General features: G+C 31.6%; 2 protein-coding genes across 2 annotated transcripts; both read right to left on the bottom strand.

Moving 5' to 3' along the window:
• Window positions 1-7387: 7387 nt before the first annotated feature.
• Window positions 7388-16867, bottom strand: LOC134688567 (sulfotransferase 1B1-like). The gene is made up of 6 exons (XM_063549371.1): window positions 16576-16867; window positions 12351-12524; window positions 11178-11501; window positions 8927-9027; window positions 8424-8590; window positions 7388-7477 (listed from the first exon to the last, which is right to left on the bottom strand). The coding sequence occupies exons 2-5, from the start codon at window positions 12508-12510 to the stop codon at window positions 8501-8503; spliced, it is 675 nt and encodes a 224-aa protein (XP_063405441.1). The 5' UTR covers window positions 12511-12524; window positions 16576-16867; the 3' UTR covers window positions 7388-7477; window positions 8424-8500.
• Window positions 16868-21343: 4476 nt separating this feature from the next.
• On the bottom strand, window positions 21344-27777 carry LOC134686634 (uncharacterized). Its single transcript, XM_063546309.1, has 3 exons — window positions 27111-27777; window positions 24017-24172; window positions 21344-22017 (listed from the first exon to the last, which is right to left on the bottom strand). The coding sequence occupies exons 1-3, from the start codon at window positions 27168-27170 to the stop codon at window positions 21844-21846; spliced, it is 390 nt and encodes a 129-aa protein (XP_063402379.1). The 5' UTR covers window positions 27171-27777; the 3' UTR covers window positions 21344-21843.
• Between the last annotated feature and the right edge of the window lie 39339 nt (window positions 27778-67116).

The following is a 67116-nucleotide window of genomic DNA, read 5'->3' on the forward strand; positions in this document are numbered from 1 at the left end:
CGGGATAAAAAGGGATAAAAAAAAATCCACGCATTTTTGCGCCTGTCCCAAGTCAGGAGCCTCTGGCCTTTGTTAGTCTTGTATTATTTAAATTTTAGTTTCTTGTGTACAATTTGGAAATTAGTATGGCGTTCATTATCACTGAACTAGTATATATTTGTTTAGGGGCCAGCTGAAGGACGCGGGAATTTCTCGCTACATTGAAGACCTGTTGGTGACCTTCTGCTGTTGTGTTTTTTTTTATTTTGGTCGGGTTGTTGTCTCTTTGACACATTCCCCATTTCCATTCTCAATTTTATTCTTCTTGAAAATTTTAAAAATTTGAAATTTAAAAAAAAGAAAGAAAAAAAAAGAAATCCCTTTTTTTTTTTAACAAATTCCCCCCCCCCCAAACTTATTGAAACCCTAATTTCAGCATTAACCCTTAAAACAATCCCATACTTTCCTTTTTAGTATAGAACCTTGTAGTACAATTACAGAGAGATCTATATACATGTACTTAAACCCAAGTTATTGTTTGGAAACTAGAAATGAGCTTCTTTTCGGCCCTTTTTTGGCCCCTTATTCCTACATATTTTGGGCAATTAATCCAAAACTAAATCCCAGCCCCCCTTTGTTATATGGAGCATTGTGGTACAGTTTGAAAGAGATCCATACAATTACACACAAGTTATCGTCTTGAAATAAGAAAAATGCTTGTTTTGGGCCCCTTTTTGGCCCTTTATTCCGAACTTTGATTCCATGACCCATTTAAAGAAATCCAAACCTTCTTTTTGTGGTTTTAAACATTATCATACAATATCAGAGCAATTGAAATACTTATACACAAGTTATTATCCTTAAACTACAAAATGCTTGTTTTGGGCCCCTTTTGGGCCCTTAATTCCTAAACGGTAGGGACCATCATCCCAAAAATCGTTACAAAGCTTACTTTTGTGGTATTGAACCTTCTGATAAAAAATCATAAAGATCTATACACTTAAACTAAAGTTATTGTCCGAAATATAAGTCTACTTTGATCAGTTTTAGTTAAAATGTTGAGGTCCAAAAACTATTTCAATAGTGCATTTTATAGATATTTGGAGGCATTTTTTACTAACTTCCCGTTATTTGCCAGGCTAAAATTTTTTATTTGTTTTAGAACTGATATGCACCTTTAAAAAAATCCTAAAAGTTAAAAAAAATAAATATGATCTTGAGAGAAAACACCTACTGAGTACATGTACTACATGCAAGTTATCTAATACATCTGTTGCACGAATCTCTCTGGCAACCTGCCAAAAGGTAAAAAGTATGTCAAAAAGCATTTTTGCTTTTTTTTTTATAATGTTCTTTGCAAAATATAACAAGATAATGCTATATTTAAGAGATATATCAATTATTCAGACCTTTAAAAAGTACCTAAATTTTGGTGATTTTTGGCATTATTTTTTTTATAATTCACAAATATGCAAATAAGGCTGTTAAATGGGAAATCATGTGAATTAACCAAAACATTTTTTTTTTATCTTAACTCCTAAATACCCAAAGATTTTGGAAATATATAAAATGTTGCAAAGTTATTACTACCAATTTGGACGAAATTTGAGATTTTGCATGGTTTTATGGCAGACTGGCTCTTAATATATTTATAATGGGCTTAATATGAGTCAGAATAGAGTAAAATAGTGGGTCTCATTTGAGTATAAGCGTGACGCCGTATTGCCGATTTTTTGCAAGCGTGACAGGTGAAAGTCAAATGATTGTGTCGTGAAAAACGAGAAATGAAGTCTAGCGGGACACGGATAATTACAAAAAAATGAGAACTGCATAGTATAAGCGGGATACGGGAATCTGACAAAACAATAAGCGGAATACGTGAATCTGCCAAAACAGAAAGCAGGATTCGGGATCAGAACCCCCCCCCCCCCCCAATGAGACCCCAGAATAAGATATTTTTGTATATTCATCCTATTGTTACAGTCATGCCTTCAATAACAAATGTATCCGATGCAGGCATTTTTTTATATTTTTGGTCCCTTTTTCAATTTTGTGGGGTCAAAATTTATAGACAAAAGTCCTTTAATATAGATATTTGGGATTCGTTGACATGCTGAATCTAACCGTGTATCTAGTTTGGGGATTTTTTGCCTATTTGCTGAAATAGCCCACATAGAGTTCCAAAGGGTCTAAAATCAACAAAAATTAATTGTAGCATGCATTTCGTGCACAATAACCCAAATGTATATGGTTTTACCTCTGCGGTAGTATCCATTCGCGGATCTAGAATTTTTCATTTTGAGAATCGCTTTTGTTACAAGTTTGAAAAGCTATATATTTGATGAAGAATGAATGAGGAGTTTGTATTTCAATTTGAAAATACATGTATCATAAATCCTTAATTCATCAACTAAGTTTTTTCATTTGTTGCAAGTGCATTTATCACATAATTCTACAATAAAAATTCCTCGCATCTTTGAAAATTCTACAGTAATAATGACTGCACTAACAGTGATAATTCATCGCATCTATAGTTAAAATGGATCGCTTTCAATAATCGATATGCTATATTATGATGTTTTTATAACACTTATTTGAACTTTAATGCTATGTTTGTATATTATAAAGACATATCACAATGAAAATATGTTAAAACTTTCCTTCAAATCACTTAACTTGATATTTTCAAAACGTAAACAAATACAGATTTCCCATGATCCTTTATTCTACAATAGACATACCCGCATATAACAGTAAAAATGAACTAGCTGGATTCGCACTTTATATACACTGTCTTAGACATCTTAGAAACGGTAAATGTATGATGAGGTGCACTGTTAAATCTCCAACCGCAATCAGTGCATTCTTGAAAATATAAGAGAGAGAGATGTATGGGTTCAGCAGTGATATTTCGGAGGACATCGGATATTATTTACAGTGTCAAGATTTCTCGTGTACTACTGAATAATAAAGGCAACAGTAGTATACCGCTGTTCAAAACTCATAAATCCATGGACAAAAAACAAAATCGGGGTAACAAACCAAAACCGAGCGAAACGCATTAAATATAAGAGGAGAACAACGACACAACACCGAAACGCAACACACATAGAAACAAACCAATCATCAGACAAAACACCACGAGAAAAACAAATGTAACATGAAAACCAAATACATGAATTTGGGATAGACTGGTACCGTGCCACGTCTTATCTCAATATCTCAAAAATAAGAGAAAACACAAACGACTCAACGTTAAAATGCAACACAAAGAGAAACGAACAATATTATAACAATGACCATATTCCTGACTTGGTACAGGACACTTCTAAAGGGGAATAAAAGTGGTGGGTTGAATGCGATGTACTGGATTGTAATACTTTTTATTTGGTATTGATAGATATAAAGACCAATGTGTAAATATTATATGAAGTATTTGGCAATACCATTATTGTTTTATTCCAATTATTAACGAAATCATCTTGATATATGTATTATTATTTGCATTTATAAATTTATATTTCACCTTCAAAAGTTGAAAAGGAAACAGTAAAATCACAAAAATACTGAACTCAGAGGAAAATTCAATCGAAAAGTCCATAATCACATGGCAAAATCAAATAACAAAACGCATAAAAAACGAATGAATAAGAACTGTCATATTCCTGACTTTGAACAGGTATTTTCAAATGTAGAAAATGGTGGATTAAACCTGGTTTTATAGCCCTAAACCTCTCACTTTGTGCGACAGTCTCATCGAATACCGTTTTATTTACAATGATGCATGAACTAAACATACATAATACATAATCTATTCAAAATATGGGTACAGCAGTCATCTTCGTGTTATAATTTTAAAAGAAACAATTTAACAGAACACAAAAGCATCTATCAAATTCAAAACACATGCATTGTTTTGCGTGCCTGACGTCAGAAAATTTATAAGACACATATTTTTGTCATTTAAAGTTTTACAAATAATTTTATAAATTTTACATGGACAATGCTAGCATACAGGGTTAAAAAGTATGTAAGAATTAATTTCAGAATTTGACCGAAATTTAAAATATTACAAAAGTTCTATAGAATTTATAAGAATCCACAAATCGGTAATTCCACTACGCGATTGAATAATTATAACGTTTGTGGTTCAACGTATTTTCTAATTCATAATAGAAATATATCATAATGACATAAAATAGAACAATATCATACTGACGGGATCTTTAAAACTACAGAGTCACGTTAAAAGAACCAAAGAAACACAAAAAGTAGCTCAAATTATTTTCCAGTTTTATCTTAATAATTGGTTGTAACAGTTGATGTTGTGAACTCGAAACACGTGCCACAAAAGAAATGCTCATGTTATAATTGTTCGGAAAGATTTTCTTTAGAAAACAATTTTTCCACTGACCTTAAACTTTTAGCTGTGCATATTTGTGAACTTTGTCAAATAAAAGGAAACCATAGATATAAGATGTGTCTATTTTCAGTATAAACATTATATTCTTCCCTGGAAAACGATGTTTAGAATGTTATTCTGATTATATCTCTGTCATAAACACTTTATTGAAGTATATTTCTCCATTCAGAGTAGCTAGTCGAACTTTTAAAAGCTTTATTTTAATCAAATTTTGTCAAGTATCGATAAAGATATAAAACTTGGTTATGATCAGAAGTTATATATATATTTAACAAGGTACGTTGATACCTGACATTCATCCTCATTGAAATCGTTAAGTTGCGCTAAATTTTACATCATACAACGATGGGCTTCAATGAATTATTAGTCATAAACATTGTCCATTGTAAAGAAATATTCAATTCATAAACAGTTTGTTCTTTTATTATGTTTTGAGTTGTTTTACATGTCTATGTAATTTGTTTTATTGTAATCATCTGACTCATTAAAGATGTGTTATATTTTGCTTTCCTTAATTCATTTCTGAGATTTAACCATTTGTCTTAATGCTTTTTTAGCACCATATATCATATACATCCCAAAACTAAATTGAATAGCAAGTAAATTCAATATGAAATGTTTCTAAACTTTAATGACATTTAGACATCTAAGAAACGGTAAATGTTTAATGAGGTGCTCTGATAAATCTCAAAACTTAATCAATTTATTCTTGACATCGAATATTATTAACAGTGTCAAGATCTCTAGTGTATTACTAAATGCGATGTACTGGAGTGTTATACTTCTCATTTATTCTTGATAGATATCAACAGCAATGTGTAGATATTATATAAAGTATTCTGCAATATCATTATTGTTTTATTCTAACTATAACAGAAACAATTTCCAATGTTGTATGTGAATATGTGTACAATATAACTATTTTCCCTTCAAAAAGCAACTATGTAACTCATTTAAAATATTTTACAGTCTTGAACAGAATTATTTTAACCTGGTTCATGAGATTGAAACCAATTCAGGTTTGGACAAGAAAGCAAGGGGTAGTAAAAATCATCGGCAATAATAACAAATTCTGACAACATAACGAACCAAAAAAAAGTGGAATATACAAACAACGATTCACAAATCACTTCACAGAACAATTTAGATTCAGATACTAAAACACCATAGAAAACTATGCTTAATCTATGCATAAAGGGATTTTCGACAATATTTGCTCCACTGGTGCCACATATAGTGCCTTCATTACTTTTATTCATATTCAACAACAGATTCCTCGCTGTATTGCAGACCCATTAGTTGCCTTCGGATGTTGATTGCTCTTTGGTCGGGTTGTTGTCTCTTTGCCGCATTCTCCATTTTCATTCTCAATTGTATTTTAGACAGATTATATTGCTATTATCATTATCTGAAATATCATCCCTATTATTATTTTGATGATAATAATTAATTAGTGTTTGATGATTGGTTAATTCTTTTTTTTCATCGTTTTTCGGTTTTAGCCAGGGCGTTTTTAGTTTTTTATCGACTTATAAGGTTTGGTGTCTCATTGGTACCCTTCGCCTCTAATTACTATTTTTTTTCCATTCGAAAATATCACTTTCAACAGAAACAAACGTTCAAACTCCAACTGACCACCACCACCACTACAAGACGTTCTTTATACAGATATCCAATACAATAACAAAACTCCAACTAACTACCACTTCAGGACGTTCTATATAGATACCTGACCAGCACCACCACCACCACAAGACATTCTATATACAGATATCTACTACAATAACAAGACTCCAACTGACCACCACTACAAGTCGTTCTATATACAGATATCCAATACAATAACAAAACTCCAACTGACCACCACTACAAGACGTTCTATATACAGATATCCAATACAATAACAAGACTCCAACTGACCACCACTACAAGACGTTCTATATACAGATATCCAATACAATAACAAAACTCCAACTGACCACCACTACAAGTCGTTCTATATACAGATATCCAATACAATAACAAAACTCCGACTCACTACCACTTCAGGACGTTCTATATAGATACCTGACCAGCACCACCACCACCACAAGACATTCTATATACAGATATCTACTACAATAACAAGACTCCAACTGACCACCACTGCAAGACGTTCTATATACAGATATCTAATACAATAACAAACCTCCTAACAGTTGTATCTTTGTTTAAATCTTCGTAAACAAAAATAATGTTCCATCAGAATGGTTTATTTGTAAAGATTTATTCCATTTAACAGTGTAATGACATTTTCCACTTGAATTTCTAACAAAATCTATTTTCTTCTATTATCTATTTGAGACGAGGAAAGTCAATTATAAAATCTTAAGTCAGCATTTGATTTCAGCACTGATAGTTTTTACATTCACGTAATGACGATAAATTAGACATTTTCATTGCTAAGTTCAAATCAAATTACTGCAAACAGCAATTCAGAGCCTTCAATTGAAGCTTAGCTCTATTTCATTACAATAAATCTGTCAAGAGCCAGTGAAACATGAAATTGTAGCCTAATTGGATAACTTCCTTTTTATATCTAACTGTATCGTAAAATGTTTTCGTATATAATGTTGCTAATTTCTTTAATTTTTAAATTATATATTGAATAATGTTTTAAGAAATCCATTAGATCTTTCGAAATATTGCAGACATATCGCATTTTATATATAAAAACAGTAAACGTGGGCCTACACATACAGGCTATGCATTTATTGTTGGTGTACTCTTTTTACATTCATGTTGATTGTTTAGCATCAAGCTTTCCATATATTGCAAAATATTTTTTTTTTTTATTTAGTATTTATGACTCAATGCTTGTGTAATGATAATATATTTAGAATAAATAATAGTTACCAATACAATAAATGAACACATCTATCAGAATTCATTCAATTCAATTTGTATTGTTTCTACAAACAACTTTTTATTCAAAAGTTATAGTGTATTTGCTATTCTTCATCCGTTCGTTGAATTGTGAATCGAATCTGATATTCTGGTTTACGGTAAAATGAGTTTTCCAGTCTCCTATGTCTCCTGGTAATAAAAAGAATAACAAAGTTATTCAAAAGATACAAATGTTGCTCTGAAAGATTTTTTTCTTTAAAATATCATAAATAAAACGAGCAGTTTTTATCTAAAAGTTCGTTTCAATGTATGTTGTATTGTTGTTTGTTTTTTGTTGCACTTTAGTTATTTCGTTGTTTTTCCTCTTATAATTCACATATATATATATATGTTTCCCTCAATTTTTTTGTTTTTTTGTATTCTCTCAATCAATTTATGACTTTTGAACAGCGGTATACTACTGTTTCCTTTATTTTTACGATGATTGTTCTTCCTCTTGGTGGCATAGCTAATGTATGCTATTGCAACGTTAAGCAATCAACAATCAACCAATCATTAACAGTTTAGTCTTCTGATATATTTTTTCATCCAAAGGACAGATACATGTACTAAACTGTAATCAGAACGGACATTGTGTTGGTGTTCCTTATTGAACGTATTCCTCATTCCATTAACGTTTGAAGGCTTAGATTCCTGTGAAAAATTAATACTATACGGTTTATTATATTCTGTCAAATCAACATGTATCGCTTAACTTAATTTTCAAATTGTATTTTTTGTATGTAGCAATGACTGTCATTAAGGATTTATGTTTTGCTTTGAATTTAAACATATACGTATAGGAAGACTAGGTATGAATGCAAATGCGACAAATCTAAATCAAAGTTACAATTTGTACAAAAAGTAAACCGTTATTGGTCAGAGTAAGGAGCCTTGGTTTGCACCAAACAGGAAGTTATAAGGGTTTCAACAATCCTCCAATTTACGAACGCATTATACATACATTTACTGCATTTTTTTTTGCATCTATCATACATTGTGGATGTCAAGAATCTGTTACAGCAGTGCATTGGATATCATTTGTTGTGTTTCTCGTTGCTCTACTTTTTTTGGTATATATAGATTTGAAGATTACCTTTCCTATAAATGAATCCTTTCTCTTCTTTCATGTTGACGAACTTGGTGTGATCAGTTTTTTTGCTCTGCATATTTTCAAACTGCTTCTTTGATGTTTTCCAATATCTGGTCCGAAACAGCTATTTCAAGGAAATCTGCAAGTTTTCGTATTTGGGTTTCAGGTTCCTAAAATGCATAGATAGCTTATTCATTCTATGTAAATACAATCTAATCTGAACATAAAAAACGCTGATAGCGGCGTATCCATATTGACAATTTGTTTTTATCATTGAATTCCAACAAATCTGTAACATTTGGTTTAGAAGATAAAATTAATAAAATCGATTCGTCAAAAGATAGAAATATTTTGTAATTTATATATAAGTAAAATTGAGAATGGAAATGGGGAATGTGTCAAAGAGACAACAACCCTACCAAAATAAAAAAACACAACAGCAGAAGGTCACCAACAGGTCTTCAATGTAGCGAGAAATTCCTTTATTGATATAAATGTTAACTTACCCTTTTAAAGTCTTCATAATAACAGGTGTAAATCATTCCTGGGTATTGTACAGAAGCCTCCTCCATTCCTAATTCATAATCATACCACGAACCATAAAATACTACAATAATAATCAAATTTAAAGATTTAATCATACATGTAGTGTAATATCTTTAAACACAGGCCTAGGGTTATAAGCCATCATGCATTATTTATAATTGAAAAAGTCCTGTTGAAAACTTTAACAGTTATGAAGAACGTAATACAGTGTATAAATATTAAATGTTGTACAAGTTGAATAATGTGTATATGTAAGTAATCAAGTTAAACAGATGTTTAATAAAATTTCAGCATTTAATAAGTTGATGGATCGATTGGTTGGTGTTTAATTTTATGCTGAATCAGCACAACATAGGCTAGATGGCTGAATTTTGATTTAAAGACACTTTTTTTAAAAAATAATATTGCATTGCAAAATCAATGCTCTGCATTACAGCGATACAACAATGTGTGGAAAGCTTAATCTAACTCGTGATTTTTAATGATTAATGAGGAATATCTACGTTACAACCATTTAAAGGAGCTATTTCTAGTTTGTTATGTTACCAACGGAGACTAAAAATCGGATTTGATTCTTCTGAGCAACACGACAGATGGTATAAAGTGAACAAGGAGCAACATAAAATATGCTATTTGTGGAGCAAGATGCAACATCACAGGTGCCATTGATTGTACAAGGAACAACACGACGGTGATATTGGTTGAGCAAGAATCATTTACCTTTCTCAATTGCCTTGGTTATCTCACAATATTTGTGGTTTAATATTTTTTCGAAATTCAAAAAAAAAATGTTTTGTGGATTGTTGTTTATCATTTCGTTTTTCTCTTTTGAACAATATAGTTCTGTTTGTTTATTGGATCCTTCATACTTTTTATGCTAAAAGTGATCATTTCATCTAGTAAAGCTTTGTCGAGCTATATGTCAATAACTATAACAAAAGATTTAGTTAATTGTTTCGAATAAAAGCAACAGTAGTTTACCGCTGTTCATAATTCATTAATCGATAGAAAAAGAAAAAAAAATCCGGTTTACAAACTAAAACTGATGGAAACGTATCGAATATAAGAGAACTACGACACAACATCGAAACTTCAAGTGAAAATGGTGGATTGAACCTGGTTTTGTGGCAAGCCAAACCTCCCGCTTTAATGGCAGTATTAATTATAACATTAAAATGACAACATTACACGACAGGGCTACAATAAATAAATGGGAGAAAATATAGGACAGAGAAACAAACGAATAATAGCCATCAAAAAGTAACTGGTTAAACAATATTTTTATACATAAAGGCAACAGTAGTATACCGCTGTTCAAAACTCATAAATCCATGGACAAAAAACAAAATCGGGGCAACAAACAAAAACCGAGGGAAACACATTAAATATAAGAGGAGTTATTTATACGCCAGACACTCGCTACGTCCACACATAACTATGCTGAGATGAACAAGTTTAAAAGCCATAACAATATCAAAGTTTAGGATCGCCGAGTACCAAAAGTTCCAAAAAGTTGTGAGGCCAGGGTTATCCGTCTGGGACAAAAACTTCATTATCAAGAATAATACATGGTAACCTAGACACAGATTGTCTAACAATATTTGACATAACCTTTGGGAATTATTGGTTTTCATAGTTTTTATATTAAATATTCCTGCTTCTTTTCAAATGGTTTCATGCGTAAGCCTTTGGTCAATCTTATGTATAGCCGAAATGCGCGTCTGAAAGTATAAGTTTGGTATCTTTGATGGTTTTTTTTATACAAAGATGTTTTGCACATCTTATTATCAAGCCCTATTATTAATTTCTTAATTTTCAAAACTGTATGTATATTGAAGAGAGGGGCGATAGATACCAGAGGGACATTCAAACTCATGGATTGAAAATAAACGGACAACGCCATTGTAAAAAGAGTAAAAGACAAACAGACAAACAATAGTACACAAGACACAACTATTGTCTATTCATTGTTTTGCTGTTTCATAACTAACTGTAAGCATTAAACCCTAATCTAGTTGTGTAAATGTATTTTAAAATGATTTCAATCACATATAGAACGTTAGAAAGATAAAAAAAAAAAAAACATATCATTACCAGACGAGATCAACACTTAAATTTGGTACTTGTTAACACGTTTACAAGAGGAATATCTAACTAAAAATAGTGTTATTACTTTTATTAGACAAATACAGATAGAAATTCTGGTCCTACCTTTTCCAGACATCCAATTCTCAAAATATGTCTCCCATGGAACATCGTAGTTCATCACAACATCTCGCTTAGCATGATGATAAAGAGAAACGCATATGTCTTTAGGATTTCTGATCATATGAACAATTTTTCCTTTATTTTGCACATGTTTTGTAGGGATATACTTAAACGACAAATGAGTGTTTAAAATTCTAGGTGACGGAAGTGAATCTAAGACAGATAACTCCGTTATTCCCTCCAGTGTTCTTTGACCTTTTGTTCCAGATGCAAGGGTTGTAGTTTTGTTTACTAACATTGTTATAATTTCATCCAGCCAATGAACGCCTGCAATATAATTCAAGACCGATGTTGTTATATGCTTAACACAGTTTAATATTTCAGGTTTTAAGAATTTCTCCTTTTTAAATTTCCTTGGAGTTTTGTATTATAGTGTTGACAATTTTGAAGTATTATTAAGTAGATCTCATCCTTATCATAGTCTACGATCCCATACAGGTAGATAACAGCAATGTGTAAAAGCAGACGTATTTTGAAGACAAAACACGCGTCTAGCGTAAATATAAAATTTTAATCCTGGTATTTATGATGAATTTATTTACATGTGTAATACTGTAAAAATGTACTGATACATAACCGAATAATAGAAGAATTTTCTTTTCATAAGTCTGGACATAATGGCTATTTATATTACACATTTAACACTTTTTGCAATGTTGTATTATTTTTTATGGAGAGGTGAGACCTAAATCCATTTTGCTTATAGGAGAAGGATCTGTTTATCCTTCCGGAGCACCTGAGAACACCCCAGATGTTGGTGTGGTTCGTGTTGCCCAGTCTTGTGTTTTGTTAATTGTTGTTCGTCTGTTGTTCTTTTTCTTTCTTAGTCATCGTGTTGTCAGTGTGGTTTCTCTTTAAATATAATATTGAATCATTGAATGGAGTTTATTTAAAACTGTAACAGACATGATTTAGAGCATTCAATGTAACTAATTGTCTTTGTAACTTTGTTCTACTTGTTGAAGACGTCATATATTTTTGTGACGTACTAATCTATGCGTATAAAATCTTTATAACGATAATGTCGATGTGACACATGCTCTTTTTAGTTTGACAAAAAACCTGTTATGTCCAGGGTTATCTTTATCCCGACAAATGAAAGTATCGGAGTCCTACCTGCTTTAAGGTAAGTACAAATGATAACATCTGTTTCCCTTGACTGGAATTCTTTGACATCCTTTATTGTTTGTTCTGGGCCTTTCTCTCTGAAGGCTCTCAGTGAAATATAAGTGACACCTTCATACTCTGGTAAAGGTACAGGTTCTAGTACTGGCATTCTCTTTGTTATATCTTGCGGAAATATATACAATTCTACATTATGACAATAATAATAACATAACATTTATGTTGGTTTGAGCCTGTTGTGTTTAACTTTCGCCCCTCTTTTGTTTTAGTTTTAAACATATTTATTTATAGTGGATTGGGAAACAAGTTTTGCAACTTATATTAATCCCTTTCCACTTTTCGGGTGCGAGTGATGCCTTGTAGCGGCATTAGCCTACTCTTTTTCGAAATCTACAAGGGTGTCTTTAACGTGCAAGAGATGTGGCTCTCTCTTGACACGGGTCAGCCATTTATCGTCCCTTTCCGACGGACTAGCATCGTTTCCTCAAGACCATACTCTTTTATGTCTATGAGCATTGCATTTGTACCCTTTCAATACAAAATCAGTAAGCGTTTACTGGAGTACAGTATATTGCAAGCGCGTTGAACGTCAGAACGTCGTTCATCTATGTGTCCTAACACAAATGTTTTCATGTATCACTCTCTAGAATGGAATAAAACGCAAACAGATGAAAAGGTTACAATCTTATGATTTCGAGGTCAATAAGTCAAAGATCAATATTACAAGTACTTAACATATAAACACGTTGGAATGAACAGATTTTGTATATGAAAAAAAAACAAGTAACTTTTTCTCAATATGTATATGATTGCCCAAGAATAAGACTTTAAAGTACTAATGAGTGTTATAAAATATAAACACAAAAAAAAATATATTTATACCTTTGTACCAATATTGGTTTTTATAACCTCAATACTTTTAAAAATGAACTGTTTTAAATAATGTCATGTTATATAGAGGTTTCTCTGGAAGTTATTCCCTTGTCATCGCTACTTCTCAATAGTAAGAGAAATAGACAAATTTTGTTTAGAAATTGCTCATTATGACTTGCCCTCATAAAAAAAAAATTCCTTCAAACTGTATTATTTAGAATTTGCGTAAGTTATCTTTTTAAAATGTTTTTGTTTACGAGAGTTCTTTTTTTATATTTAAAAAATGTTTTCCGTATGGGTAATCATGGTTGTTCAAGACTCGGTGTTGTAGATGGATATAAACAAACAACAATTTGAAAATAAACTAATTAGTTGTCCTCATGTGACTTATTCAAAAGCCTTATGTATAGTTCTTTTCAATATACCTCTAAACGTGCTGGTGAAATGTCCCGCAACCCCCACTCTCCACCCCAGCAGACCCATTTGGAATAATCAATAAAATTGAGAATGGAAATTGGGAATGTGTCAAAGAGACAACAACCCGACCAAATAAAAAAAACAACATCAGAAGGTCACCAACAGGTCTTCAATGTAGCGAGAAATTCCCGCACCCGGAGGCGTCCTTCAGCTGGCCCATAAACAAATATATACTAGTTCAGTGATAATGAACGCCATACTAATTTCCAAATTGTACACAAGAAACTAAAATTAAAACTAGAATTGCCATTGCAAGCAATAGCGGATGTCACCCTTCCCCTATTGCCACTAAGCTGCAGCCATTTCAAAATGGTTGAACAGTGAATGCACATATACGCATGGCAATACATCTTTCTGTAAATTAACAGTACATTCAGAGCATTTTGAATAATTTCAAATTCTGCTGTTTCCATGGCAACTGCAGCCATTTTGAAAATTTCAAAGTCAAAAGTCTCATCTTTACCTGCCAGTTAACAATAATATCAAGTTTCATTAAGTTTGGAGGATTTTGAAATTTTTTGACATTTCTGCAGTTTTCATGGCAACGGTGGCCATTTTGGAAATTCCAACTCCAAAAGTCTCATCCAGACTTGCCATTTACCAATCATATTAAGTTTCATCAATTTTGGAGCATTTTGAAATTTTTGAGATATTTGATCCTGTATCCATGGTAACATAGTAGTTCCAATGATTGTCAAAATCATACAAAACCTGTATATAGTGGACAACTACATTGTGTAAAAATTTGATGATTTCAAGTTCAAGCATACCAAAGTTATTTACCAAACCTGGAAGTTTTTGGAGCATTTTGACCTTTTTGCATTGTTTCCATGGAAACGGGAGACATTTTGGAAATTCCAACGCCAAATTCCACATCTACCAAAGTTGCTCATCGTTATGCTAAAGTTTTAAAAAAATTGGAGCATTTTCATATTTTTGAATTTTTTGGTGTAGTTTCCATGGCAACATAGTAGTTCCAATGATTGCCAAAATTTTCCAAAACAAGTATATGGCTGGCACCTACATTGTATTAAAATATGATGATTCTGAGTTTAAGCATCTCCAAATTATTCACCAAAACCAAAATCTGGAATTTTTCACAATTGTTCCGTTTCCATGGAAACGGCAGCCATTTTTTATGGTCTTAGACCCTACTGCAACCCGAAATTTTGTGTTCCACCTTATAGTGAACTTTCATAAAGATTGGTTCCATTTCACTCCAAAAAACCTACCGGACAAAATAGGTGGAAGTATAATAATAATACTAATACAGAAAAAGAAACAGAGGAAAAGCAATATGTCACCCGACATTGTCGATCGGGTGACATAATAATACAAGACAGGCGCAAAAATGCAGCAGGGTTAAACATGTTTGTGAGATCTCAACCCTCCCCCTATACCTCTAACCAATGTAGAAAAGTAAACGCATAACAATACGCACATTAAATTTCAGCTCAAGAGAAGTCCGAGTCTGATGTCAAACCTGCTTGCAGCAGGATCCTACAAGGGATGTTTAAATATTTTTGTTTGATTATACATGGTCATATTTCAAATGGCTACGTATTCAGCCGTTGCACAAAACCAGTAAGAGAGATGTGCTTATAATAGATATAGGAAGATGTGGTGTGAGTGCCAATGAGACAACTCTCCATCATATAAACATTGAAGTGTGTGGAAATAACGTCCATTTTTTACTAGTTGAAATTGGGGTTTGAATTCGCTTTCGGTTACATGTAACATCGCGCGTAGGACGCATTGAACTTATACAGTGTAATTATGTATGCCTTTTTTCATTCTGATTTTTGTATTTTGTTTTGTTGTAATCAGATAAGGCCAGAAAAGGTAGAAAGTGATACGTATAGGAAACAGAACTACAAATGTATACAACTTTGTGTGGCCTTAGCTCAATTCAACTGATGTTTACTTTTTGTATATTTATTCCCTTTTGTCTCATCACGTTCCCGTGTTAAAGGAAGAGGGCTCACAAACATAAAAGATTAAAGAGGGTTCACAAACAGAAAGGAGGGGCGGGCGTTCACAAACTTAAAGAAATGGCGACCGCTTACAAACTCTTTTCCACGTGTTAACATGCTTTTCTTGAGCCACGAACTGGGTTACCTACGAAAAAAAGGTGTTTTGTTCGTTGTTTCAAGATCAACTCGGGTATATAAAAAAGAAGATGTGGTATTATTGCCAATGAGACAACTATCCACAAAAGACCAAAATGACACAGACGTTAACAACTATAGGTCACCGTACGGCCTTCAACAATGAGCAAAGCCCATACCGCATAGTCAGCTATAAAAGGCCCCGATAAGACAATGTAAAACAATTCAATCGAGAAAACTAACGGCCTTATTTATGAAAAAATATGAACGAAAACAAATATGTAACACATAAACAAACGACAACCACTGAATTACAGGCTCCTGAATGTTTTTCTCTTTTATAAATAATAGTTTCTAATTTTGTAATATTGCATAGTAGATATATGTCTCATTGGCAACATTTCTACGTTGCCTTATGTTTATATTTATTTTTATTACACATCGCCTATATATCCTTTACACTAAACAATACAAATCAATTTTACTAAATGTGTATTTGATATTTGCATCATCTTACTATTTACAGTATTTGTTCTGTTTCAGTTTTATTGTCGATTGAAAAATGTAATTAGCATACAGAAGTAGCAGCTAGTGTGTGTGTATGTATACATGTATGTGAAAGTTATACACGAATCTTCTCAAACTGTTTTAACATCATATATTTTGTATGATCTAAGTGTATTAAAATTAATATGGTGACACATAATGAATTATCTACATGATCTAAGTGAATAAATAATAAAATAAACATCACTTACCTTTAAAGTCCGACACAAATGAGTACTTCAAGTTCAAGTTGATATATCCTTTACATTTAAAACATAGATTTTTTTCTGCTTTTTTTCTGGTTCGTTGCAAATCTTTTTATACGAAATTCTAAAATCAACCGTCCGAGCAAAGGTTAAAATATAACTGTTTGATGGGAAGTGTGTTAGTGTGGGATTTTATACCTGTAGATATGTGAACAAAACATGTTGATGTGCGTAGGGAATACCATGACTACACATAAACAGGATATATGTTCTACATATGAAAATATTTTATATTTTTACAAAGGAGTTCATTTTTTATATAAAAAGGACCGTTAGTTTTCTTGTTTAAATTGTTAAAAATATATTGTCATTTCGGGGGCCTTTTATAGCTGACTATGTGGTATGGGCTTTGTTCATTGTTGAAGGCCGTACGGTGACAAATAGTTGTAAATTTCTGTGTCATTTTGGTCTCTTGTGGAGAGTTGTCTCATTGACAATCATACCACATCTTCTTTTTTATATTTAAGATAAACAAGTTTCGACTAGACTGATGTGGGTAAGTAAAGCAACCATTGATTTTGATCATACAGAAAGTCCAACAAAGATTAATTTTTTTTTTAAACAGGAGATAATGTTTTAAGGTTAGGGTCTAATACATTCCTTATATATCGTTTTAATCTTTCTCTTTATTCCTTTTTTACTATGAAAGTAGCCCCCTTCCACAAACACAACAGTTGATGCTGTGTATATTATATTTTAGTTCAGTGTGCGACTGAAACAAATATTAAGAATTCTACATTTCTTTAAATCAGTTAAAATCAGTACATTCGCTTGTCAATTTTGATCAGAATTCAAATATTTAAAGAACTAATTACAATATTTACTGGCAACGCGATCATAATAGAACCTGAAGGAAAATAATTCTGATCCCGTGTCAAGAAAAGCAGATGAGCGTATTTAGGCAATGCAAACAACATTTATATAACTCTCGTTATAAATGACTGAGATTGGGATAAAACGTCAATAAGACAGAAACCTAACAAGAAAAAACAGCACCAAGAGACATGTTGAGGGCAATTCCCAAATACAATTTTCCTATTTCCATTCTCTATGTTCTTTTTCTTTCCTCTTGTACAAGCAAGGATGATACATCTAGTTTTTTTTCGATTTCTAAATTCCCATTTTCGTATTATATCATAATTTATACTTAATATGCTGTGACACGTAAAAATGTCTTTGTCTACAATGGATCATTATTTTAAATTAATATTTGTCGCTTCTGACAAGACTTCATAGAGGATTATGAGAGAATGAGAAAACCAGAGTTAATGCTTCTCCCTAAGACATCGGATTCCCTTGTTAGTAGACGTATTAAGATAGGATAATGACTTCCGATGTATTAGAGATCGGCGATTCCTTCTCATCTCATTCTTTACGTTTGACTCTATAATACGGTCTGTTGTCATTAAAACTGAACAGTAATTTATCATCTAAAAAACAGAGTACAGCTTCCGATCAATCAAAGGTTTAACTGATTCGTTTGTCATGCCATTTTAGAAAATTGGATTTCTAGCTAAACTTTATTTAAGGTATTAAAAGTGCATCCTGATATGGACTTGGAAATCCGTAACAAGTCATTGCAAGCTTAAATTCTAAAAAGATCAAATATATTTATATTTTTATTTCCTGAAATAGAAACTTAATATTTCATTAATGTAACGCCACATGTTCTTCTAATTGTATTGTCCTCATATTTCTATAGGTTGATGTTTCCCATTTTATCACAATTTCGCGATTCTTTGCTATTTATGCTGCACTTGGAAATACAATTGCTTTCTTCAGAAAGTGCATTATTAATGAATACGTTAAGTACAATCTGTGGTAACGAAAAACTTTCTCATTAGTGACCGGTTAGACCATTATTTAAAACATATAATTTACTTACTAAAATAGCTGTTCAAAAGGAAGAAAATGAATACTGAGGTAAAAGTGTTAATATGCTGACTCGGCAGTTCTGTTTCATTTAAAGAAGTGAAAATTTTACATAGATATATGAAGATGTGGTTTGAGTGTCAATCACACAACTCTCCATCCAAGTCACACTTTATAAAAGTAAACCATTATAGGTCAAAGTAGGGTCTTCATCACAGAGCATTGGCTCACACCGAGCAGCAAGCTATAAAGTAAACAAAAAAATAATTTGATATTCTAACTTTTTTTAACAAAATTCTTTACTGCATTTTTTAATCACATTTCCCATGTATTTCCCTGTCTCAACGGTATCCCAATCATTTTGCTGTCGGGAAAGATTTCCACGACAGAATGTTGTTGCTTGCAAGCAATATTTGATTAAAAGCGGAACATTTTATGCAAATCTGCTTTGTTTTGCTGCAATATAAATTTAGGAATATAATTCTGCAAATTGAAGCATTTATGCAATGTTGTATTTTATACTGCGTATTAGTTTACTGCAAAAAATATAAAAAAATCAACAGCGATTGTGTGTTCTTCATGTTAAAGTTGGAGCAATGTCATCAAATTGGCACAAACCGTAACTTCAGAACGCAACTGCAGGGTAATATCAACAAATGATTAAATAGTGGCAATGAAATAACACAAAAAATGTCATAAATACACCAAAATCTCACTTTTACGTACAAAAAAATAAAATCTTCAATCAACCACGAGGAAAAACAGTACAGTACGTATTGATAGGACAAATAATTCAAATGGATACAATTTCGATAAAAAACTAGAGGCTCTAAAGAGCCTGTGTCGCTCACCTTGGTCTATGTTAACATTAAACATTGTACACAGATGAATTCATGACAAAATTGTGTTTTGGTGATGGTGATTTGTTTGAAGATCTTACTTAAAGTTACTTTACTAAACATTTTTGCTGCTTACAATTATCTCTATCTATAACAGTAGTTTCTGTGGAAAATGTTAGTGAAAATCTACAAATTTTGTGAAAATTGTTAAAAAATGACTATGAAGGGCAATAACTCCTCAGGGGGTCAATTGACTATTTTGGTCATGTTAACTCATTTTTAGTTCTTACTTTACTGTACATTATTGCTGTTTACAGTTTATCTCTATCTATAATAATATTCAAGATAATAACAAAAAAACAGCAAAATTTCCTCAAAATTACCAATTTAGGGGCAGCAACCTAACAACCGATGATCCAATTCATCTGAAAATTCCTGGGCAGATAGATCTTGACCTGATCAACAATTTCAACTCTGTCAGATTTGCTGTTAATGCTTTGTTTTTTGGGTTATAAGCCAAAAACTGCATTCTACTCCCATGTTCTATTTTTAGCCATGGCCGCCATCTTGGTTGGTTGGCCAAGTTACCGGACACAATTTTTATACTAGATACCCCAAAGATGATTGTGGCCAAGTTTCAATTAATTTGGCCCAGTAGTTTCAGAGGAGAAGATTTTTCTAAAAGATAACTAAGATTTACGTAAAATGGTTAAAAATTGACTATAAAGGGCAATTACTCCTACAGTGGTCAACTGACCATTTTGGTCATGTTGACTTATTTGTAGATCTTACTTTGCTGAACATTATTGCTGTTTACAGTTTTTCTCTATCTATAATAATATTCAAGATAATAACCAAAAACAGCAAAATTTCCTTAAAATTACTGATTCAGGGGCACCAACCTTACAACGGAATGTCAGATTCATCTGAAAATTTCAAGGCAGATAGATCTTAACCTGATATACAATTTTACCCCACGTCAGATTTGCTCTAAATGCTTTGGTTTTTGAGTTATAAGCCAAAAACTGCATTTTACCCCTATGTTCTATTTTTAGCCATGGCGGCCATCTTGGTTGGTTGGCAAGGTCACCGGACACAAATTTTCAAACTAGATACCTCAATGATGATTGTGGCCAAGTTTGGTTAAATTTGGCCCAGTAGTTTCAGAGGAGAAGATTTTTGTAAAAGTTAACGCAGGACGACGACGACGGACGACGACGACGGACGACAGACGACGGACGCCAAGTGATGAGAAAAGCTCACTTGGCCCTTCGGGCCAGGTGAGCTAAAAATGAACGAAAACAACGAAAATCTCAGCCACACAAGTAGTGCTAATTTAAATCGTAATCAAAAGGTTATGTTTTACTTTGCGGATAAAACAAATAGCGGTCCAATGAGCAATGTCGTGTTTCTTATGCGTATACATGTAATTAATGTAGAAACACCTACGATTTTTAGCGTGCAATCTGCTGAGGAAATGCAGGATCTTTGATCTGAGTTATTTTGTCGTTGAAAACATGATATTAGTTAAACAGAGAATATGGTAAGATCCTACTCAAACATGATAAAATCTGTAAGTTCAATGACATGGAAAACTTTCATAGGAATATAATTGTCACGGATAAAAGGTCAAGAAAGTGCATTGATAATCAATTGTCTTGATAACTAAAATTAAATAAAGCTTTTTTTGTAAGTTATTTTAATATTCAAAATATTTTCTCTGCAACGCTCCGTTAGACATTGTCAAATCCACATTTAATAAATTAAATGAGTGTTTGTTTAAAGTTTTGCATATTAAATATGTTTCTATATATTTTGTTTTACATGTCACAAAACTCTATTGGAGCGATCCTAAGGACAATGAATGTTCAATACTCCGACTTATACAACTAGCTAGGGTTAGATAAAGTAGGCGTCGAAAAAGTAATCAGTTGTAAATTGTGTATACAATAGGATTGGAGCAGAATAAAGTCATGATGTTATCAAAAGTGAAGCTTGATGATTCTTTCTATTTTCATGTAAACTCTGGTCATCCTTGTGAAACTAGAACTAATGTAAGTTTTTAAGGCTGGCGACTGTTTAAACGTTCAAACCAGTCTATTATCATGCACTTGTCCTAAGCCAGGCGCTTGTTGTTCAGTGGTTGTCGTTTGTTTCTGTGGTTATTAGGTATTTCTCGTTTTTTGTTTTTGTATATAGATTAGAACTTTGGTTTTCTTGTAAATTGTTTTACATTATGGATTGTGTGGCTCTTTATATCTGGGTGTAACCGAAAACTCCACGTTGAAGTCCGTACTTTGACATATAATTGTTAACTTTAAAAAAAATTGTGACTTCAATGGATAATTGTCTTGTTGGCAATCATACCACATCTTTTTAATCATATTGAATCTGGCACTGACAAAGCATTTAGAACATATATCATGAATCACCGATACTCAACATTCCTTTTAAATAAACATGGAATCTCAAACAACTAAAATAAAAACACACAGTACTAGTGCTACCGATAACTATCAACACATTTTACAGAAAAGGCAGCGGATGGTTGGTTAAAGTACACTTTTAGTTCTAATCCTTTACAGCATATACGAGAGCCATATTTGATTCCAGGCTCATCTGTACTTATCAGCAAGTTCCCACGTTTTACACATTTATTCTTTACTTTTGATCGTGTCTGAAAAAAAAACAGAAAAAAAGAAAATTACAGTATGAAAACTACACTAAAAACTAGATTTTTCTAACTACTTTCCTTTCACACTCACAAATTTGAAAGCTTAGGATGTAGAAATAATTGATTACGTAAGGACCTATATGTAAAACCATATCTTTTAAACTCTACAATGATTTACGAACTGTCATGTTTTATCTGAACCCACGTGGTTTGTTTACGTAATAGGTCTAACCAATCACCTCCATAAATCATATCCAACATAAAACATAAAGGACAAGTTAAGAAATCACACTACTGCTTATTATATATAAAGCTAGAAAATCCATTATAAGAAAACATTTCATCCATACAACATATGCTCTCTCGTGAAGGACAATCAAATTACATTCTAGGATTTATTACTTGTGTGTGCTTGTCGAGGAATGAAGTTTGTTATGATTTCTTAAATATGTCTCCTGGGAATCACCTCGAGATAATTATAAGATATCTTCAAGTAAAAATAGAACAAAGATCATCAATTATGTATCGTTAACATTAATAAGTCCTGTCGTTCGTCTTTTTGGTATCGATTTGTGTCTCTAAATAAACTCTACGTAAAGATGCAGTTTGATATGTTCAGTTCTTTGTTTTGCTTTACATGATTAATTTTGCTAGGGAAAGCAAATATTCTAACCATTATAAATAAGACAATCTAATAACTTTGTCTCAATCCTATATTGTAGATTTATACTATATTATATAAAAGCGATGTGGCATGATTTTCATTGAGACAGCTGTATCATTCAAATACCAGAATGACGGGAGTATGAACAATTATTGGTCACCGTAGAGCCTTGAACAATGAGCAAATACCGATATCGTATATCTAACTTTTTAAAGACCATGAAATGATTTAAAAAAAAAATATTTTTTAACATTTCATAAAAGTAATTCAAACTACCTGAATAATTCACATAACACAAAACCAAAATCAAATATGTTTTAATGCAACTTGCAACTACATGTACCAATGAATTAAAAGCTCCTGACGTGAGACAGCCACATGTACATAATGTGCGGGCTAAAACACGTTCACGGGAGTTCTCCTCCCGTAACCTTGGACTGCAGAACGACAAGAAGTACGAAAATAGTTATCAAAGGTATCAAGATTATAATTTAGCACGCCAGACGCGCGTTTCGTCGACAAGAAAAAACCATAGAAAAAAGGCGGAAGATACAACAAAAATATTAAGTCTGCATAAAGACGAAAATCATTCGTAATATTCCGTAACAGTCAACTTGTGATGGCAAGATGGAGATGTTTGGAAGGATAACTTCCCTTGGTTTCATAGCGTCCTTGAAAACAGCATAATTTTTACTTTACATTATTTTTTTATTAAGGAAATAATGATACACAGTCAAATTGCACACGTGATTTCACATAAATCTCAAAGGAAATTCAACTCAACCTACATTATTAGTGAAAGGATCGTCAATTTCATATAAATTGTGCCACATATAGATATCAGTTCTGGTGAGTTTTGCGTATCAGATCGTGTGATATGAAATTCTCATGAAAATCATGTGCATCTAAATTCCCACGTAACTCATGCAAATGAACTTTTCCTGTATAGGAATAGCAAGCCATATAATATGGCATAATGTATAGAAGATTATACCTCATACGCACACGAGACCAGGCGTTTTAAGGGGACAGTTCCAATCCAATGGATTTAGTGTAACAGTCTATTTATGGTACACTTTGTGTATTTGCTCTTTACTTGTTATTTTTTGACTTTCTCAATAAAAGACAGCATTGAATTGTGGAAAAAGGTAAACTTTACATTTGCCCTTTTATAGCGTACTATCCGGTTTGGAGTTTCCTCAGTGCTAAAGGTCGAAAGGTGACCTAAACGTACTTACATTTACTTAACCAAGACACTGTTGGATTGTTTTTTGAATGGAACCATTCCACATGTCCTTATCGCATAAGACCTAATTATACAATACTTCGATAACGTACCGTACAACGGAATACATATCCCAAGGCAGCATTGACTGGAGAGACGGATACAGTCTCACTTGGATCACAACACTTTAGTGAGGCACACGGCATGTCATAGAATGCGTAACCCAGGGTACCGTTACAACAGGCACCAGTGGAATCAAATTCATATATCTACAAAAAATGAAATATAATCAATAAGTTGATATGTTATGATAATTTAAGCGTTTGTAGAAAACAAGAAGTTGAGATTCAGCTGAATACTCTAAAAATCATAATCATTTATTGAAAATACTACTATATAAATTTTGTGAGTCCTTTATTCATTTACAAAATACTATTGTGTAATTAAACAGAGTTTGCAAGACAAAAGAACAAGTTATTGCTAGCAATCAAACCTATGTTAGAGCTTTGCTTTATTTCTACGGAATTTGGATAAGAAATGCTTTAAATTCGGACGAGCAGGCGAGGGAGAATTTTAGAATATAAAACAATGACGTACATATAAACCTACATGTTTTGTCAGGCGCATATCAATTAGTATTTCAATATTCGAAGTCCGTTTGGTTAATATTAATTTGAACCAGGTTGGTTCTGTTTATTAAAGGAGAGGAACATTACACTACGGTATACACGAATTGACAATAGAGCGACGGAAGAAATGACTACCTGATAGATAGCAGTAATTAAGTATAAATCTTAAAAAAAATAATACAGTTTAGAAAGATACACAGTGTGTAAAAAGAAAAGTAAGACAATACCAAACTCCAAGGAAAAATATAAATCAGAACAAATGGAAAAACAAAAGCACCAACACATCAAACGCATTGAAACCAACTGTCATATTTCTGACTTGGAACTTCCTTATGTAAAAAATGATGGCTTACATATGGTTTTATAGCTAAAACTTCTAACTTGTGTGACAGTCGCTTCATATTCATGTGACAAGGTATTGACAATATAAGGACAGAAAGTGTACTCTACCGATGCACGGCAAATATGACATGAAATGAGAAACCTTTGAATATCGTAGTAGCAGATCTAGACAAAAGTCCTTGAGGTGTCACAGCTAATATTGAGTAGGTTATATATTACGTTTAACATCTCCAGTATATATCAATACAGACTATACACAATATCTCTCTGGAGATTCATAGTCATATCTCCAGTATATATCAATACAGACTATACACAATATCTCTCTGGAGATTCATAGTCATATCATAAGTCAAGAGGAGAAGTAAACAATGGAATAATTCTGATATGCTCTACGCTTTAAACAAAAAATGAAATACATCAATAATTTGACAGTTATTTTTTTATTTGCCTAAATATGTCATTGTTCCACTGAATTCATATTGATTAATTTAACCAATATACTGTCATTTCTGTGTTCAGTGGTTTTTTCATGTTATATTTTTCTTTTATAGAAAAGAAACCAACGAGACACATAAGTCAACGAACATCATTAAAAAAACACAAATAACAAAATATTTCTGTATATAGTTATATTGTTTGAGGTTGAAAAATTAAAGTCACTTAAATTTAGACTAAATGGAGATGGCAGTAATGTTTGTTCTGAGGTGGCAGTAATGTTTGTTCTGAGGTGGCAGTAATGTTTGTTCTGAGGTGGCAGTAATGTTTGTTCTGCTTTATGAGCCATATGGTCCTCGATAGTTTTACTATTGATTTTCAAAGTTGATTAAAAAGAAGATATCATATGATGGTTTAAAATACCAATTATGGTTCTTTATTTCTTGAGATAAACACAAACAAACCCTTTTTACTAATGAATGTTCTTGTTCGATAGATTTTCTCCAACCCAATACCTCAGGAGTAGATTACCTTAGCTGTATTTGTCAAAACTTTTATGAATGTTTGGTCCTCAATGCTCTTCAACTTCGTTCTATATTTTGCCTTTTAAACATTTTTTCATTCGAACGTCACTGATGAATCGTTTATGGGTCAAACGCGCGTCTGGCGTAAATATGAAATTGTAATTCTGGTATCTAGGATGAGTTTATTAGTAGTAAAATGTAGGCCTGAAAGTGTTACCGAAATAGTCTACTTGGGTTGCTGTTAAACGTTAAGTATCAGTTAAAGGCATATCCAGGACTAACACACGTACATGGGATATTAATATGAATATCGAATTGTGGAGCTATAACATGATTGCCAACAATGATGCAACTAACCACCAAAAACCAAATACGAATCCTGCTTGTACTTGACTGACACGCTGTCACATATTTTGAATGAGATGGTCTCCCGAATGAGACGTAGACCTAAATAGAACAATCCAGGTTTTAAACTCAGTGGCTCAGTAGATAATGAAACCCTCATTCTTGTCACAACTTGAGGTTTGTCATGCTGGTACACGACTTGAAATTTAGCTAAATCAGTTGTGTCTAAATTTAAACACCTCTTCATGACGGTACCATGATTAAACAGGCATCTTGACCAGTGGATGTAAAATCCATCTCTACAAAATTGAACATTTCAGTGACAGTAAAACAAAGACGGAACTCTTCATACTTATCCATTTAACTTTCAAAACTCACATAAGCAATCTGTATGTGACATGTCAAATGCAAGTATCTTGAAGGAGAGACACATTAAATTAACGACATTGTGTTTTTCGGATTACATAAAAATAGTATAGAAACTATAAGAAGCACCAAGGAAGAGACTTGCGAATAAATGACTCTCCCTCCTAGGATTAAAGTTCGCAAGCATTGTTGTATTATTACTATCAAGATGACACAAAAGATTATAAAAACTTGTCATCTAGCAAATCAAAAACAAGTTTTGAATGAACCCATGTGACAGTAAAATTTTAAATAAATATAGAAAGACGTGGCAAAACAGTCAGACGGTAGAAATGCAACAATATCAAGACACTTTTTTACTCTGACAGATCAATCTGATAAATAAAATTTGATGTTAATAATTAACAAATACTAAATGCCATGCTTTTGCGTTGACCTATACCGTGTTAAGCAATTGAACATTCACAATCGAGGCGACACAAGAGTACATTGCCTCGTAAGAGGAGGTTAGTCTTAATCCATAGGGGAGCTGAGCTAATTATTGAAAATAACATAACTCTTACCTGACAGGAAATCTCTGATAAAGTGATAAGTATAGTTATTCCTAGAAGCGCTTCTTCCATTCTTAATTGATAACGAAGCAATTTTATTCTATGGAATCAATCTTCGCCTCTTTGAAATAGATAGAGTAATCCATGTTTTAAATTTAGTAGACCTGTCAACTCATACTGACAAACTTTGAGATCTAGCGATAGCAGTACTACGACGTTAGATTTTTTCTTCTAAGTTGTGTTAGATTTAAACACGACTAAACATGAAATAACAGAAATCAAGAGAACTTTTATGTTGGATATAAAAAGTCATCTCCAAGAATTAAACTTGTTCGCTTTGTAAAAGAAATGAAGTATTTACTCCTTATATCCAATCAATATCACCCACGAAAACTACATATAAAATTATGAACGTGACATAGAAAATATAAGTATCATCCAGATGAGACACATCCAGTAAATAGTATTGAGTTCCTCGGAAGATATGGAAAATACACGAAAATTATAAGTGTCACCACGAGGAGACACATTCAATAAAGAACAAAGTGATCCTCAGAATATATATAAATGACTTTGAAATTATAAGTGTCATCAAGAACAGATAAACTCAATAAATGGCATAGTATTCCCTAGAACAAAGTTTGCAGTGATTGTAGTAATATAGCTGTTAATTGTTTTATCGTCTGAGTAATTGTATAACGTTATTATTGACCAATAAGCAGTCTCGAGTGTAACAATGACAACGTTATAGCTCTATCGATACAACTGTCTGCTGACTCTAATTACAATAACACTATTTATTGAATATCAGAGTTCAAAGCTATTACTTAATTGCTTAATTGCTTACTAAAAATAATTAGGGTAGATATAAGAAGATGTGGTGTGAGTGCCAATGAGACAACTCTCCATCCAAATAACAATTTAAAAAGTATTTGTCAGTAAGCAGTTGACCATTTTGACGCATATTTGACAGTAAACAGTTGACCATTTTGACGTATATTTGAAGGTTAGCAGTTTACCATTTTGACGTATATTTGTCGGTTAGCAGGTGATCATTTTGACGCATATTTGTCAATAAGCAGTTGACCATTTTGACGTATATTTGTCAGTAAGCAGTTGACCATTTTGACGTATATTTGTCGATTAGCAGTTGATCATTTTGACGCATATTTGTCAATAAGCAGTTGACCATTTTGACGTATATTTGTCAGTAAGCAGTTGACCATTTTTACGTTTATTTGTCAGTAAGCAGTGTATTACTTTGCACATGTATTTATTTATAAAATCAACCATTTAGAAGAATGCCAATAGGACAACACTTCACAGAAGACCGACTGACACAGAAAGTAAAAACTGTAGGTCACCATACGACCATCAAGAATTATCAAAGTTCATTTTATTGTTCATGTGATCAATCATAATGTCGGATTAAAGATTTGAAGAACTATAACTAATAAGAAATAAACAATTATACTAATCAATCGAATCAAAGTAGCAAAATGTGTTTTACTCACTCATTGTTGTCAAATAAAGAAATTATATGCGACTTTTATACAATTTATAGGTTTGGAAAGCTGAAAAACCAGGTTTTATTTACAGTTTTCTCTATGAGGAAATGTCTGTACAAAGTCAGGAATATGAGAGTTGTTTGTCTTTTTTGTTTAGTTTCATCAAATTTTATAAAACATTTTTTAGTTAGAAAGAACAAGAACATAACCTGGCCTCGTTTAACGTTACATCGTATATCTGAATAGAACTAGTTTATAAGTTTCAGTATTATAAATTATGAAATATACATAACTATACAGTTGGCAAGGATGTTTTTCTGTTGCAAAAATAAATCATACAACACAACCATATATTACAAAAAATGTACATGTGGTTATAGGCACAAAATAAGAACCAAAAAGACAGAAAACACTTTATGAAAATATAATATATAAAGAGATATGGTAGTGTGGAGATTGCTAAACAATATACATAGTAACATTACATAAGGTAATGCTAAATTGAGTATGTGTAAACTATTCTAGAATATGGCGGTTGTTTTTCATTCGTTTTATGTGTTTGAGCGTATGATTTCGCCATTTGATAAGGCATTTTCCATTTTTGAATTTTCCTTTGAGTTCGCTATTTTTGTTATTTTTTATTTGAATTGGTGTGAATTCGCAATATGACTGATACATGCATAGCAGGGGAAGCTAACACTGTCGACGACTTTGGTCTAGCTATTGTTGGATACTATCAGAATTCTTTATTACCTTCAGTTGGAGTGTCGCTTTCTTATCGATTTAAGCATCGATAAATTATTGTCGCCTTAATCTGTATGCGTTCAACCTTACAATGTTGTTGTTTTGACTAAGTGTTTCTATGCTATATAATTTAAATGTATATGATTCATACCAGTTACGATATTGATTAATTTTTATCATGACAAGTACTGTTTTATTTCAAATTTGGCACTAGCTACGATAACATTGAATATATATCAAAGGTATAAGGCTTATAATTTCATACGCCAGACGCGCGTTTCGTCTACATAAGATTCATCCATGACGTTTACTTCAAAATAGTTATTAAGCCAAACAAGTACAAAAGTGAAAAGCATTGAGCACCAAAAATTCCAAAATTTGAACCAAATACGACTTAAGTAATCTATGCCTTGTATAAGAAAATCCTTAGTATTTCGAAAAATTCACATTTTTTTTAAACAAGAATTTATAAAAATGGCCGTACAATTGATATTCATGTCAACATCGAAGTGCTGACCACTGAGTGATACCATCGGGAACAAAACGTAAAACATTCCAGCAACTAGTCTTTTAAACGTAACATTAATTATTCATTATAATAACGTTTTCTCATATTCGACAGCAAGTGTCTTGAACTTGTCCAGTTTAAGGTTAAACGAACCACTACCGTTTCATAATTGATATTAAGGAAATCGATTTAGTTATTTTCAAATTATAAATGCTAAAATAAAATATTCGGATTTCTGTTACACCCGTAAAAAATGTCAAATCACACTGATAACCGTTAAGAGAATATAACAACTAATCCTACAAAATATCAAATGTCAATTGGTCTTTACACATTCACAGATAAAAACTACTACCACCATCCGCCCGATGGACAATGAATCTTAACGTTCATACAAATATACGGGATAAAAAATAATGGTTTTCTTTTAGATTCGTTATCAGAATTTCAAATTAAAAAACGTCATCCGGGTCCTCAGAGAGAAAAACCATGTCACAAACAATGATTGTATAAAGGTCTATGCCATTAAATGTTTTCCCTTGTTGCAAGAAATCCTGCTTTCAAACCACATCTTAAATTCAGATTTAATACTATATTGATTTGGTTTATTTCAGTTTCGATTTCATAATCTAAAATGCATCCTTTTATATTTCCCAACAGAGAATGACATGAGCGTACTTGGTGTCATACTTCCGAATTGACCCATATACGACAGAAAACGACAGACTTAAAATAAATAGATATTGCGCCTACATAATAATATAAAAGTAAACCGACAGAAAGAAAATATTACTGGATTTAACACGGAGAAAATTAGGAATCAAGGAGAATAAAATAAACAAGTGGATATGCAAGCCTGGAACGTGTTTAAATGCATATACACGAATATTGTTGTTAAGATGTATAGGAGTCTCGATCCCGACCTTACATTCTGGCAACTATCTTTAAAAGTAACAATAATGTTTCCGTTTAAAATTTTCCCCAGAGTTCAGTATTTTTGTGATTTTACGTTCACAGAACTTGTGTTGTACATATTTTAAATTAATAAATGTAAAAACAAAAATGTGAACTCGAAAGCAAACTCAAAAACTTCTAAGACAATTTATGTCGTTTTTTTCCAAATAAAAGTTTTGTTTCATACACCTTATTTTCGTTTAGATATAAACCCAGTTGAAACAAGTTTGAAACTTTTCAGCCAATTCGCAATACATCTACAATTGAGTCTAACAACCATTAATGAACCATGGCCAGAGGGATATCAAAATGCATGAAAAGTCTTTCCTGACAAAACAACCAACTGCATGATATAATAAAAACATATTAGTATTACCAAAAAGTACATATTACATCACAATAGACATAAGAAAAATTTCTTCACCATTTTAATCGTTCAAGACAATTATTGTATCTTGATTCTGACATGCAGCAGACTATTCTTGTCTAAAGGCACGACCCAAGAGAGTGTTTTATAACTATAACGCTTGTAGCATTTCATTTCTTAATAACCCAATAAAATATTTTTCGTGTTTTGTATATTTCTCTGAACTTTTTTTTTAAAGCGTTTGTCATATTGAGGACACGCAATATGTCTGGAATCATATTTATATAAGATTAACGATGAGAACATTTGTTATTATTATAATACTTTGGTCTTTGTTGTGTTGTATTCAGCATAGATTTTATATGATTGCAAGTGTTTTTAAATGTTAAATGTTTTAAAAACATCATAGTGTTTTCTTTTCTCACTTTTAATACTGTATTAGGCAGACTTTTGAAAGCGATTTATTTTTCATTTTGTTTGTTTCATATTCAAATGTGTATGATGTGTAGTATTAATTTCCGCCACCTTATTAACTATATACTCAACTTCACCTGCATATAGGATATATCTTTCTTACCACTTTCGGCATACAAGATCTTGTAGTGTCTACTCAGATTTTATTCAACGTCGCCAGTGTGTAAGCAAAACGTTGATAAAATAGAGTAGTATGAAAAAACGTCTTTATCGGAAGATACCAAGATTTTGGTGATAAATATTCCTTATCAAAAAGTAAAATCACAAAAATTCTACCCTCCTAAGAAAATTGAATAAACGGAAATTTCCAAGTCAAATGGCAAAAACATATGAAAAACACATCAAACAAATTGACAAAAACTGTTATATTCCTGACTTAGTACAAGCATCTTTAAATGTAGAAAATGGTGGATTGAACCCAGTTTTACAGCGCCAAACCTCACACTTGTATGACAGTCGCACCAAATTCCAACTTCACTTTAATGTTTATTCCTTGTATTGCGTTATCCTTTTGGCGTGCCTCGGTATTTATGCATTACGCCAGTGTGTTGTAAATATTTTGTTTTCTAGTCTTTCATTGGTTTCTATAGTGATGAAAGAATTTTGACCGTTTTACAGTAAATATCATAAAAAAGAATTGGATGTTTTATTTTTAACTTTATATTAACCTCCTGAATGAAGATAATATTTACCAACACAACAATAAAAAGGGAGCTCAATAATGTGTTCGTATCTTTTTATGTGGTCTATTTGCACTTAAAAACATATTTTCATCCAACGATTACATTACATTCCTTCTTTATCTTTTTTAACGTATTTTATCATACTAAAGTTAGTTAATGTCATGTCAGAGAACTACAAAACTTTCCCCAAGGGTAATGTTAAACACAGCTATCCGATTTTATTAGTTTATAGCAAAGTTAATTTATAACAATTAGCAGTTAACATCCTTGACATTAACTTCACAAATAGTTTCACAACGTTTGCAATAAAACAGAAATAAGTGAATAAAAGAAAATCTGCTGTATGCAAAATTTGAATAGCCGAAAACAACACGGACAAAAGACGTTGATGTGTCTACCCGAAAACTAATCTCAAACAATTCAGAGATCAAAAGTTCAGGTAAATTACAACTTCAATAAAAATGAAGAAAAAAAAAAATAGAAATAAAATCAACGAAGAGTGATTAAGGGAGAACTTCACTGTGACTGAATGAGGAAGGTGATTAAGAGGCACTATATGTTGATGCGACTCTACAAGTACTGTTTTATATAGTTGAAATTTATGATAATACCTTTATTAATTAATTTAATTTAATTTTTATATTTCAAATGGGGAAAAATGAAAACGGAATTGTTTAGCTAATATTGTCAAAATCAACTGCCTTCAAAAATGCTTCTCGACTTGTATTATGAGATTATATTATTATATTGCAGCCATGCTCATTTAGACAAAACGTTTAGACGAAAACGTAATTACTTGAGGATAAAATAAAAGTCCTATTTGTCAGAAGCAAAAACAAATTATAAAAACATCAGATCTTAAGACATATTTTAGACGAACAAGGTCGTAATGAAAGTTATATCTGGGACGAAAATATCCATCTTTTATATATCAAATGAGTAAACACCATTGTAATGACTGCATAACATAAGTATCGTTGTTTTAAAATTCGAAAAAAAGATGCGGCTTCGCGACAAACTTAATAGCAGAGGAAGAAGTATTCATAACTAAACGATGGAATTTGCATTAATACAAGGTACAGGTGTATTAATTTTTAAGGCGTAGACGATTTTTCAATTGTACAGGAGAAAGCGTAGATCTTAGATGCTGATTTCTATTATTGAGTATATCATGAGACTTTTAAAAATCTATATTTTATTGTTACCACCGGTTGAAAATATTTCATAACAATATTTAGGAGTCCATCGTTTACTGTTTAAAGACTGGTGTACACGTAGAAAGAACTTTAGAAAAATATTTAGGCTTACATTTTGACGACCCTGCAAATAAAGACGAGTTAATTACAAAGTCATGTTTTGTCCCTTGACACTTATAAACCAACAATAGAACGAATTAATCAAATACATTGAACGTCATTCCTATACTCAGAAGATATTAGTCTGTCTGATATTTGCAACATAATACATGTCTAAAAATGTCTACATGATTTTTATACCTTTGAAACGTCTTGTTTTTCAGAAAACCATCAGAGAAGCAAAATGGTGGGACATTGAATATTGTTAACATATTTCGCTAGGGTATCTTGGCAAAAAATGTCAATTGAAACATTAGTTAAGGGATATAAATAATAGTGTTAAAAGACAGGTATCAGACTTTTCTTTATTGAAATGGCGATTTTAGTTTACACATACTTTGAACATAAGGTTCAAACTGAATAAGATAGTAATTTTTACATGATGACAGCTAGGTTATAACTTGAAAATAAATTCGATTAAATACTAGGTAAGTTACATAACGAGATCTTAAAAGAGAGAAAAACCAATACAAAAGGGATATTCAAACTGAAAACACGCCGTGGTAAAAAACAAATTGGTCAAACAAACAGCAATACAGATAACACTATATATAAAACTAGAGACTGACGAACCCAAAACCTATGAGCAACCTTAAATTGGTGTAATGGCCACAAACTGATTACAAATACCACAAATTCACATATATATAGGATTTTTTTCCTAAATTATACCTTAATATAACAGTAATATGTTATATTCAGGTATATATAGGATTTTTTTTCTGAGACAAGTGCATGTGAATATGAAAGTCGAAAAGCCGAAAAAACTCTATCAGGCTATGGTAGTATATACCTCTTAACAGTACGCTTATGCACTTTTTGTAATGGAAAAAACAAAAATAAAATTTCATGATCTTTTAAAATATCTCTTGAAATAAAAATTTGGAAACTTCATATGTTATAAAGATATTTTCGAATTGCGATTTAAACACAATTTCAAACATCACTCTAAAGTATAAGCTTATAAGAATAATGTCAAATAAGATATTATATAAATTTCTTTTTACCATTGTCTGATTATATGTTTGAATAACTTTATTTTTTTCAGACTTTTGAATCATAATATTAAGACTAACCAATGAGCTAGTTTTGTAACAAAAGCATTGAATTAACTGAATACAGAATTTACTGCATATGCAAAAAGTAAAATCACAAAAATACTGAACTCAGAGGAAAATCAATTTGGAAAGTCCATAATCACATGGCAAAATCAAAAAAAAAAAAAAAAAAAAAAAAAAAAAAAAAAAAAAAACGCATCAAAAACGAATGGACAAGAACTGTCATATTCTTGATTTGGTACAGGCATTTTCAAATGTAGAAAATGGTGGATTAAACCTGGTTCTATAGCGCTAACCCTCTCACTTTAATAACAGTCTCATGCAAGCAATCTGAAAATATTGATCATAAAATCTTTAATATTACCAAAATTTACATTTTTGGCTACTTCGTGTAAAGTTCCAGTGATTTACTTGAAAGAAATTGAAAGCTGCTGTTTCAAATACATTTGGGAAGGAAAAAATGACAAAGTTAAAAGAAACACACTTATTGGAGAATACCAAAAAGGGGGGTTAAGAATGATCGATTTTGACAGTTATTTTACAGCACTGAAAGCCTCATGGGTCTCAAAATTAAAAACAACCAATATGTCGAATTGGAAGATTATTCCTACTAAATATTTTAACAATCTTGGTAAAAACTTTCTTGTTTTTAACATGAATTTAGATAATATTAAATCAATAGATAGACTTGGAAAAATACCCGACTTTTATTTACAAGTAATTTCAAGTTGGGTTAAAACAGGAGGAGGTTTATCAACATGTTCTAATCACTTCTCTAATATTAGAAAACAGATTATTTGGGGAAATAAATATATTAAATATCGCAACAAATGCTTGTTTTTCCCGAACTGGGTTAAAAGTGGATTGGTTTATATAAACGACATGTTGGATAGTCAAGGAAATTTATCCGAAAGTTTTATTTTAAAAAAGTTAATTAATAAAACAAACTGGATTGCAGAGTTTAAGATGTTAAAATCCTGCATCCCAAAAGAATGGATGCAAGTTTTAAAAAAAGAAAACTCCGTTAAGAGTAAAATCAATATATGTAAGGTTAAATTAAGATGGCAAAATAAACAAATTGAAACAAAAGATATCAATAATAAAATACTCTATAAAACTTTAGTAGATAAAAAATATACAAAGCCAATCGGTATCAACATTTGGACAAGATATTTAAAATTAGAATACGTACCACAGATGCCATTTGTATATGATTTTATATTTAAAATTTTAAAGGAAAATAAGTTGAAAATTTTCAGATGGAAACTGCTTCAATATATCATTCCTACAAAGCAGCTACTATTAAAGTGGAAAATATCTGAGAACGATAAATGCAACTTTTGTAAAACAAAAGAAGAAGATTATTTGCATTTCTTTATTACATGTTCATTTTTGAAAGATTTTTGGAAGAAAGTACATTATCTTCTAGCAAAAATGAATTTTCAAAACAAGATATTGGCAAAACATATAGTATTTGGATACAAAATATCAGATCAAGGATATAACGGTTTAAATTATTTATTGACAATTTTAGGTTTTTGTATTTACAAGTCGTACTATGTGTCAGAGCAAAAGCTGAAATTTTTAGATGTGTATGCTATGTTTATAAAGGAACTACGAAGGTTTATGAATGAGAACAAAACAATATCTCAAAATGTATTTTTCATAAAGTTAAAAAGATTGATATAATTGATGGAAAAAATAATGTTTATATTTATTTATATTCTGCGTATTTTCCTGGATACTCAGAAAGTTTTTCACAGGGATACTTTATTGAAGCTTGGACAATGAAGTAAAGTTGTAACAAGCAATTTGATGAATAAAAGAATATTAATTTGTTGTTAAAAAAAAAAAAAAAAAGATATTTTCGAATTGCGCTTTAAACACAATTTCAAACATCACTCTAAAGTATAAGCTTATAAGAATAATGTCAAATAAGATATTATATAAATTTCTTTTTACCATTGTCTGATTATATGTTTGAATAACTTTATTTTTTTCAGACTTTTGAATCATAATATTAAGACTAACCAATGAGCTAGTTTTGTAACAAAAGCATTGAATTAACTGAATACAGAATTTACTGCATATGCAAAAAGTAAAATCACAAAAATACTGAACTCAGAGGAAAATCAATTTGGAAAGTCCATAATCACATGGCAAAATCAAAAAAAAAAAAAAAAAAAAAAAAAAAAAAAAACGCATCAAAAACGAATGGACAAGAACTGTCATATTCTTGATTTGGTACAGGCATTTTCAAATGTAGAAAATGGTGGATTAAACCTGGTTCTATAGCGCTAACCCTCTCACTTTAATAACAGTCTCATGCAAGCAATCTGTTAGATTTTACCTCATTAGCTGAGCACCTATAATTAAATGAGATAAAAGGTAAGAACTCTCTATCTATTAACTACAATCTATTTCTACGACTGCATATTATTCCAGAAATAACTATGCATCAACCAAGGTCCTAAGGGTGTATATTATCATGTTATCGATTTCTCTTTAACCATAGACAAAACACTGGTATACTAATACTGTAGAATGCACAATAAGGCGTATCAGTTATATCTTCTAAATCAAATAAATTTAACGTCATAATGATAAAAACATAATGCAATGGTACCAGCCATGTGTATTCAAGAACATAAATTTGTATAGAATTATAGGACTTCCTGGAATGTACCACAGAAATTTATGTTGATAGGCGATTATTGTTTCTAATTCTTTTTTTGGAATGACTGCAATATTTGTTCTGTCCATGTAGAAATTACATCAAAAATGTTCTGTGAAACGGATTATTTAAAAGTGTACACCACATGTTATTTCGAATAGACATAACAAGTCATTCCTTATAATTGAATTCCAAAAAGGATTAAAGAATGATAAAAATGTTGATGATGTCGCTGTTTCATGACAAAATTGTTTATATGAGCAAAGCACTCTCAATCAATCAGAAGACGTGTTACATCCAAAATTAAAGAATTACCTTTTATCTTGAAAAGTGTACTAGATAAATGTTAAAAAAAATCATATATCAGCATGCAGAACACGATCTACTTACATGTACATCATGTACATCAGTCGACATGTTGAAGGAGTTATTGGCCTTCTGTCTATTTTAATTTATTATATCGAAAACAATAACTTATATATTGAAACTTTCAAACAAAACAAGATCTCCAAATAATAGGGAAAGTATAAATGGAAAAGGCTATTATTTTCTTGTAAGAATTATAACAACAAATACACTCATCATAAATACGAGGATTAAATTTCGTATTGACGCCAGACTCATCAGTGAAGCTCGAATAATAAAGTTAAAATGGCTAAATAAAGTACGAAGTTGAAGAGCATTGAGGACCGAAATTCCAAAAAAAAAGATTTGCCAAATACACCTAATGTATTCCTGATGTAGGAAATCCTTAGTATTTGATTATTTCTGTTTAACTTGTTTTAGGTATAGGGGGAATATTTAATAAAAAAAAGTGAGAAACCGAAAGAAAAATTGATCAACAATACAATTGCAACATAAATAAAAAGATATTTTAGTCATGAATAAAATTTTACTCTATAGTTTAGAGTGTTCATTGTTAAAACGTGCATAAATCTAGATGAGCGTCACAGGCTCTTTAGTCTTTAGTTATATTACAACCACCACTGATCTGATAATATAATAAAAACAGTATAAAAGTTATTTTGTAAATAACAAGTTTAAGTAAGGTCGGCTAATATATTTCTTGCTTGTAGGGGGCGGAAGAGGTTTGATGTTAGTGGTTTCAAACATTATAATCTTAAGTTTTAAGAAAAATAACACTGATACTTCCTGAATATAATATAGTTATGATATCACATGTGTGTTGTATTATATAACATAATTGTGGTCAGATCAGTTCAGAACAGACAGACCTATTCTACCGTAAAGTGCACAAATGTAAAAAAGATATTTATTTCTGCAATGCATTCCGACAGTCAACTTTAATATAATAAAGTTTGCGGCTTTCTTGCAAAGGATCATTTTATAGTTCTGTAATCGGATTTGTCTTTGTTCTTGTTCACTTTGGTAAATTGCAACTCAAAGGAAAATGATGAATGAGCGATTAGTGTTTATATGGTTATATTTGATCAAATAGATAAATGTTAAAGTACAGTGAACTGTTCATGAGGAAGTGAATCAAGTTAGTCATTATTCTCCAAGTTTGCATTATCAAATTATATAATACCATACTGTCTTTATGTTATGAAACAATATATGTAAACATGGTATTTAAGATCTAAAAAATTGCACTATGAGTCATGATAGACATGAAACATTACACTATGATATTCACTAAGTTACTTAAGATTTAAGGAATAACAAAAAAATGGAATTGAAATTGTCGTTTGAAAAATGTTTTAAAAGTTATATCTTAAAAATGTGTACATTAAATTCAAATGACAACATATAAGACATAGTCTTTGTAAAATTTTCTATTCATTACAACAACAACAAATCTAACGGGTGCAAATATGATTTGCCAAATTATTACATGCATAAGTGAGACATCATTTTCAAGTACTAACTGCCTATTATTCAAAAGCAATACAGCTCACAGAACATAAAAAACAAATTTCCAGTAGATATATTGTATATAGTCAAAGCATGTAATTTATGCTTTCACAAATAAAATATTCATTCATTCATTCATTCATTTATTCATTCAGGCAATAGCACATTCAACTCATTAAAAAAGTCAGCATAGAAAACTATGGAAATTCAAGACGTGTTGATATCTAAGTATGACAAATTGATTATATAATTATGTATATACTCCGTATACTTATACGAATTCAAACAACAAATGTAGATATACTAAGATGTGGTATGAGTGTAAATAACAATTTGTAAGAGTAAACCATTATAGGTCAAAGTACGGTCTTTAACACGGAGCCTTGGCTCATAAAGAAAAGCAAGCTATAAAGGGCCCCAAAAACTATTCAAACAGGAAAACTAACGGTTTATTCTATATGTGTATATATATAAACGAGTAACGAGAAACACCTATGCACCACAATAAATAATGCAACCACTGATCATATGCATACAACTGTGTCATACTACAAATTAATATAAAACAGAACGATTGCATTAGCGTTACTTCTGTCTCATGGGAATAGTGCACGTCATGTTTCATCAACCACAAAAAGGAATAACAAGATTGAAAAACGTTCCAGGTGAAAAGATTAATGTTATCATGTATAATCGTACTGGAAACAGCCCGAATATCCATGTTTTGAAATGCATGTTAGCAAATTTGATATATCTATGATGTAATGACTTGTATATTGAAGTATAATATCAAATCATTTAAGTTTTAACCCACGAAGACAGATAATTTATCATGAAAATAAAGTTGGATGAATGTGCTATACATTTTGTGTTCCTTTAGTATAAATAAAAATATTAACGTTTTCAGCAATTGTAAAACCTTCCACAGTCAAATGTTGTGGTATAAGAATTTTTGACATAGGTAAGAGTTGTTTTCATTTTGTAAAATCGGTCGGTTTACATTATATCGTGACTGTTACTTTCAACAACGGACATTCTAACTATTGAAAACCAAGGGGTTCTCACCATGAATTATTCGTTTCTTTCCTTTGTACCCTCATTGTATGTAGCATTATCACTATTTATTCGTTTTCCATCGCTGATTTCTCTAGCCCGAAAACTAGTGATTTTTACCTCCATGATACATTATATTATTTCTCAAACATTCAAGATGATGAATACAAAAAAAAAAAAGAATTGAATCAATTTTTCCACAGTATCTTGAAATATTGTATATCAAGAATACTCAGCTTGGCATACTGAAACAATCACTACACAAACTATTGACTTGAAACACAAAATAAAAGATGATGAACTTAAAAAATAAATGTTCCTGAATGTTTTTTTCAAATACAACAAACGATTACCTAAGATTTAAATCTAAGTTAATGATGGAACATTTTGATCTTTTGGTTTTTAAATGTTTTCCCCCTAGCAAAAGGTAGTTTAACGATGTTCCAATCTCCCAAATCTTTTAAGAAGAAAATGTCAAAGCAAAATTAACTAACCACTTCAAAAATATAGTGTTGGTATTAATCCGGTCATCGTCAAGCCATTGATTTTTCAAACTTATATTTCATACAGTTAGAGAAAAGTTGAACATCCCCACCCCCTTTACATTTTTCATAACTAAATGTTTTAATCAAATCTAATGTCTTTTATGAAGGTTTTTGTTTCAATCTTATCTTTCTTTTTAGAAGCATTGGTCAATTCTTTACTCATTAAGTTTGGTGAAGTATATGTCGTTGATAGGTTTCATTAAAAGTAAAGCACTTCAAAGGATTGACTCTTCTTAAATGCAGAATACATAGATTACACATTCTTTATGGTTGTGGCTTGTTATCTATTTTTTGCATGAAAATATATTTCTCGTGTGAAACGGAAGGTGATACGAAAATTTGCGTTAATGGATTGGCTTATGCAGCATCACAAGAAGATATGACGGAATTTCTATTGGTTATTTTAGGTTAATGATGTTCATTTCATCGATGGCAACGGACTTATGTTATTACATTCTGAAGCGTACACACAGTCTTAAAATGTCTAATGCTATAGATCAACAACAGAAAAAGAGATAGGGTGTCATATTTGAATGTTCAAACTACTTCATCAATATTTTCGAGGAATCGTTATTTAAATAGTAAGTTTTAATTCAAATAATAATAATTCTCGAATACTGATTTATTATTATATTGAAACGAAATACCTCGAGTTGTTATCAAGCGATGTCCCATTATAAATCGTTATGAAACCTCTAATATACATGTAAATTAAGATCTTTGAATCAAATTATCCATATCAGTATCCCGTAACAGAGAAGTGATCGAATTGGTGTTTCTTTACCGTCAAAATTAGCTACGTTATCGACAAACTTAAGTGAGTAGTGACCGAACTATTGGTACTTTAACGTTAGAAAGATTGACAATGCTGACAAACTTTCATATGTCGATAATCAAGTTTAAAAATATTGAAAATAATTCTAATAATATGAAACAAAATATGTCCATGCATCATTTCGATTGGGCGAAAAGTAGTTATTTCTTCAAAGTCAGAACAGAAAAAAACAGGTTTTATGGAAGGACGTCTTGATAGTATCATTTCCTTTACAATTTTACCCAAAACTAAAAGAAATATACTGGTAAACAATTAAAAAGGTGTTTGATAGGAATGAAGTCCTTTATTATGTGTGATATATTTGAATTCAATCAATAACTTTGAAATGTTTTCTCATATGTATACACAAAAGGGAGGACTGGTATTTGTACTTCTTTTAGAATATTTCTTCCTCCGTTTCACATGCCAATTTTTTTTTCGAGTACAGTTTAAACGGGAAAATTTTGTTGAGAATTTTTTCTAAATATGACAAAATAACTAGCAAAACTATTTTTTGCAATGGCACACACAGAGACTATTTTTTTAAGTAAAAATCAGTAAAAAGACTGCGCTTGCTGTCATTTTGATGGATCATGCAACATTTCACCTATTACCATAAACAACATAGGTTCTCAATTACTAAAGAAAGTTCTATAAGATAGTTTCAAATCAGAGCAAGCATATTAACTTCCTTATATACAACTCGTCTAAACATCAACCCAACAATGTTAGATCTGTAAATTTGCTTTCGCAAATTTTTGGTTCTTCCCTCGCCGGGATTCGAACCCATGCTTCTGTGATATCGTGACACCAAATCACCTGCACTGCAGCCGTCCCGCTAGACCACACGACCTTATATACAGTCGAATTTGTCTATAGGTTACACAAAGCAAGTTCACAAAACGTTTGTATCAGGGAAAACATTTTTCTTTGACTTTTAAAACGTGTAGGGGAAACGGATTTCCTAACCATTCACTTATAATATTCCGTATTTCTGATTTTTTGTTCGATAGCGTAAATTATACGACTTTTTTTTATGAATATACATGTATTATATGTCGTGTACATGATTGGATTTTGTAGATATAACTACCGCACAGAAAAAGTATCATGAATTTCGAGGCTTTCATATTCAAGGTTTTGAATTCTACCCTTGTTGAAAACCTGTGGAGTTCTCTACAGTTCCTTAACGCATCAATTATTGTTTTGTAAATTGGGTGCCGTCTCCCTGAACATGCTAGCACTAAGGTCATATCTTTTCATTTTCATATTTGTTTCCCTGTTTGTCTCTGTTGTCTTGATTGTTGGAACGATTAGTGGTATCTAACAATATTTACGAAAACTTTCTGAGAATTATGAATATATCTTCTCTGTCAGATATGGATCATTACCAATGATAAAATGAAATGCCGTACATAACATCTTATAGAGGTTTAAATTTCAAATATTTGTCAAAACCTAAGATAAAGAGCATTTTTCAAATGTTAAAGGGTACATTTGAATTTTTTGCTTCGATTTGAAAGAAATTTATTTCAGTTTTTTCTGTGACAAAGTACAAGCATAACCGTACGGTTACCTATAGTTGTTAATGTTTGTGTCGTTTTGGGTCTTTTTGTGGATAGTTGTCTCCTTGGCAATAATACCACATCTACTTTTTTATATGTCGGTATTGCAACAATGTATGATTGACATAATCCCAGGGACATAAAAAAACAGATAGGTATGAAAAAGAAAAGATATGGGATATTCTGTATCAGACGAAAGAAAACCTATTACAGTGTTGAATCCAATAAATATTCACAGTGCAAGCAGTGTATAATAAGTAATCGGTGATTTCTAAAATTAAATGAACCTGGATAAAGTTATGCAAATAATTCTTTATACTAGTAACAACTTTCAAAGAAACAATGTATAACCTACAGCAAGTACAGAGATATTCGTTCTTGTTGTATGTAAACGTAAGCTATATTCGCCTTTTCATGGAAACGAAAGTATAGATTATAGACGATATAAAGAAAAAAAACTTCGACCTAAACAAGGAAAACTTACACATTGGACATGAAATATTTAGTCGATGGAGAAAAATAAATTATGTCACTTCTGAAATAAGTTTGTCGACAACGTAACTTATTCTGACGGTAAAGAAACGCGAATTCGATCACTTCTCTGTTACGGGCTGTATATATAGCTGAACGTGTTACTAGTTTTGGTTAATATAAAGCATTAACAAACGAAACTACTAGGGTTAAAGTAAACCATGTTAATATTGGATAAACAAAATAAACACAGATAAATCTTAAATACAGTGTCAATATGCAGAAGCTTAAATCAATTTATCCCTCATCTCAAATCCGTTTCTGAATTAGTGCCAATATGTACCATTCATTTGAAAGCCATATTAATATAATGGAATTTTATTCTGTGGAATTGAATAGCCATAAATGTCCAATAATTTCTGGTGAAGTGTGATTCAACCAATATTGGCGTTGATTGTTTTATCGTGTACGTAATTACCAAGTATTATCGCTGACCAATAGACATTGTCGATTATACAATTCAATCTTAATGGTCCTATTGATGAATCAGGCACGTGTCTGTCTAATGATGTTAGTTATACATGATAAAGGAACATATGTTAAGCCTAGAAGAAAATTTACCTCAGATAAAGTCATGATTTGTAACGTAATCAACTGAACGTGTTTTACATTGATTGGCTATAAGATATTATCGGTAATGAAATGTGTACCAGCTTAAGTGTCCGAATTTTAATTGTTCTTTTCATCGTATGTAAAAGTGGGAGGTGCTCTGGCGTTGTCTGTTGTTTCAAGGCTTTTATTTTCCATCATTATTTTCCGTCTCCCTTTAAGCGATGAAGAAACATCTACTTTACATACGGTTATGAATTGAAACACATTCAAGTAATGAACATTCTTACCAACAATTCAAAATCACATTAAAGGCAAATAGTAAAGAAAAAAAACCCGGTTAGGGGAAGGGTTAGGATCCCGCTCATATGTCTACCCCCCCCCCCCACACACACACACAGACACACATTATTTATGTACGTGCCTGTTTCATGCCAAGTCAGGAGCCTGTAATTATGTGGTTGTCGTTTGTTTATTTGTTACATTTTTGTTTTTCATCCATTTTTTATATAAATAAGTTTTCTAGTTTGAATGGTTTTACATTGTTTTATCGGGGCCTTTTATAGCTGACTATGCGGTATGGGTTTTGCTCATTGTTGAAGGCCGTATGGTGACCTTTAGTTGTTAATGTATGTGTCATTTTGGTCTTTTGTGGATAGTTGTCTCATTGGCAATCATACCACATCTCCATTTTTATATAAGTAAGCAAGGTATCTGCATTAGAATAGCACATACACAATTACTGTGGCGTCAGGTGAACAACGAATTTAAATGTTCAACGAAATACAAATTTATATAGAGTTGTATCCACACTTTGGCAGAACCACGAAATTAAATATCCACGAAAATGCAAGGTTTCCGCGCAATCCATGTAAATTGGTACAAACGAAAGTAAATGAATCTACAGTAGATTGTTAATCTTTTTGAATATTAAATTTTGTCCATTATATTTATTTTATTACAATTACATAAGTACAATAAGAGATAACAATGTGTATCTATATCAAATCTCGTCAATCTATTTTAATTTCGCGAGCCGAGATGAATAAAAGTGAGAACACAATACCAATTCCAAGGGGATAGCAATTAAAGAGCTAACATTCAATAAAAAATTAAGAAAACATTTGACCTTTTATTTTTTTTTTGATTCGAGGTCACTGATGAGTCTTTTGTAGACGAAACGCGCGTTTGGCGTGTATACAAAATTTAGTCCGGGTATTTATGATGAGTTCATTAAATAAAAAATATCAGTGTTTTGTAAAAAAAAAAAACCAACCAAGACTGATATAATGTTTTGATAAGAAATAAAAACTGTGTTCCATTCAAACAGTGTCAATGAATTCAATAAATACGTGATAACAATGGTTTATATTATATATAAAAGTGTAGGTGATATTTTGTTATATAACATCAAATGAAAAATTGAAAATTAGTTAGAACATCAAAACGCTCTATTTATTGACGGTTGACTTTAATGTTCTGTATATTATTGCTGTTTGTCTCTACAGACAGTTTGGTCTTGAGTGTTCGGGTGAGAGATTTGTGAAAGGTGTGTTTTCTACGTACACGAATTGGTATTATACTATTCTACATTTTAATCAAGTTCATTACAATATGTATTCTATATGATAAAGGTTGATCTGTGTAGAAATTTTCTTTCAGCAATCAGTAAACATTTGTGTTTCCTACAAATATAAACGTATGTTGTTTGATAGCCAATCAAACACCTATCACAAAGAGTGCAAACAATAAAACACCTATCACATAGAGTGCAAACGACCTGGTGGAAAATAGATATATTAACCCCGCCGCATTTTTGCGCCTGTCCCAAGTCAGGAGCCTCTGGTCTTTGTTAGTCTTGTATTATTTTAATTTTAGTTTCTTGTGTACAATTTGGAAATTAGTATGGCGTTCATTATCACTGAACTAGTATATAATTGTTGAGGGGCCAACTGAAGGACGCCTCCGGGTGCAGGATTCTCTTTACATTGAAGACCTGTTGGTGACCTTCTGCTGTTGTTTTTTCTATGGTCGGGTTGTTGTCTTTTTGATACATTCCCCATTTCCATTCTCAATTTTATTATAGGTCACTGTCATTGTTTTTATTAGTAGTATACATATTCTTTTTGTCATTTCATACTTTGTATAAGTACACGTCGATATGAGAAATCGTCTATAGTTTAATTCCTGATTGACAGACACAAATGAATTGTGTAGTATTGACTTACAGAGGATCGGAAGATGCCAGGATGATTTTCATCTTTGTTATGTCTCACGTCTGATGTATGATATAACAATGTCGATTTACCTTTCAGTAAGGCATCTCATATCGAGTTAAAACACATTCATGTCACATGATGTTATTTTGATGTTTCAAAAGATTATTTCAGCAATAAAAGTAAACTACATGTGCAAGATCCTTTGAACTGTGTGTTGAAGATCGGAGTTTTCGATGGGATTATATTGTGACTGCATTGTTTTTATATTAATTTTATTTTAATATGGTGGTGTCGATTCCTATCAATTCTTACTTTCTATAAGCACACGTCGATATACTTAATTGTCTATATTTTAATTTCAGATTGACGGACATAAATAATAGTGTATTGTTGACTTACAGGGCTTTCCATCTTTGTTATGCCTCACGTCTGATGTATGGTTTAACAATGCAGATGTACTTTGCAGAAAGACATTTCATATCGATTTGAAACATATCCATGTAATAGATGTAATATTTTGTTTAAAATTTATTCCTGAAATACTAAGAGTAAAACACATTATTGGATGCCTTTGATCTGTGTGTTACAGATCGGCGTTTGCGATTTTGCGTATTGTGACTGCACTACCTTTGTATTAAACAGGTTTTGAACAGTGGTATACTACTGTTGCCTTTATTTGTATATATTGAATATTTCTATGTCTCTCCGTGTTAAAATAAGTATAAAGCATGTAAGTAGCTATACTTATTTGCGTTTGATATCTTAAAAACATTAACATTAATGAAGAGTTAAACATATGTTGAACAAACAAACAAGTTGTTTTGAAAATGCATGTACCAAGTCAGGAATATGATAGTTCTTGTCTATTCGTTTATGATGTGTTTTTTTTATTTGATATATTCCATGTGATTATGAACCTTCCAATTAGATTTCCCTCTGAGTTCAGTGATTTGGTGATTTTACTTTTTGTTATTGTCGTTATTGTACAGTATCTTAGTGCGAGATAACATTCCCCCTTGCTCTTCTGTCAACCTTTAGTTTTTACTTCATGACTTTTCAAAAACATCTAAAGCTGCTTGTAACCTTTAATAAATTCAGAATGTTTTACATGCAGAATGAGTTTTTTCTGTTCTCAATTCGAACAACTTTTGACAGTAAAAAGTAAAGTAAGAACAAAATCTTCCAGGTAAATTAAATAGGAATGGCTATGAAAACAAATAAATTCTTCAACAAAGGAAAACAAAATACAATATAGATAAAGCACATAAGAAAAAATCAACGACAAGAATATAGGAACTGACAACAACACAAGAATACATTGAGCAACGACATTGTTACCAGTATTTCATGGATTTTTTTCTTTTCCCAGTGTATTTGTGTTTTTATGCACTCTCATATCATGGGTTATTTGTTATTTTCTTTTTCTTTTATTTTTTACTACAAAAATGTGTTTTTTATTTCCATAGTACAAATGTAGTATTTAATATTCGTTTATATTTTGCAGTAGGATTTGTATCACTCATTATTTGTCTTGGTTCAAATACAAGTACTTATAAAATGTGAATACGTTAATGTACTTTAAAAGTAGGTGTATAGACGGGCAACCATTAATACAATTATCAAGAATGCAGGTTTCTAAATAAATGGTAATTGGAATTTTTATGAGGTGTCCATTTCTAACTAGTGTATATTGTTGTTTTCATGCCAGCTGACTACCGCCTTTTGTTGCTGGATTATCTTTCTGCGTTGCAGATCCACTAGGGAGCTTGTTCTTAAGTAGGGTTGTTGTCTCTCTGACATATTCTAAATTTCAATTATACTTTGCGTTTTTTTCTACACTCAATCAGAGTCATTACAAAATACATCCCAAAATGTATCTGATAAAATGAAATTTGAGTTGAGAAGTTCAGTTACAGAGTTTTTATTATAAAAATAGGGACGTGTGACAATATTGTCGATGATACAGCGATCGACTAGACTGCAATTGACATGGATGTACGTAAATAAGACCAACGTCATCATGTATGTATGTCGTGGTGTTCTTTCCTATCAGTACGTACACGTCGATACGTATAATGTCTATATTTTAATTCAAGATTGATAAGCATGAAAGGATCATGTAGTATTGAATAACAGAGTCTTGTCAGATGCCAGGGTGATTTTCATCTGTGTTATGTCTCACGTCTGATATATAATATAACAATGACTTGTATACATCCATTCAAACAAAAAATCCAACGGTCTTATCTAAATAAAAAGCGAGAAACGAGAAATACTTATAATTCAAACAATTAGAGAAAAGTCATATATATGTCTTTGATAGGTTTCATTACAATTAAACCTCTTCAAACTGTTGAATTTTCTTCAATAAAAAAATTATAGTTTAAACACTAAACAGGCATACAGAACAAGAACTTTGGATATTACTATCCATATTGTGACTATCAGTTAAACATAACTTAACTTGTAACTAGTTTGAATTATTCCAAAGCAATAAAAAACGAAAATACACTTCAGGCTAATGTATGATACAAATAAATTTTCATTGTGAATATGCAGAAGCAATAAATCAATTTGTCGTTCAGTTCAAATTCCTTTCTGGAATAGTGACAATGTGAAACATTCATTTAAAAGCCATATCAACATAATGCATTTTTTTTCCAGTGATATCGAATACCCATAACTGTCCAATAATTTCAGGAGAAGCGTGACTCAAGTAAAATTGGTGTTGATTGTTTTATCGTGTAAGTAATAACAAAGTATGATCGCTGACCAATAGACATTGTCGACTATACAATACGATTGTAATGGTCCTATTGATAAATCAGTTACTTGACTGTCTAATGATGTTAGTTATATATAATAATGGAACATATGCATGCTATGTTAAATTCAAGAATAAAAGTTTTCACCGTAGAAAAAGATGTGAAACTTTTTCTGGCTACTACAAGAAGTTAGTGATGAAATTTGTAACAGCTAATTAAGAATAAATATTGAAACTTTCAATTGACTACTGAAATTAGATTTTCTTTTTTTAGGAATGAGTCGGGTTGGGTCGAGGTGCCTTATCATCAACATTCTGTTCAGACTCTAGGAACCTTTTGCAAAGACTAGAAGCAGGTGCATTCTAGTAAATACCGATTAAAAGACAAATCATTAAGATTAAAATAATTCTCATGCAGGGTATGTGACTTTGAATAGCACAGTTACAGCTTTATTTGTTATAATTATATTTGTTTTTTTAGTACCCGATACTATCGATTTTACCAAATATTGAAATTAAGAGGTAACAAAGTTTACCTATATCAAAACCTCGTCAATCCATTCAAATACAGGAAGCAAGATACATAAAAGTCAGGGCACCTTAACTCCAAGAGGATAGAAACTAGATGGATAACTAAATAAAAATCTAGGAAGGATATTAATGATTACAAATATAAAGACAGATATAATATTCAATACACAATTTTAAATTGTGTTGTGCACCCTTATCCATTGTCTACGGTTTTCACGAATACGTTTTGATAATGAATTATGTCATATACATAAATAAAAGTAAAGGTGATGTAAACCATCAAAGTTAAGGTTTTAAAGTTAATTTAATACACTGTAAGCGTTATTGATGGACGTTTTGCTTTTATTTTCTGGATAGTATTGCTGTTTAGACTTGCAGACTGTTTGTACATGAACTTTCTAGTGAAAAATTTATCTTTCCGTACAGAAATATGAATTATACTTTGTATTTTTCTAAATGGCATTTCGTTATGAATCTGATATAATAGAATATGTGTAAAAGAATTCCTGAAGCAATCAGAGACCAACTGTTGTACTTACCAACACAACAATTATCAACTAGAGTGCAAATGAACTGGAGGAAAAAAATCACAGTCATTTAATTTGTTTGTTAGTGTACATGTTCTTTCTTATTATTTCTTACTTTATATAAGTGCACGTCGATATCATAAATCCCCTATAGTTCAATTTAAGATTGACAAGCATGAAACAATCCTGACGCATTGACTTCCAGAGGCTTTGTAGATGCAAGGATAATTTTCATTTCTGTTATGTTTCATGTCTGATGTATCATTCAACAATGTAGATGTACTTTCTAAGAGGACATCTCATGTCGAGTTAAAAACATATTCATGTCACAGGATTTACTATTGTTACTTCAAAAGATAATTCCTGAAATAAAAAAATATAATCAGAAGTTTTTTTTATCTGAATACTTTCATCTTTATTTTGCAGATAAGCCAGCTTTTTTGATTGGAAAAACATTGTGAACACAAAATCTGTTTATAAAACAGTCTTTGTAAAATTAAAATAGTATTGATAGTTTAAATAAAGTCATTCTGCAAATATATTCAAAACTAGGAAAAATAAATGCAATTTCAAATTATGTTAAACATACCATTATGAAGTTTTTGTATCGTCGTTACACTTAATTGCGGCCAATAATATCGAAAGGTCGTGCGAAATAATCGGTCAAACAAACAAATTTATGATATAAACGTGTAAAAGAGCGATCGTTTTTATTGGTCAATTCAAACCTTCGATCTCACACCAGCGAAAATAGAACAAGCGTACTATGAAGTTAAAGGGAATAATCAGTATTTACGTAGGCAGTCAAGGTTGTTAAAAACCTCCATCGTCGTATACACGAATATAATTGTGGTCTTGATTATCCCATGGCTTTAATACATGTGCAAGTAAAATTCATTGATTTTATAATTTGTGTAGATCTTTTTGTTCAACTGTCTCCTCTCATTTGATTTTGGATTAAGGGAGCTACCATTTTATTTGAGGAGGACTTAGATGAAAAGTTTATCTTGCATTTGTTTAACTTGTAATCTCTGTCCTGTCTTTTTACTTTTCAGTCTATTCGGTCCTGCCTTTTTTCGAAGTTTATCCTGATTTTGTTTTTACATAAATCGTCATCCTGCTTTTTCGATTTTACCAGGTGGCTCGTTCTGCCTTTTCTTTTCCTCAATTGACTCGATGAACTAACGTTGTACTTGAAATGAAACCGTACTTAACTACGAAAATAACTAAATTACATGCTACTGAGATATTTTCTATTTTTATTGTAAATGGGTTTGTGTTATAAACTGTTACTATCACTTTATATACTTTTCGCAAGTTTTAGGTTTTTCGACTTAGGATAGTGCGATTTATTTCTGATTCATTTCACTTGACTTTGAAAAAAAGAATGCCGACATTCAGAGTGAATTCAGAACATGTAACCAACCTTGATTGAGTCATGCTTTGTTTAGAGAAAACTTGAGATGGCAAACCATGGCACAGGGGAAATAAATTTACTTTATAAAATCAAGCGATATGCTTCGTCAGTTTTTAAATAACTGTTTTGCTATTCTCGGTTGAAAAACGAACGTAAATTATATATTGTAAATGTTTAGATAGTTACATAGAAAACAATCTTGTTTAAAAAGCGTGTTTATTCGTTATATGAATTGATAAAAATGTGAGTCCCTTCTTGTACAGTACATGCAATTATTTATCCTTTATTTCTTAATATTTTGTTTATCTGTTTATCAAACACGTATGCTTTTGTATTTGTACTTTGGCGGATAGTTCAACAATGTTATACAAAGCTCTTATCGTAAGGTATGAAATTTAAAGATAAATTTTCCTCCAATTAAAATCGAAAACAGTGTATTTATTTTGTTCCTATTACTTAAAAGTATTCATTCATTTCTTAGTTCCACACATGCAAGAGAAAAATCTTCGCCGATATAACATTTCAATACATTTTTCATTAACATGCCTTCACAGAATTCATTTTAATTTCGTGGTGACCATGATAGTACATTGCATATTACGTCTTCATTCACGTGCACAAGTGATACGATTATTGTTGATTTGTTTCTATCTTTCGGGGACAATTTGCTCCATTTATGATACGTTAATCCTGAGTGACCAAACGCTACCTTGTGACGTTCTGTGTGATCTTTTGATAGCATGAAAACAATATAGAAAGAATGTGCTACACATCAGCAATTATTGTAACTATTGTATTGAATCAGTATTAAAAGATACTTATTATTAGAAGTTACGACATTGTCAGGATAACAACGTATCATCAGTGTTAAAGAAATTAAAAGTGGCTCATCATTTATCCGTATAATAGCGGCACATGTATCTTAGTTTATACTTATATTTTTCATAATGCGATACAAGACAATTGTGTTGCTGCAGTATACTATTTCCGACTCAACTATTTGAAATTCATAAAACATTGGTTTAATTCTTTTGACCAAAGATTTATAAACTATACATTTTATAAATGTTTTAAATACTATATATGTTTACGTTCGTAGTAACATAGTACATTCCATTGTCAGTCACCAGTGTCGATTCACGTGCACACTACGAGTGTTGTTGTATTTGAATAGTTTGGCCAATGACATGAGACGTTAGAAGTTGTTTGTTTGTGATACGCCAGAATGTTATCAATTCATTATCAAACGCTAAACTTGACTGCAGTTCGGTGTATCATCACTTGTTTCGTATTAAAGAAAACTGTTTTGCAAGTGTTTCCTAGATATTGTTTAAATCCGAATCATCTTTTGTTTTTACATTCTCATGTCATTGGTTATTACTTCTTTTTTTCCTGTTTTATTACGAATACGTGTCTTTTCCCTTCTCGTTGAATAAACGACCGACCAAATTATGTAAATTGAGGTTTTGAAGAAAAAAATATACATATGAACCTAAATCTTTAAATTTTTATTTTATACTAAGGTATATGTATATTGTTCTTCAACACCTCGATGAACATAAATTGGTATGGCCTTTAAAATTTAGAAAAATCCGAACCATACTTGCTTATGCATTACCAGATAAACTCATCATATAATTCCAGTACGCGTTCCGCGTTTCGTCTACAAATTACTCATCAGTGACGCTCGATTCAAAAGTTAAAAAGCCAAATAAAGTTTGACGTTGACATTATCATGATGTGTTATTCGTTTGTATTAATTTATGATTTCCTTTTCTACTTTGAGATTCCATCTTTGCCAACTACACAATTGACTGTATGTAAGTAGATAAGAAGACATAAAAAGAAAATACCGCGTTTAAGATAATTTGTTAAAAAATATTGATTCCTCTTCTATTAAATATAAAGATAACAATGACAAATGATAAATGAAAAAGTTTAAGTTATTACGATTGATAAGGTTGATATGGGAAATTAAAGCGACAATAGTGTAAAAGTTCAAATTGATTAAATTTCAGACACATAGTCTTGTTGTCTCTATCTATGTCAGCATTCACTGTATTATCATGTTATAGGTCTTTGAGCTAAATATAAAGGTCTTTTTGTTAGAACTTAAAAAATCAGATCTGAATTTGAAAAAATGAATTTTCATCTTTAAGAAACGCATAGAGATCAGATGTTAACGAAACTTATACAGCATCCTAACGAGAAAATAAAACCCAACAGATGTCTCAATGTCATCATCCAGTCTTCAAACACCAAAATTGTTTGTTGTATACTCTAATTAGTCCCGTGTTTTAAAATGTTCAGTATATTTGTCACTATGTTACACCTTGCAAACTCTCCATGTAAAAATATCGACAAATTATATTTCTTGTGCTTAGAGATAATAACAAATCTTAACAAATATTTGTATATTGACAATAATGGCTAGTTGTATTTTCCATTACAACATCTTTCAGTATGTTTCTAATATAGATTCCATTGTTTTATTTCAAATGTTATCTAAGCATGCTTCCTCTCAACAGAGACGAATTCAAAGCTATTAATTCATTCCTAATTCTTGAAATGTCATCTGTAATGTATTGTCTGGGACTATCTGGTCACAACTAATGGTTGCTACAAATTTTGATGTATCTTTTTGAATTTCTGACACGAATTTCTATAAAATACCGGAAGATTTGTTACTGACTAAATATAGTTGAGACAGAACGTGTTATCGGATACATTATTGTTTCGTGTTTATAACTCTTTAGCCGTAGTTACTGATGGATATACTTGCTATCTATATGACTGTTTGGCATTATTTAGATTACATGTTCAATCTCCACTGATTATTTTATTTTATTTTTTGTCTGACTATAATGAAACTAATGGATTGTAGTCATCATTTAAAACCTGGTGTTGTCTTTCAATTGTAAAAACAAGAAGTTAAACATTATTTATTAGCGCAAACACGACTGTATAAAATTCAGTAATTATTTTGTTTGTAAAGATCTCGTATAGTATCCGTTGATAACAAATTAAAAAAAAGTAAAGTTAGATATGCTTCGTGTATATTGATTGATATTTATAAATAAAAACAACAGTACCAAATATACATTGAGACACTCTACACCATTTAAGAGAGAGAGGTGAGAGGTTAAGCGCTATAAATCCAGGTTCAATCCACAATTTTCAAAATAAGAAAATGCATGTACCAAGTCAGAAATATGACAGTTGCTATCCATTCGTTTGATGGATTTGAGCTTTTGATTTTTCCATTTGATTGAGGACTTCCGTTTTGAAGAGATAAAGTATACAACAGAGACAGCTAAGGTTGCTTCATATCTTGACTTACATCTAGTATTTGACAATAAAAGTCGGTTGAAAACCAAACTTTACGACAAAATAGTCGATTTCAGCTCACCAATTGTGAACTTTCTATTTTTAAACTTGCGTTAAAAAAAGTGAAGTTTAAATCATCACTTCGTAAATTTCACGGAACCCATCACGATTTGGTTGACCGTTATGGGATATTCGTTTCACAGATGATATCGGATATGTTTCTTATGTATTAACTACAATCCCCTTCCCTTTCAAGAATCTGACCTACCGAATTATACTACTAGTATATATCGGCTTTGTATTAACATGAGCAACACGACGGGTGCCACATGTGGAGCAAAATCACCTTACCCTTAGGAAGCACCTGACAACACCCCCAGTTTTTGGTGAAGTTACTCCTATTTGTGACATTTTACCTATTGTTAACACATCTTTGTTAATATTAAGGAACTTGATGCGACTGTCAAACAAGTGAGAGGTTTAACGCTTTAAAACCAGGTTCATTTCCAGTTTACCAGTCCGAATTACTATGACAAACGGGTTGGAAAAGGTAGTTCGCAAGCCGATTGCATATGATAGATAAAATAATGTGTATCCAATTGTTCTGTGTCGAGGTTTGTAGAAACTGTTCTATTATAGTAGTTTAGACTATTGTGTTGATTTCTGATAAAGTCATCCTTTTTAAAGCACTCGGACAGTACACTTTTATGTAAATATTGTAATCTCTACACTTTTGAGTGGCAATACATTATTTCTTTCCTTAGTAACTCTTTGTCATTTGAACTACAAAATGTCTTCTTAAAAAATTTCTAAGATGACTAATAGTTTTATGATTTCCATTATATATTTAGAGAAATCTTTCTCCTCGCAATATTTTGAGGCCCTCAGCATTCTAAATATACAGTCATGACGATAGTTTTTCTTTTCTTGTTTTATTTCTACCGCAGTTATTATCAAAACAATTTCAAAGTCAACCAAAGAGAGTGTGGCTTTTACTGAGATGAATATAGTTAAAGACTTTTGATCTTTAGCGAAGAATTTGATTAACAACATTTTAAGGGAATTAAATTGATCAATACTTAAATGAAATTATGTCATTTCCCACACTTTTTTTCAAATTAAAGTAATGCAGTGAGTGACAGACCGTCAAGCATGTCAGATGAAGTTGTAGAATAGAATGTTTAACAAACTATCATTCCGCAGAAAACTTCTGTACTAATCAAATGTACAAGTTGGCACATTTTGAATTTTAGAATAATATTAAAACAAACATTCAGTATTTCTGGTCATAATATGATAAATGCATAGGACAAATAATAAGATTAGATAAAATCATGATTAAATAATTATATCTAGACATTACACTTGCAGATGCGAGTTTTTATCAGTATTTATTATTCGATTGGTGGAAGTTAGTATTTTTGAACTGTGTTAAAAGACCCTATACATATATATATATATATATACGCGTTTTTGAGCTATATCATTTTTGTCAGTTTTAATTGGTGGAGGAAACCGGGATATAAGAAGAGACATATCGACCTTTAGTAGGAAAATTAAGAATACTGTGGATTCATTTATTTTCGTGGGTATCAATTTTTGTGGATGGTTGAAAATTTGCATATTCGTGGATATTTGATTTCGTGGTTTTGACCTTCTCTGTATACAAAGCCTTTTAAACATATGCATTTCGTTGAACATTTGATTTCGTGGTTCACCTGTACCTACAAAACCCACGAAAATTGGTATCCAACGAATAATTATGAATCCACAGTAATAGTCAATTTAGATGCATAATCAGAAAGTAATACGTCCCATAGGTAGGTTTCATTGTTATATCGACCAAGATAAGAGGCTGCAATTGGAGAAAAAAAATGGTAATTATGGATATATATATATATACCGTTTCGATCCCTAACATCACTGAAGAGACATTTATTGTCGAAATCCGGATATGGTGTACTAAAGAAATATTGACACCGAATGTTTGTGGCACAACATCCTGTCCACAAGTTAACAATTTTTTTTTCTGTGACGTATTAAATTTATAATAAGATCCATTTTGTTACAACCTGTGATCAATTTTATTTGGCAATCGCCAATGGCAGTCAGCAGGGTTAAAGAACATCAGTTGTTCGACCTGTTAGTCAAATGCGTTTTGTTTAAATATACTTTTTCACTCTTTTGGTCTTTTGGAAAATGTTGTTTGTGCTGGTTTTAGACCCTTCTACAACGAAATTTGTTTGACATGCACACGTATAAAAATTGCGGTTTTTATCCAACGCAGTCATAGGTTTGAACGTAGTTTTCAATTTAGACTCGTTTATATTTTTTGTTTGGGCATGTATCATATTTTCCCTCCGGTTTATATGATCCGTTCATCCTATATATTGACTCTTAAAATTCAAGAGTTAATCTAAAAATGAGGGTACTTTCTCTAAAAATGAGGGTGCTTTTTATATGGCCTTCCAAATACCGTTTCGATCCCTAACATCACTGAAGAGACATTTATTGTCGAAATCCGGATATGGTGTACTAAAGAAATATTGACACCGAATGTTTGTGGCACAACATCCTGTCCACAAGTTAACAATTTTTTTTTCTGTGACGTATTAAATTTATAATAAGATCCATTTTGTTACAACCTGTGATCAATTTTATTTGGCAATCTTCAATGGCAGTCAGCAGGGTTAAAGAACATCAGTTGTTCGACCTGTTAGTCGAATGCGTTTTGTTTAAATATACTTTTTCACTCTTTTGGTCTTTTGGAAAATGTTGTTTGTGCTGTTTTTAGACCCTTCTACAACGAAATTTGTTTGACATGCACACGTATAAAAATTGCGGTTTTTATCCAACGCAGTCATAGGTTTGAACGTAGTTTTCAATTTAGACTCGTTTATATTTTTTGTTTGGGCATGTATCATATTTTCCCTCCGGTTTATATGATCCGTTCATCCTATATATTGACTCTTAAAATTCAAGAGTTAATCTAAAAATGAGGGTACTTTCTCTAAAAATGAGGGTGCTTTTTATATGGCCTTCCAAATACTGTTTCGATCCCTAACATCACTGAAGAGACATTTATTGTCGAAATCCGGATATGGTGTACTAAAGAAATATTGACACCGAATGTTTGTGGCACAACATCCTGTCCACAAGTTAACAATTTTTTTTTCTGTGACGTATTAAATTTATAATAAGATCCATTTTGTTACAACCTGTGATCAATTTTATTTGGCAATCGCCAATGGCAGTCAGCAGGGTTAAAGAACATCAGTTGTTCGACCTGTTAGTCAAATGCGTTTTGTTTAAATATACTTTTTCACTCTTTTGGTCTTTTGGAAAATGTTGTTTGTGCTGTTTTTAGACCCTTCTACAACGAAATTTGTTTGACATGCACACGTATAAAAATTGCGGTTTTTATCCAACGCAGTCATAGGTTTGAACGTAGTTTTCAATTTAGACTCGTTTATATTTTTTGTTTGGGCATGTATCATATTTTCCCTCCGGTTTATATGATCCGTTCATCCTATATATTGACTCTTAAAATTCAAGAGTTAATCTAAAAATGAGGGTACTTTCTCTAAAAATGAGGGTGCTTTTTATATGTTTTCCAAATACCGTTTCGATCCCTAACATCACTGAAGAGACATTTATTGTCGAAATCCGGATATGGTGTACTAAAGAAATATTGACACCGAATGTTTGTGGCACAACATCCTGTCCACAAGTTAACAATTTTTTTTTCTGTGACGTATTAAATTTATAATAAGATCCATTTTGTTACAACCTGTGATCAATTTTATTTGGCAATCGCCAATGGCAGTCAGCAGGGTTAAAGAACATCAGTTGTTCGACCTGTTAGTCAAATGCGTTTTGTTTAAATATACTTTTTTCACTCTTTTGGTCTTTTGGAAAATGTTGTTTGTGCTGTTTTTAGACCCTTCTACAACGAAATTTGTTTGACATGCACACGTATAAAAATTGCGGTTTTTATCCAACGCAGTCATAGGTTTGAACGTAGTTTTCAATTTAGACTCGTTTATATTTTTTGTTTGGGCATGTATCATATTTTCCCTCCGGTTTATACAAATACTACTCTCTTTAACACGTGTTTTTGGTAGATGGTAAAGTTCTAGTCAACTGTTGAAACTTTACAAAATATATTATTAAAATTGAGAAAGGAAATGGTGAATATGTCAAAGCGACAACCACCCGACCATAGAGCAAACAACAGCCGAAGGCAACCAATGGGTCTTCAATGTAGCGAGAATCCCCGCACTCGTAGGTGTCCTTCAGCTGGCCACTAAAATATGCATAATAGTACAGTGATAATGGACGTCATACTAAACTCCGAATTATACACAAGAAACTAAAATTTAAAATCATACAAGACTAACAAAGGCCAGAGGCTCCTGTCTTGGGACAGGCGCAAAATTGCGGTGGGGTTAAACATGTTTATGAGATCTCAACCCTCCCCCTATACCTCTAGCCAATGTAGAAAAGTAAAAGAATAACAATACGCACATTAAAATTCAGTTCAAGAGAAGTCCGAGTCCGATGTCAAAAGATGTAACAAAAGAAAATAAATAAAATGATAATAATACATAAATAACAACAGACTACTAGCAGTTAACTGACATGCCAGCTCCAGACCTCAATTAAACTGATTGAAAGATTATGTCTTCATCATATGAATATCAGGTACAACCCCTCCCGTTAGGGGTTTAGTATCATACTATCATAAAATATATGAGAAGAACATAATCCGTGTCATGCCAACAACTGTTTGTTATTAGAAATAAATGTGTTTAGTTCCGATGCAAAGACCCTATCAGTGAATCAATGTTAAAGCCAAAATATGCAATCTTTAATGACCTGACAACAGCATCGTAACTATATCCCCTTTCAATAAGTCTATTTAAAGGTTTTGTTAGTTTCTGAGGAGAATACTGACATTTTTGTGCTTTATAAAGAATATTTCCATAAAGTTTGGATGTGAAATACCTGAACGTATAAGATGTCTGCATGTTGAGTTATATTTACGAATTATTTCCTTATACCGGTGATAAAATTTAGTAAATGTTTTGACCAGTTTGTGATATCGAAAACCCTGGTGTAATAATTTTTCAGTAATACATAAATTTCTCTCGCTAAAATCTAATACGTTGTTACATACACGAGCGAATCGTACAAGTTGAGATATATAAACACCATAAGATGGTGACAAGGGAACGTCACCATCTAAAAATGGATAATTAACAATAGGAAATGAAAAATCATCTCTTTTATCATAAATTTTTGTATTAAGCTTCCCGTTTATGATATAGATATCAAGATCGAGGAAAGGGCAGTGGTCATTGTTATCATAAGCTTTATTTAAAGTAAGTTCTACAGGATAAATTTCTTTAGTATACATTCTGAAGTCGTCATTATTGAGAGCCAATATATCATCCAAATATCTAAAAGTATTGTTAAATTTTTGTATCAAATGTTGTTTTGATGGGTCTTTGCTAGTTTTAGTCATAAATTGTAACTCATAACAATCCAAAAACAGGTCCGCAATAAGTGGTGCACAGTTATTCCCCATTGGAATTCCAATAAATTGACGATATACGGAATCTCCAAAGCGAACAAAAATGTTATCAAGTAAAAATTCAAGCGCATAAATAGTATCAAAGCATGTCCAATTGACATAGTTCTTTTGTTTATTGCTACAAAAAAATGATCTAAAAAAGTTTGAACATATGTACTCGCATTCCGACTTTTTAAATGCCCAGTTAATTAGAGATGTGATTTTTTTCTTAATAAGAATATGAGGCAAGGTGGTATATAGGGTAGAAAAATCAAAACTTTGAACAGATTCAAAATCACCAATATATGCATGCAATTTATCAAGTACTTCCAACGAGTTTTTGACACTCCAAAAGTAATTAATTCCACTATTTTCAAAGGCCTTATTTGAACAATTTATTATCAGGTTTTTTATTGTACCAAGTGTACTAGTAAGTAAAACAGACAATTTAGAAGTTGAACAATGGCTACAAGATGAAATAAATCTATATTTGTAAGGTTTTTTGTGCAGCTTCGGAAGCCAGTACATAGTTGGGACTTTCATTGTGTTTGGTTCTGCTTGTAAAGAAGTAGATAAAGGTTTATGTTTGTTACAGATGTAAACGTAAACGTATACCTATTTTAAGGGGCCAGCTGAAGGACACCTACGGATGCGGAAATTCTCGCTTTGTACATTGAAAATCCATTGGTGGCTTTCGGCTGTTGTCTGCTCTATGGTAGGGTTGTTGTCGCTTTGACACATTCCCCATTTCCTTTCTCAATTTTAAAGTAATATAATTCACTATCATTAAGCTTATTAAATAGGAAACAAAAGATATAAAGAGACAACAAAAACACGAAAAGGATTACCCAAATGTATAATTGGAAAATAATAACTGTGACATAACACGAAAACTACGGATATACAAACAACAGTTTGTCAATTCTTTACAAAACACTAAAAACCCGATAATCATTCCAACAAGATAACAAAGAGACGGTATCGTGTGCTAAGAGAGGAAAAGTCATGCCTGGACCACATGTGGCACTCATGTTGCTCATGGTAAGTTCACAGAAATAATCATGTACATTAATATCAGAACATGTGGTATGAGTGCTAATTAGACAATTCTCTATCCAAGTCACAATTTGTAAAGGTACACCATTATAGTTAAAAGAACAATCTTCAACAAGGGACATTGGCTCACACCGAACGGCAGGCTATGATGTTCCCCAAAATGACTAGTGTAAATAAAGGCAACAGTTGTATACCGCTGTTCAAAACTCGTAAATCTATGGACAAAAACAAAATCGGCATAACAAACTAAAACTGAGGGAAACGCATAAAATATAAGAGGAGAACAACGACACACCATTAAAATGTAACACACACGGAAATGGACTAAGCATTAGACACAATCCGATGAGAATAACAAACAATCAAATCCAAATACATGAATTTGGGATAAAAAAAAAGTACTGTGATACGTCTTATAGTAATGTGAAATCAAACTCAAATATAAGAGAAAAAACCGACACAACGGAAACACAACGTTAAAATGTAACACACACACAAACACGAACTATTATATGACAATGGCCATATTCCTGACTTGGTCCAGGACATGTTTAAAGAAACCAATGGTGGGCTGTAAAACCATTTAAACGGGACAAACGAGAGAAAAAAACCACTTATGAACAACATAAAAACGACCACTTCTGAACATCGGATTCCTGACTTAGGACAGATGCAAACATTGAAACGCGTTTAAACGTTTAAATGGGCACCAATCTTTATCCTTCTTAGTGAGACATCACGACATAGAAAACCTTGTACATTGTGAAATATGTATGGCGAATAAGGATACTTTAATTTAAAACAACTACCGTGTTATTTTTTTTAATTTTACCCTTTAATAGCTTCAGTTCTGATAATAAGATTGTAAAATTAAAACGAAGCGCTAAAGTGAACAGATTATTCTGATGGAACAAACTCCGAATTACAAAATACTGATATATAAAAAATCACCAGGATCAATGAGACATTGGAATATTCAATCGTGACAAATTATTTCCGTTTTGGATAAGCATGGATGTTGATCGTGCTTTCCAAGTAACGAGATGGATTAATGAGTCGTCGTAAGTGGTTGACTTGTCATTTTAAAATCTTTATATAAACTAACTTGCTAGATTTCTTTTGCAGATGTATTGCAAGGATATGTGTAATTTGGTATCAAAATAAACAAATAGAAAATAACCTGATAATGCTTTATGAATTAATAAAGGCAACAGTAGTATTCCGCTGTTCAAAAGTCATTAGTGATTGAGAGAAATCAAAGCGGGTTTCAAACTCAATTCGAGGAAAACACATCAATGTGAGTCCTCTTTGCGTTTTGTATATACTTAAAGTAATTTTTTGCATTAAACAACATAAAAACCAGCAAACAACACACAATAGATATAGGAAGATGTGGTGTGAGTGCCAATGAGACAACTCTCCATCCAAACAACAATTCAAAAATTAAACCATTATAGGTTAAAATACGGCCTTCAACACGGAGCCTTGGCTCAAACCGAACAACAAGCTATAAAGGGCCCCAAAATAACTAGTGTAAAACCATTCAAACGGGAAAACCAACGGTCTAATCTATATAAACAAAACGAGAAACGAGAAACACGTATATATTACATAAACAAACGACAACTACTGTACATCAGATTCCATTCTTATTTTCACATATATCACAGCTAACACATATCAGAATACCTGATGAAATTTCTTTTGATTTTACTGTTTGATTGAGTATGATTTTTTTTATCGTAACAATTTTATGATACCAATCAGTTGATAAATTACATTTCATCAGAAACTTTCTTTTTTGTTTGTTTTGTTTGCTTCATTTGCCTTTCAATAATTTACCCCCTGTATAGCACAATCAACCCTGGTGTCATAGTTTTAAAATATAATAAGGAATGAGCGTATATATATTATATCAATGTTTTATGAATTTTAAAAGGCGCAGTTACTACATATATATACATGTAATTATATAAGTTATCCAGCTACAAAAAACTTATAACAACAATGAATCCTTTCCTTTACGGAATACTCCTCTTTACATGATTCCAGTGAAAGAAACATTCGTCTTTTGAATATATCTGCAGTGAATTACATGTACGACGTGATGTATTTATTCCGACATCTTGCAGACACGTTGTCCCAAGGGACTTCTTTTGTAATAACGGATAAAAAGATCAACTGACTAAAATAGATAAAAAGTACCAGACGGTAGCTGAAAAAGAACATTAATTTATCTGAAGTCAGAATTAAAAGGTTAAACAGTCTAGATCATGTCAGATATTGATAGCAATTGCGTCGAATAGACAAAATATAAAGAAAGGAATAATAACAATAAGAAATTGTTAACAAACAATGAAATAATTGATATTTTTCAGGAAAGAAACAATTTTAAATCTAAACAGGGTACCTTTTTATTATAGATTATGCTACTTCTGGAAAACATGAATTTATTTTTGCTTTATGGTGTTAAATTTAAGAAAATCCTAGACAATGTTTTTTTTCGAAATTTGATAGACTAATCTTTCAACATAATGCCTGGGAGGAGAAACATATTTAAAGAAGTATATATAAATTATATTAAAGGGGTTGAAACGTCAATAAATGAACGTACAATGTCGTTTATAAAATACTCATTTGTTAAATAATCTCTTAATACTTCTTGAAATAATTGTAGCAAAACAATATCGGGTTTAACCTTAAAGGTCTTATTAATGCTTGTGTCTTTGGAATTGTGCAGTAGGCGAGACAACTCTGAATTGAAGCATCAAAACTGTACAATTTTATGAGTACGCTCCATAATTGTTTGAGCATTTATATTTTCGTTATGACTAAATTATAGATGAGTTGGTCTCAGCTGGTCTAGTTGTAAGGTAAAATTTAATAATCTTGAATATTTAGTGTTTATTTGGAAAAGTCTTAAAAAAGAAAATAACTTCAAATAAAACGTTTGAGGTGCCTTGACATCTTCCGTCCAAGTCTTCTTTATAAAGCTGGTCCAAGAAAGAAAATTTATGATTTTGAAAGACAACAAATGTATATTATTTTGGTTGATAAAGGTCAAAAGTGTTCTTTGGAAACTGTGATTGTTAACTGTTTTTCACCGTTTTATCGAAAATAAAGATATTGTTCATTCTTTAATTGTTTTGTGATAGAAATTGACTATGAGGGTCGGTTGAAAACAAAACTTTACCACATATGAGATGATTTCAGCTTTTCAATTGTAAGTAGAAACATTCAAGCAGCACCTGCATACGGGGTTTATATCTCCCAATTGATACGATATTCCCGTGATTGCAGTTTCGATTATGAATTTCTTGACAAAGGGTTGCTGCTCAAAAGGAAGCTATTAAACCAAGAGTTCCAAATGGGGAAGTTTAAATCATTCCTTCGTGATTTTACGGACGCAACCACGAGTCGGTTGACCGTAATGGAATAACCGTCTCTCAGATGATATCGGATATGTTCCTGACGTCGTAACTACAATCCTCTTCCCTTCATGAATGTGACCTACCGAATTATACTATTTACCGGATTTGTTTTAAATATGAGCAACACGACGGGTGCTGCATGTGGAGCAGGATCTTCTTACACGTCCGGAGCACCTGAGATCACCCCTAGTTTTTGGTTGGGTTCATGTTACTTATTCTTTAGTTTTCTATGTTGAGTCATGTGTACTATTGTTTGTCCGTTTGTCTTTTTTCATTTTGACGTTGTCAGTTTATTTTCGATTTATGAGTTTGACTGTCCCTGTGGTATATTTCGTGCCACTTTTATACTAATATGTATCAATATCTGACCTACCTCACATACATAATGAATAGAACCTTGTATTACTCGATTTATTTCGCTTGACTGGGCGGAGTTACGGTTACGGTTATATGTTTTTGGTGGACGACTTACCAATTGGTAATTGCGCCCTGGTAACTAAATTTGGAATTAGTCCATTATAGTAATATTTTACTTTATAGATAATTCCATTTAAATAAAAATTTAAGAAAATAAATATATATTCAAGGCGACCCTCTTTGTTTACAGGTGGTGCGCCTTATTAAGCCGGTACTAGTTTAAACTTATTTTATTAAATTTAAATAGAAATAAAACTTATAAAACAAATGAATGTTCGTTTTAAACTTTTATAAGGGGTTAAGAAATTTGGTTTTTGAGACTTCGGGTTTTGCCCTATACTTTTCCATCTATTTTTGAACTAGAAGAAAAATGCTGTATGTTTTTTGTTTTAGTTTTTGTTTTTTGTTGGGTTTTTTTGTTGTTTTTTTTTCTCCATCTGTGGTTGTTAGTGTTATTGTTATAAATAACGTGTTGTGTCACTTAATTATGTTTGTTTTAATTATGATAGTCAGTTGCTTTGTCGTATTTCTTGAATACTATAAGTATACTATGTTTGATCAGTTGCCCCAGCCAGTGGTCCCGTGAGAATCGTGTATACGAACTATCTCACGGAAGATACAAACCATGATAGTGTAGGTTAATTGCAACCTGGAACAAGGCATCGTCGTGTGCTCTGACTGGTGATCAGTCAGGCAGAGAACAAGCCCATGTCTAACTCCCGAAATGCAATAACTGTTTCATGATATACCCCCCCTGAAAATCCAAATTGTATAGATAAAGTAAAAAAATAAAAAATAATTAAATAAATGAAACTATTACTTATTTTTAAAAAAATCGGGGCATTTTACTTCTAAATTAATTACAAGGGTTCCAGTTTGAATTGTACGGGCTTTTTTGTCATTTCAGTACAATCGATGTACTTTGCGCTGACTCCACTGTTTTCGAAGCTTCGTACATGTCAAACTGGATTTAACTTTAACTTAATTTCATGCCCTGTATGTCATGACTACCATGTCTGGGGGCGACCACTGGTTGGCACCGCTAATCTACATACATGTCTACAAGTAATGCTTACGACTTTTTAAATAATTTTGTTTGTTAGTTAGATTTTATATTTTATATGTTAGTTGTAGCTTTAGCCTTTAAATTGAAATCTAAGTAGAGAAATTTGGTTTGTTTGTTTTTAAACTTAAATGCTAAGGGTACTGTAGCAGTACTACCGATTTGCTTAAAATGTTTGCTATTTTTATAAAGTCGTAAAGGCACTTATATATTAATTCATCTTTAACCCTTTCTGTGTTCCTTTATTTCACAATTGAACTATTTAATTGACCTTGTAGTGTTGTTGTGTTATACTTATGTAATCAAACAATAAAAATGTGGGTGTGTTTGATAGGATGTTTGGTTTCTAAATCACGTCCTTGTACCTGGGTGTGTATGTACTAGCACTATAGTGTTGTAACACGTGTTTGTGGTGTGGCATTGGTGTTATTGAA

This window comes from Mytilus trossulus, chromosome 10 (assembly GCF_036588685.1).
Source record: "Mytilus trossulus isolate FHL-02 chromosome 10, PNRI_Mtr1.1.1.hap1, whole genome shotgun sequence".
NCBI classification, from domain to species: domain Eukaryota; kingdom Metazoa; phylum Mollusca; class Bivalvia; order Mytilida; family Mytilidae; genus Mytilus; species Mytilus trossulus.

Bases quoted from the DNA above. Each gene is read 5' to 3' on its own strand.
- LOC134686634 (XM_063546309.1), bottom strand. From the start codon at position 27,170: ATGGAAGAAGCGCTTCTAGGAATAACTATACTTATCACTTTATCAGAG. The intron at 24,173-27,110 runs GTAAGAGTTATG...CATTTTTTGTAG, and splicing joins TATCAGAGATTTCCTGTCAG to ATATATGAATTTGATTCCAC. The intron at 22,018-24,016 runs GTACGTTATCGA...TTTTTTTTTCAG, and splicing joins GATATGTATTCCGTTGTACG to ACACGATCAAAAGTAAAGAA.
- LOC134688567 (XM_063549371.1), bottom strand. From the start codon at position 12,510: ATGCCAGTACTAGAACCTGTACCTTTACCAGAGTATGAAGGTGTCACT. The intron at 9,028-11,177 runs GTAGGACCAGAA...TTATTATTGTAG, and splicing joins GAATTGGATGTCTGGAAAAG to TATTTTATGGTTCGTGGTAT. The intron at 8,591-8,926 runs GTAAGTTAACAT...TATGCATTTTAG, and splicing joins ATTATGAAGACTTTAAAAGG to GAACCTGAAACCCAAATACG.